The following is a 72,089-nucleotide window of genomic DNA, read 5'->3' on the forward strand; positions in this document are numbered from 1 at the left end:
AATCCCACGAGAATAACAAATATAACATCAAAACCAAATACATGAATTTGAGATAGACAAGTACCGTGACACGTCTTATCGCAATGTCAATTTACACTCAAAAATAAGAGAAATATAGATTCCTACACTGCAACAAGTGTATTACGATATTTCTCCACTCGAGACAGTTAAATTTTATTATTTAAAGCGCGAGGCTTGCCGAGCTCTTTAAATAACTAAAATTTAACTGTCGAGAGTGGAGAAATATCGTAATACACGAGTTATAGTGTAGGAATCTGTTTCTCTAATGAATTTCATCCTTCTTTTTCAAAGATTTTCAGAAATTTGTGTTCTTTATATGCGACGTCATCAGGCATGGTCGCCTTTTTTCATGACGTCACAATAAGAAAATTCAGAAGAAAACAAAACATTTAGACGTCATAATCAAATTTCGACTAATCATTTGCCGAGAACAGATTTTTCACTAGTGAGGAGAAATATTTTTCTCACACCAGTCAGGAAATGTGAAAATAGCACAAAAATTAGAGAAAACAAACGACGCAACGTTAAATTGTAACACACACAGGAACGAAATATAATATAACAATGGCCATATTCCTGACTTGGTACAGGACATTTTTACAGTTTAGCTAGGTCCCCATTTTGGCCTTAAACAGAGTGTACAAACTACTAGTATATAGAACATTAAGACAAATACAACAACACGATAGGAACAAAAATATACAGCATCATCATTATTGTCATGTAATAATTTAAAAGCCAATAACACAGTCTACGAGTTAAACGGATAAAAACATGAAAAACTATATAACATTTATTTAATATGCTATGATAGTATAACAATGAAGTAGATGTATTTAGCGGGTTCAAACATGATTGTGACAACTCAACTTGGGAAATAGGCAATACATATGAATTTGTAGTGAAAATTCATTGAACTAAATGGATATTTATAAACAAGACTATGCAAATAGCACTTCGAAGCGATAGTAACCTTCATCTAGAATGTTTAAACGAAAAACATTAAAAGAAAATTACGTAAATCTGCTACCCTAGAACTCAGTAATGGCAAGTGTTAAAATTGTTTTCTCGTTTGAATTGTTTTATTTTTGTCATTTCGGTGCCTTTTACACATGGAGACCGTATGGTAGTCCATAGCTGTACTTAATAAAGGAATAAGGTAGTAACAATTTACATGGAGACCATATGGTAATCCATAGCTGCTTAAATCAGCTTCATTTGAACCCTGTTGGATAGTTGTCTCATTAGCCATCCTATCTCATCTCCTCGAGATTTTTAGAAACTTGAAATTTGAAGTCCGACCTTTTTACCTGCATTTTGTTGTGTGGTTGGTAGGACTACTGATTCACGAGAAGTTGTTGTACGTGAGCATTTATGGTTGGTATGACCACAAATTCAGGTTAAGTTGTTGAACATTAAGGTTTATGGTGTGGAGGACATGGGAACAGTATATGTTCCTGGTAGGACTACTGATCCAGGTAAAGTTAGTGTACGTTAAGTTTTATGATCGGTAGGACTACAGATTCAAATGAAGTTGGTGTCCGTTAAAGTTTTATGGTTGATACACATGTAGGACTACTGATTCCGGTGAAGTTGGTGTACGTTAAGTGTTGTGGTTGGTAGGACTACTAATATACAGGAGCAGTTGTACGTTAAATTTTATGGTTGTACGACAACTGATGATTCAGGTGAAGTTGGTGTACGTGAAGTTGTATGGTTTGTAGCTATATAGGACTACTTATATACACGAGCAGTTGTTGTACCTTAAGTTTTAAGGTTGTACGAACACTGATGATTCAGAAGAAGTTGGTGTAGTGAACTTGTATGGTTGGTAGAACTACTAATATACAGGAACAGTTGTTGTACGTTAAGTTTTATGGTTGTACGACAACTGATGATTCAGGTAAAGTTGGTGTACGTTACGTTTTGTGGTTGTACAACTTCAGTCACTGATGATTCAGGTGAAGTTGATGTACATTAAGTTTTATGATTGATAGGACTACAGATTCAGGTGAAGTTGGTGTGTATTAAGTTTTATATTTGTTCGACTACCGATGATGTATGTGAATTTGGTGCAAGTTAAATTTTATGTTTGTACGACTACTAATGATTCAGGTGAAGTTGGTGTACGTTTAAGTTTGATAGGTTAAAGTTTTAAGGTTGTATGATTATTGATGATTCAGGTGAAGTTGGTGTACGTAAGGTTTATGGGTTAAAGTTGTATGGTTGTACGACTACTGATGATTCATGTGAATTTGGTGTACGTTAAATTTTATGTTTGTTCGACTACTGATGATTCAGGTGAAGTTGGTGTACGTTAGGTTTTATGGGTTAAAGTTTTATGGTTGTACGACTACTAATGATTCGTGTGAATTTGGTGTACGTTAAGTTTTGATGATTGTACGACAACTGTTGATTCTTGTGAAGTTGGTGTTCGATTGTAATTGAATAACATAGAACAGAAATATCAAGATTGACAGATTCGTTGCATTTTTAATTTTTCACTCTTTGTAAAAATAAATATAACACAAATTAGTCCAACTATAAAATAACTTATTACAACTTGAATAGATTTGAACACCATGTCCCGCCATGAAGCTGTTCTTTTCGTTGCCATAAAAACGTATTACACATCTATTATATGCCAAACTACTGACTTTTAAATATAATAATACCAAATTAATATCAAGGTCACACTATTCCGTTAATATTCATCGAAAACGAAAACCACACAAAAATTTATAATCGGATTAATCCATGATCAGGGTTTTCCTCAAAAGATATTGTAAAATGTATTTGTTGAAAAAAATATTAAAGCTGTTATAACCACGTCTGCTGTGTTCAACACCTCAATTGTAACTCGATCGCAGCATACATATTTATTTATAAAATAAATATACTAGTATGCGGAAAACCTGATAATCGACACATATTGTCTACCAACTTTAAAAATCATTTGTTATTCAATAAATCTTAAAATATTCTGTGATGAATTTGCATAGTGATATCAAATCTCTACAACAATCAACTTAAACCTGAGAACTTATTTATGGAATCAATGTTTTAAATATATTATCATTCTATGTACCTAAATTTGATCGCAAGAATTTTGTGAAAAGAGTCGTTGGTTGATAACAAAAAGTTAAGCCGATGAACTATGAAATCGAATTAACCCTCCATTGGAGTTATATTTTACAATTGAGTCTAGTTTCATTGTGATACAATTGTAACTGTGCTTTAATACGTCTGTCGTAAAGCATTGAACTATGAATCAAGATTAAACACAATACTCTATAGACTGCTATGTTGGCAAACGATTCTCTTGGGTAGTTACATTGTGCTCTCTATACCAAACCACTTAGTATCTGTATATCAGAAACATAAATCAAATATTTTAACATGGAACGGACTTGTAAATGGACGGATACGCAAATAGAGACAGAACACGCATATTGCTTGACATGGCGGGACATTTAATACTGTGGATTTTTTTTCAAGAGTACCAATGTTCGTGGATTGAGGAAAGCTCACAATTTCGTGGATAATCGATTTCGTAATTTTTCAAAAGTTTGCATACAAGCCTATTGAAAAAATAGATTTGTTGAAAATTAAACTATATGGTTCACCTCACCCGTTTCTTTGAAATCCACGAAATTTAATATCCCACGAATAATGAAACCACAGTAATACATCTACTTTAGTTTTCCCAACCAATGAAAATTGACGGTACTTGTACGATGTTGCTTGAGTTTCTTTTCTGTATAGTTAAAAAGGAAAGGAACACGTTGTTTGTGGTCGGATGATTCCATGATATTATGATCGTTGGTCGCAGTGCACTTAGACTGACTTGATGATAATGTACATGCTGACACATCAGCTTTAGGCTGACTTGATATTAATGTACATGATGACACAGCGGTTTTAGTCTGACTTGGTGAAAATGTACATGATGACACAGCGGTTTTAGTCTGACTTGGTAAAATTGTACATGATGATGCAGCGGATTTAGTCTGACTTGGTAAAAATGTACATGATGACACAGCGGTTTTAGTCTGACTTGGTGAAAATGTACATGATGACACAGCGGTTTTAGTCTGACTTGATAAAAATGTACATGATGATGCAGCGGATTTAGTCTCATTTGATGATAGTGTATATCCTGACACAGGTGTTTTAGTATGAATTGCTGACACACCGATTTTACTGTCTAAAATGTCTGTATCTGATTCTAAATTAAAATCATTAACATCACTAACTAAAGTAGTAGAACCTAAATCGTATTCTTCTCTCTCGGTTTTGATATTACAAATGGTGGTATCCATGGTATTTACAGAACCGCCCTTTTCTGTATATGTTCTGTTTACATCTATACCTAGAGGAGAATACACACTCTCAACGTCACTTAAAGCTATATTCATTTTCTCTGAATATCCACTGTCTGTATCACTTAAAAATTTACCACGAGGTGAAAATGCATAACTATGACTTCCTCGTGGTGAATTAAAAGTACTACTAGATTCAATTGAGGAACCGACACTTTTTATTTGAGTTGAAAAGGGATCACTCTCTATATAAGGATGTGGAGATAGAATCAACATATCTTTTTCATTTGAAGAACAATTGCTAACAAAATCTCGTTGTTCAGTTTGTTGATCAACAAAAGAATGCACAGAAGGACCATTTCCAATAAAATGACCACTGTTTTGGGGAATTTTAGTGGCAAGGCCATATCCTCCGTCATCCGGGTCTCGTTTGATTCTTTTTAATGGCACCATTTCATTGTCATGTTCTTGTAACAAGGAAGTATCTTCGATATATCGAGGTGATTTACCTATTGAAGCGGACACTTTACCCATTCGGTTATCAATCTCTTTTGATACATCACGGGCATGAATTTTATTTTTCTTAAAATGTATTAAAATGTGGTCTTCTAATTCTTTCTCTTTTACAAACTTTTTATCGCATATATCACACTGATGTTCTGTAGAAAAATCAGTATTAATAAAAGTTCGTCTATCGACATCGCTGGTCAACGAGACTGTTTCATTAAAGTGATAGTCGGGTATGAAAGAATCACGTGCAGGACTATATGTCGTGCCCTCCTTTTCTGATTCCGATGTATCACATGTAGAACTGGTCATGTGATCAATTCTCACGTGTTCTTCTAATTGTTTTAGTTGAGAAAAAGATTTACCACATGCTTGACAGCAACAAGTTGTAATATTTGAATGAATCAAAAGATGGCACTTTAAACGTTTAAATTTTGCAAACTTCTCCCCACAAAATGAGCAATCATATATAGTTTTCTTCCTTCTAAACTTGTTAATCATTTCTCTCTCTGAATGTCTGAGAAAATGTGATTGGAGATCTTTTGAGGTTCTAAACGTGTCACAACAAAGATCGCATTCAAACACTTGACGATTTTCACTTTCTGACAATTCCTCAACATTGCTGATTTTTTTCCTGAAATTACTGGCATTTTCGTTCAAGTGAATTTGTTCGTGATCTAATAGAATATTTTTACACAGAAAAATTTCGCCACATATGCCACAGGCATAAGGACCTCCCGTGTGGTAATTATACTGTTTTGAAAACGATTTACCACCCCCATATTCAAGTTTGCAAATCGTACACGTGCAAGGTGCATCACCTTGATGTCGAATCAAAGTTTTCGCCATATTGTTTCCTGCAGAACACAGTTTTCTGAATTTATGAGATTCATGCAATTTCGGAATGGCAGATACGTGACCTGGCAAATTTGAATTTAGCTGCATATTTGTATGAGTTGATTCATGTTCCTTTAAATGGCGTTCGTGGTTAAATCCAGCCCCACATGCTTTACACTTGTAAGGATATATCCCTATATGAGTCAGAATATGTTGCTCCAGAAGGTTGTCAAACAAAAATTCTTCTCCGCAAACAACACACGTGTAAGGATTCTTCGATTCATGAGTTTTTATATGAGTATGTAATGATTTTTCCGTCAGAAACCTTGCATCACAAACATGGCACTGATGATAAAAAATTTCTGCATGTGTCTTCATATGTTCTAATAGAAACATATTATTAACAAACTTTTTCCCGCAATTATTACATTTATGTTCCGATTCTGCTATAACATGTGTTTTCAAATGTTCCTGAAGTTCGTGTTTCCATCGAAATTGTAATTTGCATATTTGACAAGTGTTTATGACGAGGACGCTGTTGTGTAGCGTTTCATAGTGAACATTGAGGTAATGTTCTGACCAAAATTTTTGTCCACATCTTGCACACTCATAATTCTTTTCTGAAGGATGTGTTCTAGAATGTCGTATCAGAATGTCATATGATCGAAACCTTTTATTGCATACATCACATTTAAAAGATTTGTTGGCTGATGGGTTAAATTTGATCGTCCGTTTGAAGTTAAGCGGCAACATGGCCGTTTCTTGGTAACTGTCATCGGAATCAGTAGTTTCTTCGTGATCTTGTTCTTCACGATGGATTGTTTTAATTCTGTTTGCTTTTGATTGACAAACTTTACAGCTACATCGTTTCTTTATTTTATCCTTACATGTACCAAGATTATACATTGTTCCTGAATGTTTCGGTTGTATTCTCTCTAAACTCGTATCAGATCCGTCAGAAAGTGTAAACGGTTCTTCTTTCACAAGAACAGGTATATCCTCATTACTGTCGTTGAGATGTTTGTCTGTTTGGTTTCTTGATTTGAGTTCTGTGTCAGATAAATCACTTGTTTTAGAATCTTCGTCTGTATTACCATTACAAAGTTTATTTGCTATTAACTCGTTGAATGTGTTTTCGTCCAGATCTTGTAGTTTTGTTTTCATAGCTGTCTGAAGACCTGAAAATAAAAAAAGATAGGTCATAAAATGCATGACATGACTAAAATGTTAATCCAATTTTTTTCAGACATGCATAATAAGAAAAGTTGGTATAATTCAATGACTTCATTATCAAATATATAAACATATAATTAATTTTTATTATAGATAAATCTCAAATTCTTACTATGAAATATAGTTTTAAAGGTTGCATTTCTGTAAATATTGACAATGCAATTTCCCATAGGAACTCCTTTTACGGCTAAAACTGTACCACTTTTACTATGAAGTTTTGAAAAAAATCTTATCCTAGAATTGAAAGTTCATATGCACCACAATTATTTTTCAAAGGTCAAAATATAGGGCTGTGCGGCATATTTTCAACGTTTATATGCCCTGAACTTCTCAGAGTTTAAACTTACACTAATTTTCTTAACTACCCCTACCTCGAATGAAAGGTTACCACAGATTTCAATGTAAACAATATGCACGTGTTTATTTACTGGTAACATTCCCAAGTTCTGTCTCTGCGATATGGAACACAGAGAGCATAACTGGGAACCAGTATGTAAACAAAATGAATTGTCTATGAATATTCAATTACTCCCCAAAAGAGGCGTGTTTTGAGAAACAGCTGTATTTACAAAAGGCAACCTATAAGGATTATTTTCAATTTGAATAGATTAAAATGAAAGAATAATCAAATCAGTTGTGGTATTAATCTTAAAACGATGGCAGGAGATATATATGTTAGTTGGAAATAAACTCATCAATTGAATTAGAATCAATTACAGGCAGAGTATTCAATAAGTAGACATATTTTCTATTTAGTTATTGTTTTACGAAATTTAGCTATTATCCAACATATGATATTGGTCAAAAATCATAATTTGAACCTTCTCCAAAAAATTTGACAACACTTAGCTGAATATTTCAACAAACGGTTCTACATTAAAAAAATGAATAAACATCCGAAGTATTTTTTGTCTTTCAAATTCGGTTCTTGACAAACATGCATTCATTTCAGGTTCAAAAATATCCATTTGATTTGTTGTTAATTTTTTTTTATTTAAAGCTTACGAAAAGAGATTCTTAATAAAAAAAAAAACCGTAAAAAAGTTTAATTTCAAACGAATAAAACATTTTCCAAATAAATCTACCCGGGTGCCTAGCATTGGTTTAAGTCAAAGTATCGGTTCACATAGCTATACTTACGCTTATTAATCCGAAGTTAAATTATTGACCAACAATTCATTAAAATAAGTAAAATAATATTTACAAATGGAATTTGTGATGATAAATCATTAATAAGAATCTGCTTAGCGTTATATAAATACATATATCATAAGTTAACATTATTTACAAAAGATATAAGAAGATTTGGTATGAGTGTTTATGAGACAACTCTCCATCCAAGTCACAATGTTTAAAAGTAAATTATAAAAGGTCAAAGTACGATCTTCAACACGAAGCCTTGGATCACACCGAACAGCAAGCTACAAAAGCCCCCCAAAAAGACCAACTTGTAAAACCATTCAAACAGAAAAACCCGTGAACGGTCTAATCTACATGTATATATAAAAAAAAACGAGAAACACTTATGATCCACATCAATACTGAATATCAAGTTCCTGACTATCACTTAACTTACACTGCAAATGTTTGCACCTGTCCTAAGTCAGGAATCTGATGTACAGTAGTTGTCGTTTGTTTATGTAATATATACGTGTTTCTCGTTTCTCGTTTTGTTTATATAGATTAGACCGTTGGTTTTCCCGTTTGAATGGCTTTACACTATTAATTTTGGGGCCCTTTATAGCTTGTTGTTCGGTGTGAGCCAAGGCTCCGTGTTGAAGGCCGTACTTTGACCTGTAATGGTTTACTTTTTAAATTGTTATTTGTATGGAGAGTTGTCTCATTGGCACTCACACCACATCTTCCTATATCTACTAACAGTATTACATAACCAGTTCTGAACATGTTTTTGGAAATTATTTAATCATGAAACTTCAAAGTGTTAGGTGACTCTATTCCTATAATGAAATGTTACACGAAGTCATTGTTTTCAACAGACATCGGAAGTTTAACCATTAAAAAAGTAATAATATTCATCATCAAAGCATCTACACTGTGTAAGAACTTATTATCCTCGAAGTTATGTATATCCCTGCATCAAACACAGATGGTAAATAGAAAGAAAAGTAAACTGTCATCTCAACATGAACAGTAAAGGTAAAAATAATATTATTGTTCACTTTTTTTGCAACCGACACTTGAAAAATGATTGAATATTGCAGACAAAAACAAACAAACTTTACACACTACATGCATATATTGTCCGGATTAACCATTAATGTAGCTCTATACAGGGGGTGGATTCTTGGCTCACTCTAAACCACATGCACATCTTAATATCATTCTATTATACATTACATTTTGATATTTTATTACTTATAGCATCAGAGCTACCAACAAAAACTTAAAGTTGAGCAAGGAATCATGAAAATAAGGTCACGGTCAGATGAACCTGCCTGAGAGTAATTATACCTAGAAATCATTCCATACCGCAAATATAGTTAATCTATTGCTTATTGTCAGAATAACTAGTATGCACGCAAAAAAGTAACTTCCGATTACCAATGAAAAGAAGTTCTAGGTCACATGAACCCTGCAAAACATATATGAAACCTTAAAATTACAAACATTTATAAGCTAAATATAGATGAAGTATTGCTTAAAGTATCTGTTATGTGGACATCATCTCGAAAACTCGACGTTGACCAATGCTGAAATAGTCCGATGAATGCTGCTAAACGGACATTTTTATATTACAAATAATCCATACACAACGAAAGCTTAACATTGATCCATGCGAAAGATTAATTTTTTTGTAGTAATCGAAACAGATATGACATCTTCGTGTGTTATTTTATTACTACCCTTCCATTACAAAATGTACTTTTCGATATCTTGTTATCTTTATCGTTTTCATGTTCAGATTTGTTATAACTTGATGCATTCATTGAAGTCTGTCAAAATATTATTTACAAAATTAATGTAATAAAATAAGAAAACTAGCGAAATGTTGTTTTAATAGATTTTAATTTATACAGACAGACGTATGGAGTTCGATGAAATGTGTAAAAGAAGACACAATAATTAATACATGTAATACGAAACTAAAAAAACCTCATATCACAGTAATAACGTGTCCTTTCAAACGTAACGAAACTTTTACTACACCTTTTTTTAAATACTTTTTACCTCGTTTTATTGACTTTTTACTTAGTTTTTATTGACTTGACCACGTGAATGTTTAAAACATTTAACATTTAACTTATATTGCAGCAATTAAATCTTCAATTGAAAAGACGAAGCTTTGTTAAATGTGGTTAAAACTATGTTTGCTCTCTTGCTTTTTAAGTTTAATGGTTGGTTGGTTGGTTATTTTGTTCTTACTTCTACAGTCTTACAGTATTTAGGTTCATTCAGTTCTTTGATCATGTTGATTAATACACATGTTTTTCATAATCATGCATAACATTGAGAATGGAAATTGGGAATGTATTCAAAGACAACAACCTGACCAAAGAGGAGTAGAAAACAATCCAAGGACACAAATGTGTCTTCAACTCAGCCCCGGAGCGGGCTTCAGCTGGCCCCTCATGAAAAAGTGTACTAGTTCAATAGTTCAAGGAAAATGGACGACCTCCTAAACTCCGAAAAATACAACTGAATTAAAAAAACAAACAAAATAAAACAACAACATACAAGACTTACAAAGTCCAAAGGATCATAACTTGGGACAGGCGCAACAATGCGGCGGGGTTAAACATGTATTGTGAGACAAAACCCTCCCATATACCTATGAATAATAAACATTACACAGCAACACGCACAGCAAAAGTTCAGTTAAAAAGAAGTCCGATGTTAGAAGAAGCTTAATTATATGACAATGATACATACATTAACAAAGGACCTCAAGCACTTATTGGCATGCCAGCTCCATACATCAACTAAACTTATTAAAAGAATATGCCTTCATCATATGAAAATTAAGCACAATATTCCCTGTCGATATGGGTTTAGTTTCATACAATCATAAAATATATGAGAGGAACATTACCCGTATCATGTCAATGACTGATTTTAGAATAAATGTGTTTAATTTCCGATACATATATCCAACGCATAACAGAATTATAGACAATTTGTAAAACTCTAAGCACCGTATTCAGCAGGTTTTGTTTGTTACCCTCCTTTTTCAAAGCTGTATTATACATTAATCAATTAGCCTTCCTTATAAAAAAAACCTTTTAGACACGCCTTTTATTATGAAATACAAGTCGAGAGTCGATTTATCTTGGTGGAACAACAGAAAAATCTATAATTCCTGGTCGCCATTGAATTGAGAAGTCATAGACAAGTTTAAAAATAAAGAATTAATATCGCTTCATGTTATTGTCGATGACATTTTTCAATAAAATATTACATGTACTTACATGGCAGCATTTTTAGTTAGAAGTTTTTCAAAGTCCTTACAACACATACAGTGTATAATCATAATTATGGTGAAATATTTATTTAAAAATGGCATTTCATAAAGTTTGATTCCAGTGAACCATATCGAACACGGTTTAGATTTTACTACATGTTTGAAGATAAACATACTGATTGTATTATTAAATCCTTCTATTGATTATCATATTACGATGTCACGTCAAAGGTTTCTTTTGAACACTCGGGTAGTACGGCATTTTACGCATCGTTGAACAATATCACCTTTGTTTTATTTGAAGTAAACATTGGTGTACTAGAACCAATGAATTCGAGCAAGGTTGCTTTGATTAGAAGGTCATAGAATATAAGTTGGTTTGAAGTAGTAATTATAAATGGTAGCCATAATCTGTAACAATATTTCCATTGGAAGAGCAGTATTCGTACAGGGACAGATATTATAGCATTGTTTATAACAAAAGGAATAGGGGCAATTAATAAGGCCTGGTTTTGGCACAAGAAAATAAAATGTTTGATATCTATTTCAAATTGGCACATTATGTTTAGAAATGCAAAGGATCAAGAAATATAATTGAAAAACATCACAATTACGTCATAATATGTACTAATTTCACAAAAACGATGAAATTACAGAATATATGCAGTTTTCTATCTTTATTTCCATTGAGGAAACATCGTGCGCAGGCAAGAAACAACAAAATAATTCAACAGAAGCTTTATTATAAGTATTGAAATAATCTCACCAAATATAAAGTTGTTTCTTGTGTGCGCATATACTTTTTCAATCTAATATATAATACTTAAAATTTGATGAAAATGAAGGAAATCACGAAATTTAACAAAATATGCAAATTAAGTCATGATTTGTTTTCATGGTCACTTGTTCAATGTCAAGTTTGTTTTGATTTTCTAAATACCTTGTACCTTAGTCAAGTTTTCAGTAATTTAAAAAAATTGAATGTATGATAACTTTTAAATTTGCAGTAATTTTTAAGCCAAATACGGGACTTATTGCACCTACTCTTTTCTTTATGATCCTCTGTTGTTAGGAGCGCATATAGTTTACAACTAAAGCTTTGGATTAGTATTGGTACCAGCACCCATTTTTTTATAATGATTGCTGTTAATAAGTAGTCCGTACTATAATAAGGGATATAGTTTACTGTGGTTGCTGATTTGCCATGCGTTCTAAAGGAAAACAATAAGGCTTGAAGACGATAGATAGCAAAGAGACAAAGATACTTCATTTTTTTCTCTCTATTTCATCAATGTCTGGATTCAACAACAAAACAAAGGACGAGGAATATCCCTTTGATTTTTTTTTATCGAATTATCCCACTGTATGTGAAATTCTTCAATATTCAGTATAATTGGTTAAACATTTCCTGTTTTATTGAATCTTAACTAGGCGAATATTTGTTTTTCTAACAATGAATGGAAGGTATTTTAGTCAAACTTACAAAAGGACAAAAGCACTCATACAACGTTTTAAACAGATTTTAACAACTGTTAAAAATAAATAGAAAATGATCGAAATATGTTTCAAGCTAGTTATTGTGAAACCAAATCACTTCTTTTAAATTTTTGCCATATCTAATTGCTTTTTAACTGCACAGTAAACTTTAAAAATGAAGGATAAGGTGAAGGCAGTTTATTAAAAAAAACATTCAAATGTAATCAGTTGTGCGTGAGATTGATTTTGTTTGTAAGGTTTTATGACCACAAAACCTCGGAAATTTTGTTGAACAAGAAAGAAATAATGTGCGAGAGAGGAATTATGTTGGTAAAATGGGTGGTATAACGAAAACGCCTAAATGACAAAGAAGAGGGGGGGCAAGGGGGGTCCCAATAACAGCAAAACAGCAAATTGATTTGGCTCATAACAGATAACAAGGAATTAAAATGGACAAAAACAGATAACAGTAAATGAAATATTAAAATAATATGGTCTTTGACAAATCAGTATTTCTTATTACGGATATAATCCTTTGTAATGCATTCCATTTTCTATGACTATGTTTTTAGTACTAATTCATGTATCTAGAATGTGTTTAAATTACTACCCAATATATTATAATATTTTTTATACGCTCGATAACGGAACGTATTATAGTATACTGTTGTCCGTCTGTTGTCAACACGTCGGATATTAACTCAAAAACTCTTCAACCAATTTGCATTACACTTTGGGAAATTGTTTATATCTATTGACGTCACCTCCCTTTTTTTTTTTTTTTTTTATAAATTTTAGATTTTAAGTTTCTGGTTTTTATTCAATTAAATTGGTGGTTTTTTCAGTTTTCTGATAATATCTCAAAAATGCTTTCACAAAGCAAGGAAATTTGGTGAATTGTTTATATCTATTAACATGAGGTCACTTTCAATTTATATAAATTTTAGATTTTACGTTTCCGAGTTAACGGGTTTTATTATTTAAACTGAAGGGGGGATTTTCCAGTTTTCAGACATTAACACAAAAATGTTTTCAGCAGTTCTCATGAAACTTTGCTGAAATGTTTATATCTATTGTTGTAAACTCCCTTTCGATTTTTATTAATTTTAGATTTTATGTTATTGAGATAAGGGGTTTTATTCATTAGAAAAAGGTGGTATTATCTCGTTTTCAAAAATAACTTAAAAATGCTTTCAGCAGTTCTCATGAAACGTTGGTCACGTTATTGTTTATATATATTGACTGAAGCTCCCTTTGTTGCTAATAAAAAAAAATGACCTAAAAGAGTTTGAATATTCTGACTTTTTCTAAATGACCATCTAATGAGGTGTGTGAATTTTTCTTAATAAGACTATGATGCAAAGTGGTATATAGGGTAGAAAAATCAAAAGCACCAATTATAAGCATGCAATTTATCAAGTACTTCGAACGGATTTTGACACTCCAAAAGCAATTTATTCCACTATTTTCAAAGGCCTTAATTTGAACAATTTTTTATCAGGTTTTTGATTGTACCAAGTGTACTAGTAAATATAATACATAGTTTAGTAGGGAAACAATGACTTGAAACGAAATAAATCTTTGTTTGTAATGAGTTATGTGCAGCTTCGGACCCAAGTACATGGTTGGAACTTTCATTGTACAATGCATTAGGTTCTGCTTTGAAAAGAATCAGAGCTGAGTCTATGTACCATATTGTATAAAAGGTTAAGTGGTTGGTAGGACCTAGTCCTTAATTGAGATCCTTGTCAGATATTCCTGGCCATATGTTTTCCTTTTTGTTTTTTGTTTTAATTTAATATGTTCGTCGAGGAAACAAGGAACATTATTCTCATACAAAAAAATAAGATAATTCTAAATACATATTCATAAAAAAAAAATGGAATTTATTACAATGGATAATCACAAGATATACTTGAATTGTCCTGGACCTCACTTCTGTGATGGGTATGTTAATGGAATCCTTCTCTGAATACGGGACAAACATATTAGTAGTGGTAGACCGGAATGTCCAATGATCTTCAATTTATACCGAATATTGACTGTCAAACAAAAATGCTAACATTCCAATTTTCAATAACAGTTAACAGCAAATACATTATCACAATAACAGATAACAAAAAATCTAAAAGCCCAATAACAGCTAACAAAGAATAAGACAATAACAGCTAACAGCAAATATATTTTCAAAATAACAGATAACAAAGAATTAAATTGCCCAATAACAGCATAACAGTTAAACCCCTTGCCCCCCCTCAAAGAAGTTATCCGAAGTTTCATTGAACGGGAAAATTAAGTTGTTAACTCTAAACACATACAATAACATGTGATCCTTTAAAAAAACAGGAAACAGCGTGTTTTCGTCAACAAATGTGGTAGATAAAATGAAAAGATGAAAAAGTATATGCCAACCAAATATTAATGTGGATATGATACTTGTAATGTGTCAACCCAAATATTAATTCAATTTTGACAAACTTTTTAGGACGTCAGTAAAGTATTTAATTTTAATGATTATTTCAAGTATCACTGTACTATAGATCCAACCATTGGTAGTCATATAAGCTCATCTTTATAATAGACATGGTTTCAATTGTTCATGGAAGATATTTAGTTTACTATAAGAACTAACTGCAAATATTAAGCTCTCATGCATGTCATTTTAAATACTTGGGGTATTATAAATAGTAACGTCATTCAAATTTTATTTCAGTAATGCTATTCCTGTCTTCACATAAAAAGAAGATGTTTTATGGCGCCAGAAAACATAAAAGTATAAATAAATTTGGTGTATTTACTGTTTTCTGATTGGTTAAAAGTATTAGTTTTATTTTCAATGTTGTCAATTTTTATGGCGACACGCCCACTCTGACGTTGTGTATTCATACGCCAACATGTGTGTACGTTGTTATTGTTAATATAAATAATATAAAAAGTTCTTTGAGCCTTATTTTTGATAGAAATTTATTTATAATGAATGGCAATAATTTATTTTGAATTTATTGACCCATAAAATTAATTTTTGACTCTTCGCATTTTACATAATCCGCTTCGCGGATTATTGAATGTGAAGCGTCAAAAATTAATTTTATGGGTCAATAAATTCAAAATAAAAAATAGCCATTCATTAAATAGAAGTAAAAAGATATGCTGAGTGCCAATGAGACACAATCGGGGAAAAGTTTATGGGAATGCCTCAATTCCTACAAACGAAAACAAATTCGTGGTTATCTGTGTCATTGTAGGAAACACAAGCTCAAATCAGTTACGAGATATCTGCGCAACAGAATTAGTCGATTTCGCACTTAAAACAATTTTTAGTTTTTTAATTAAATTTTGTAAAGACCAAATATGATAGAGGTTAACAAATGTATGTACAAAATTGTGAATGATAACTAACAGACCAGTGTCCTATGAATGTCTTTACAATAATTAATTTATGTGTAATACTATAGTATGTGTTGTGCGTAAAAGTCATCATACTTTCATCAATTTATTTTTGTTCATAGATAAAAAAAAAAAAAAAAAAAAAAAGAAGATGTGGCATGATTGCCAATGAGAGAACTCTCAACATGAGACGAAATGACTTAGAAACTAACAACAGTATAGGGCATCATATGGCCTTTAACAATGAGCAAAACCCATGCTGCAAAGTCAGGTATAAAAGACACATACATGACAAATAAAAAACGATGCAAACGAGAAAACTTACATAGTTATTCGTTAACTACAAAATAATGAATTGAAATATTACAGTAAAACAATTCTTACAGCTGTCATGTTATAGTATATCTTATATTCTCTTGAACGTCGACACCTGTATATGTAACACATGACAATTATATTGGTTTTGTCTCATACCTTATCTTCTTATTTTTCTATCTTTGTATAGCATACACTTGTTTACTCGATTTAACATACAGAGCAATGGGAATTTGTTTTCTCACGAGTTTCACAAATAGTCTGAAGAAGGAGGCGTATGGACCAGAGTATAGGAGCTGGAAATCCGCCACACATGACTAACTTTGAAAGCTCTGCAAATTTGATTTAAAGTTATACACATTAGTTTTCTCGATGACATTTTTACATTTCGCTTCAATGTCGGTTTCTATTAACGCTTACCATACAATAGGGGTTTTGTATATAATGTTGTAGGCAGTTAGTCAGTCTTTATTGTTGCCTACATAGTTTTTTTTGTTCGTTCAATGTTGAAGGCAGATAGGCAGTCTTTATAGTTGCCTACATACTAGTAGTTGTTTTGTTCCATGTTGAAGACAGTTAGGCAGTCTTTATTGTTGTCTACATACTAGTAGTTTTTTTGTTCAATGTTGTAGGCGGTTATGCAGTCTTTATACCTGCCATTATAGTTGCTTACATTTGCGTTATATGGGATCTTGTGGACAGTTGTCTAAGTTGCAATCGCACTTGATGTCATTATTTTTAAGTTATTTGTTATAACACAAAACACACACACGTAATTGAATCTTACAGTAAGAAAACGATAAGATAAGAAACTTTTGGTGTTGGTACCTGCCTTCTGTGAATTTAAAGCAACGCGTTACAATAATTCGTAGTTGGTAGATGCACAGATAAACAAAGCATGAAAACACTTATTCCACATTTTGTATCAGTATAATAAAAAACACAATTGTCAAGGACAAGATTGATACAGCCATTTTCAAAACCAACGGAACCCGCATCGATATTCATTAAGATTATATTAAGATCGTAGTCCACAAGCAGTCCATTACATTCAGCTAAAGTGTTTATTTCTTGCAATACAATGCAGGCAAAGGGTTGTACATAAAATACATAAAATGAATACTTACCATGTTGAGTTTCCATTTGTAAAACAACAGACTTATATACTTATGACAATGGTGTAAGTAATACAGGTGTCACAATAACATATTGCTACAGTATATATAATATATATATTATTGAATATCTTCACTTCTATTGATTAAAGTACATTGTATAGGAGATGACCTATCAGAATGATATAAACCATCATGAAATCTTCCGTATAATTATAAATGTAAAATGTGTAAACAACATAAGCATTTAAAAGAACGGTATAAAGTAAAGTATTTGATTTAGTTAAACACAAATATAAATTGGTATATTTTCGGATAAAAATATCTAAATATATATTGCTATTTGTATTTTATTTACTTTTGACCAAAAATAGTAATAATATTCTTCAAGCCTTTATCAACTGATTATCACAGCTTGTTCTTATGCTAAGCAGTTTCAACAGTGCAACAATAGGTTCTTTTGTACACACATATATAAAAAAGAAGATGTGGTATGATTGCCAATGAGACAACTGTCCACAAAAGACAAAAATGACACAGACATTAACAACTATAGATCACCGTACGGCCTTCAACAATGAGCAAAGCCCATATCGCATAGTCAGCTATAAAAGGCCCCGATAAGACAATGTAAAACAATTCAAACAAGAAAACTAACGGCTTTATTTATGTAAAAAAATTAACGAAAATCAAATATGTAACACATAAACAAACGACAACCACTAAATTACAGGCTCCTGACTTGGGACAGGCACATACATAAATAATGTGGCGGGGTTAAACATGTTAGCGGGATCCCAACCCTCCCCCTAACCTGGGACAGTGGTATAACAGTACAACATAAGAACGAACTATAAAAATCAGTTGAAAAAGGACAAACATAAACGTGGACGTGGCCCGGTACTTATACATCCCGACACAAAAAGACACAATGAACAGATCTGAGAGTACTCGCAGTTATCTCGCAGTAGACGGTAGTTGTTTTGTGGTTTGAATTCTTAAACATTTTGTTATTTAGGGGTCTTTTGTAGCTTACTAACGGTATGGGCTATGCTCGTTGCTGTGATGCCGTGTAGCCGTGACCTATAGTTCCCTCACTGGCATTAACTTGGAAGCTAGCAATCCCAACAGCCACTTGGAAACAAACTAATCCCTCTTCGCACTTAGAATCTTACTATTCCCACAGGCACTTGTGAACTGACAATCCCTTTACGCACTTCAAAAACTAACTTTCTACTGTCACTTGTGAACTGATCATCCATTAAGGCACTTGTGCACTTACTACCCCTTAAGGCACTTGTGCACTAACTACCCATTAAGGCACTTGTGAAATAACAATCCCTGCATGCACTTATAATCGTATTTATCATATAGGCACGTTGGAACAACAAACCTACTCTTGGAAACTAATAATTCCTACTGGCACGTGTGAGCTAACAATCTCTAGAAGCACGCTGGAACTTACAATCCCTAAGGATAATGCACTTATCCTACAGACACTTTGGAACTAACAATCCGTACACACTCGCAAACTAGCAATCTCTACAGTCCCTTTAGTTTAACCATATTTATTCATCATCATTACAGTCCCTTTGGAACTAACAATCCCTAAAGACACGCAGGAAATTAAAAAAAAAAAACATAGGCTCTTAGGAATTTACAATACCTACTGGCACTTAAAACCAACTATCGCTTTACTCATTAGAGAACTACTCTCCTTTCACGTAGCTAGGAATTTATAATCTCTATATACGCTCTTGGGAACTAAAATATCTCTATACGCATTTGGAAACGAACAATCCCTACACGCACTTTGGAACTGGCAATCCCTACACGCATTTGGAAACTAACTTTTACTACAAGTGCTTTGAAACTAGCAATTCCTTCACGTATTTCGGAACTAATAATTCCTGCAAACACTTGGAATCTTAACAAACCCTAATATTACTCTAGTCCAAGATAAGAAAAATGGCTCACTGACTTTTCATCAATGTTGATGGACATCTGGTTACCAATAGAATAAGACAACATGTATACTATTATCATTATTAGCATGTGCGCGGTCTAGGTATATATCTACCTCTATTTCATAGTTCTATAAATAATATTGATTCAAAAAAAAAAAGTATCATGTCTGTCATAAGGTTATCGATTAATTATGCTTGAGAAGCGTTACATTGTTAATTCCTTAGGATAACGGATGCCACATGCTCATTATGAGAGTTTTGTATAGTTACAAATAAATTATTCATATTTAATTTAATGGCGGACATTTTTTTTTGTTTTAGAAAATCTAAATACTTTGTCTCCGAATTTTTATTGGTTTCAATTAACTACTTTTGGTTAATATTCTTACATGGTTATTCCATGCTATTGTGGTCACAGATAGTGCTCCTTATCACATCCTCTTCAATACATGAAATTTCAAAATAAGAATGTGGTCTATGTTTGTTGGATCACATTTGTTGTGTTTATCATTGAGCACTGACTAAATAGTAAGTACATGGTTTTGTACCTATTAATTACAGGGTTTAGTACCATAAAGCCATTAAAAGTTTCACCCTTTGTTGGACCTTGTCAGTTGTCGTTGTCTCCATGTGATCTTTGTGCAATAAATAAAAAATACGGTCTATTCACAGCCCAAGGTTTGACTTTAAAAAACCTAATTGCTGTATAGTGTTATACAATCATGTTTCCTTTATCCTATAATACACCGATCACATTTATCGCATAGTATTTAATAGAAATAATAAATGTGATTTACTCGATTTCTCTCTCAAATAAATTCAGTTAGTGTTTTGATAACAATTATTACATCAACGGTTGCCCAACCTATAATTTCACCTCAATTTGTAAAAAAAACCCAAGAGTTTTGTATTATTTGAATATGCTCTCAATAACTGTATTGAATATTTAAAAATCATAGTACATTTATATTGTATTTGCATTACCTAAAAAAGAACACGTAAAAATGTTTTACTATGGCAAAGATTATTTTAAGACATGACATGTCATATCGATATCCTTCAATGATTTATGAAGTGGTTAATGAAACAAGTGGCCTTTAGTTGATAACATGACATTATAGGCTATCTTGGTGTGAATTTTCGCGAAGAAAAACTTCATGTTTAAAATGAGGGGGGGGGGGGGGGGATACCTTTTGATGTTAACCTGTTTTGGCTCTTTTCAATGGGTTCTTCAATGTGTTGTTATCTGTTATCTGAGATAAATTTAAACTGTTAAATATTTTCAACCCAATGTGTTTACTCTTATCAGCATTTTTGCATTTGTTGTTAACTGTTTTTTCCAAAATTAAGGTGTTGTTAACATGTTAAAAGACCCCTTATTGCCCCCCCCCCTGAAATCCACATATCAACCAGCGCTTAGTCCTATTCGCCTCCTGTTGAATAGTTATATATAATGACGAAATATTGCATTTAAACAAAAAAATATTTCAGGGATCCTGTTTCCAAAATAGCGTCCATGTTATTTGAAAATAATAATTCAACTCTGCACTGTATAATAGGATATGATTTTTTTTGGGTAGGGTGTAGGGGTGTGGCGGTTTGTTGGGAGAGGGAGCTGTTCCTGGAAATCATTACTTTTATTTGAAAAAAAAGATGTATGATTTACTGATCAGAATCTGAAAATATACGCTTACGTGTATTGTAATGTGATACAATCTAAAGGTATTCAAATGTTTCCTGAATCTCATAATCTCCTTTTAGAATGTGAGTATAGACTATAACAAAGCCGTCACTTTATACTTCATCTTGTTAAGGAAGTCATATTTACTAGTCACCCGTAAAGTTAAATGAAATATTGATAGCCGACATTAAATGGCCTTTCATAAACAAGTGCATGAAACCATGAAAAGCAATATAGTATTTCAACCCTGCTATGCATGCGTGTCTTTTTCTCATGGTTACAGGTAAATATTTTTGTAATGCTTACTTTGTATGCAATTAACTTGAATTTGATTTAATGCGCAATCCAATGCGGGCTGTCATTAAAAGGAAAACTATTGCATATTATACAGATGTGTTATAAGATTCCATAACTTTGATAAGCTGACGGCAATCGAGAGGTATATCAAAATAATATTGTATGTCGCAATACAATATACATTTATTCTTACAATAACATAGTAAAACAAAAGAAAAGTTGAATTTTACTTATTATTTCATGGTTAAAGCATTAAAATGAAGTTTTTTATTTTTTAATTTATGGGATACAATGATTACTAAACGAACCATGCAGTTCTTGAAAAGAATTTCACCTGCACTATAACAGATCGATTTTTATTCCTGTTTTCAAGGGGAATCATTAAATTCTCACTACTCTAAACAGAATTTGTCAATATTTACAGTTAAACACGCAAATACATTGTACATGATAACCGATCAATCAGCAAGCTACCAGTAACGGGTAGACATAGAAATGGTATTTAAATGCCCAACTTGAAATATTAATTGTGTTCTGAGAATCATATTTCTTAAAGCCAGGTCTCTGGTTTTATCGGTGAATTGAATATAAGTAAAGAACTTACGTGTATATTGACGGGTTCTCATGGTGGAACCTTATATTGATTGCACTTTCATCCGACATCCATCCAATCACAAACAGTTTATGATTACCTGTTCTGACACACATTACAGATTCCCATTCACTCATGCAGTCAACAGTGACGATCAATTGAATTGTATAGACTATATCGCACCAAGGATATCTTTTTTAAAACAACCTTGTTTTCTATTTTTTAAATTCGCATTCCCAAAATATCTTTTGGAGGTAACACGTACAACATTTTTTTTTATCTATGACCAGGACACTCTGACAATACAATTACTTCCGCTCCAAAATGAACAATAAGTATAATGTCGCTGAATTAACCTAACGAACAAACATCTTTCATTAACCAAGAGTAATACCGAAAGGAAACTCTGAAGAGAATTCAAAACTCAAACATTAGCTATCTTTTTAGTATAGTAACTGGATAGTAAGTCAACAAGATTATAGAATAATTTAAGATTGTAGCTATATTTTAAAAATTTAAAATACCGCGCTTTTTCTATGGTGCACCATATTTGCATAGTAAATGTATAATGCGATTGTATAAATTTATAATGAAACTTTATTTTCTTTTATTACAAAAATTGTAGAATGTTTTACTAGGATTTCTCTGTATCATTACTGTATGGCTCTTTGTGTCTGCTTTAATATAAACTACCATGTGAAAAAAAGCGGCAGAATTCTTTTTCGAAAAGCCTTACCACATTATTTGTTTCCGAATAGTCAAGAGGCTTTGAATTTGTGTAAAAATAGCTTTGAAATTTTAATTTTGAAATGCTTGTTACATACTTACACGTGGTCTTTGAGCAATAATTGACACGGCTGCAAAACCATGGAATTGGTTATGCAGGTTCTCTTGGTAAATGTATCCCCATAGTATTCAACAGACACAAACACATATTCCTGCGACTATATAGCGAATTACGGATGTTTTAATTCCATGAACAGTTACTGCAATTCCTTGTCCGTACTTGCTTCTTCAATCGATCACGTGTTCATTATTCCTTTGAACATTATTGCAATTAGTCAACCGGGTAGCTATTTAAAATCAAAACATCTAATATTACCTAAAACCGTTATGTTTGGCGGGTGTTTTAAACATTTAACTACTACGTTGTATGTTTACATCAATGGAACTAAATTATAATTTAAAAGTTGTAAAAAAGTTGTAAAAACTCACCTTTCTTATGTCTAATAATAGTATAACAATGACAAAATTGACAACTATCAAGTACTGGGTCATAAGTAGCTACATCTTGTAATTCACCATCAACCTTTAATAACTGGATGGGTTTTCTATGATATTTAAATTGAAATAAATGTAATCGGATGTTAATATAATAATCATATTTTTGAATACAATTGTGTATACCATTCAGACGGGAACTAAATGGGTATAGTCTAACGCTATGACTAGAAGTATGAGAACATATTTGTTCCTATATATACGTCAACTGGGTGTGAAATATTAACTCTGTCGATAGATTTTGTTTAGATACATTCAAAAGAGACATTCCACTATTGATATAAGATTTTTTTTCTATTAAAATCATCAGGCAAATCCGATTTCCTTTTAGGACCAAATACCATGACCGTTTTTGTGTTAGATGGATAAATGACCAACCAAACTGGCGACTCATACAGCATGCATTTGCAAATACGTAGATTTCGATAAAGCTTCGGATAGGAGTAATGTACAGTTGCTTGCAAAATTTCAAGCTTTTAGCTATTAGATAAAATTGTTTCAGTGACATTTTAAAAAACTCGCATTTTTTTTAATTTCTAAACCGGCGGTGTACTGATAGGATGATCCTGTCTGTTCGGTCTTCCTTCTGTCCTTCTTTTTTATCCGCAATTTCTCACATAATGTCATGAACTTTGTATCTAAATGATATTTATGCAGGGTTTTCTGTGGGATTAAATTGACGTCGTTATTTCTGCTTATTAATATACTATCTGGTTATAGAATACATCTTTATTCGCTTCTTTACCTAAACCCGGAATCAGAAATAAATGATTTTTTCTCAGAATATATACAATATAATGCCATTGTAGACCTCTTTTTACGTCCGAATTATTTTGGGGTTTCCTTTACCAAACCATGGACTTAAAAGTCTTTGTCATTAATTATGTTAGGGAATCGTTTCGTAACATTAACCCCTTCTAAACCCATTACTACTATTCATAGGAATGTATTCTCCGTCTTAACCATAAAATAAAAATGTGTATCTTCTATTCATGGATTTGGCTTGTTGGCTATAACTTTGTGACCATTAGTCACAATACCACAGTTTTAGAAATTCCAGAACTTCATGTATATCATATATAAATAAATAGATAATAAGAATAACACAAGTGTGGGGTAATAGTCAAGGAAACGGCAACCCGGAAAACAAGCGTAAAATTAATAGTAAGAAAACGTCTGGTAGGGTAATATCCATGATATTATATCATCACGAAAGAAGTAATAATAAACAGTCTTTTACTATCTGAGTATCTTTCAATGTATCAGTTTTGTCAAAATCTTTCTCAAATGGCTAAAAAATTGCCAAAAGTAGAATAAGTAGGATTGTACCTAAATCCTGGAACGAAAGCAACATGAAACTCGTTCCCAACACTTAAATACAATTCATACCTTCAAGACTCATGTAAAATATTTGTTCACTTTTTATGCATGAATTAAAACAAAAAAAACTAAGGTATGGAAAAATGGATATAAAGTTCCCGGACTCACAAATATCAAAAGCACACCTTCAATAGGATTTTTAATGTTCTACCAGATTTAAGTACCTTGAATTTTGAGATTTTGTTTACCACAATTTTGGATAACTTCCTAGAATTTTTTTTTATATAATCTACATCGTTAGATTTGTTAAAAAAATTTCTTTCGTTTATCAACCACTTTCCAAGTGACAGATTGTGTGTCCTAGAGATGCAAGATATACGCAGCCAGTACCATAGTTATTATACATGTCAAGACGGAGAGTAACAGTATAGCAGCTTCGTAAAGTAGTAGTAATTACACTTCAGGTATGAGAAACGATTCTTTTTTTCCTTCAAAATATATAAATAAGTTTGGAATGATAATTATGCTTCAATGTCAAATATTTTTATGGTTTACCTTCTATCTTGTATTTTTAAGAACAATTCAATAGTTGACTTTTCTGTGTTGAAAAATCATGCGTCGAATCTTTGCTTCAGTGACATCGTTACAATATCTCCGGCAACGTGTCCAGTAACTTTTCCTCTTGCTTAAATTTGATCCAGATATGTACAATAAAAGTTCACAAGCTAGACTAAGTTCCTGGTGTCACAAACAAGTCACAGTGTTATGTAGTTATTTAAAACAATATAACAATTCAACAAAAGTTTAAATATACCAATTCTACGACATATATCAACTGGATTAGTTTCGAATTAATAGTATATTTCTGTATGGCCATCTGCTACTTTAAAACAGTATTGTCTCATATATAATATTTTTCTAATAACAAATGGTCTTCTCAGATTTAAAAGATAAAAAAGTAGAGATGTATTTTTCTAACAACGTTTTAAAAAAATCTACATATTAATTGAATTTAGCTTGAGGATCCAACAATACGAAATTTCTACTTTTTATTGATACTTAATCTTGCTACACTCATAATAAAATTTGCGAAATATAATTAAAATTGTTACTTTTCTTTAAAACAAAAACCCCAACATACATGTAGGACCACTCGACCACCTGCGCTATAAAAATAATATAGCTTTCGCTGGTCGAGTAATGCTTGTCCTCGTCGTCTTAATCTATGATTTTACACAGCATATAATGTATAGTGGCAAGTATAGATGGTGTACCTTTCAAGTCAGCTATTTTTGTCTTAAACGAAAATTAATGCATCAACAGCATACAGTTTGTAAAGAAAAGTATATGTACTCAGAAATTACAGATTTGATGATTTTAAATCCGATTAATCATTGTACGTGCTTTCTATAAGACTGTTCACCTATTTGGACAGAATTCAATTAGTAATATTTCAGATGATAAAAGAGATAAATGCATTATTATTTTTTATTTTCATTTATCATGTTTATAGTTATTGTATTTAAAATTACATAGAAATGAAAGAAGGGGGTCCATGCCAAAGATGACTACGGAAGAAACGAAACGAAATACTTATTTGAAATCTATCTCTGTTGATGTCGCAAATGACCATACAAAGTTGTGGTCAATAATGTTTATTTTTAGAAACGAAGTTGTCAGTAATGGGTTACCGTACTTGACGTGTGTACTTTGCCTTTGGATAAACATAAATAGATAATAGCAAATATGTCTACTGAAGTAAATATTTCGAGCGAAAATTTTGGGACGACAAGTGATGGACAAGACATCAAACTGTAAGTAAACAAACTATCAATATGATGTCTATTAATATCAATAGCAAATAAAACGCCCACGTTACAGATTTCATATTATGACTATAAATACCAAGTTAATGTACACATATTTACAAGATAACTATAAGCATATGATATTCATCGAAGATAGATTTATAAATAAATTATGTTTAACTTATCAATCTAACAACTTTGAATTGCAGCCTTCATAAATGGGGAAAACCAGAACTGTGTAGCCAGGAAGCTATTAAATGTTCCACGTGCACCATTACACAATAAGAACAATTCAAACGAGAAAACCATTGTCATTGTTATAACTTCAAATGAGAGACATAATGCAGTTGAAAAGCTTTTGTCCTTTCTTAAGCTAAAATACATATAATGTTTAATGAGGTTAACTAAATGCTGTTATTCAAATTTAAAATACTGCATTTGTTGTGTCTACTCATCGGTTTGGCAAAATGTAATCCAATGTTATAAAAAAATAAGTGATATAAGTCATTATTTTATAGATTTACAATGACCAACCAGAATAAAATGACAATAAGGGTAATCAGTTATGGTGCAATAGTGAAAGACATTTTGGTTCCCGATAGAGACGGTAATATAGCAGACGTAAATCTAGGCTTTGACAATATTGAAGGTTATTACATTACATACCACAAGTTTGAAAAATTGGAGATATATTTTTTACTCTGGATACGAAATACGAATGCACGTTGTTTTCTTGAAATCTATGTTTTTATATTTTGTAAATATGAATAAATTTTACTTAAAATTCCCTCAAAAATGTTTTGTTTGATTGTTGTAAAAATGGTCAGCTCGAGAAAAGTTGTTAATTAGGATGAGTTTTTCTCTACATCTTATGATTTGTTGATAACCAAGACTCAAAGTCTTATCATACTCTTTGTAACATAATAATGAAGATGAGGTATGATTCCCTATGAGACTATCAAACGAAGTTCAAATGATGTGTATTTAAGCAACTCAATTTATACACTCTATAAGTGATTACAAAAATATACCTTGCAATACAAATTGCAGAACTTGATTGATAAAAAAAAAATGTGGGTTGAATACGAATGAGAAAACTCTCTACCAGACACCAAATGACATAGATGTTAAAACTATTACAGGTCATTGTACAGCTTTTAACAATATAGCAATGCCCAAATATCATCGTCAACAACGAAAGGCTCTGACGACACATGTTAAACAATTAAAACACAAGGCAACTAGTCTAACGGCATAATTTATGTACAATACCACAAAAGAAAACCACTGAATTGCAAGCTTCTAACATCGCCGGACAGCCACACACAGAATGTGACGGTGTTTTAACATGTTTGCGGACGACGTCAACTTGCACCTGGTATAGTAGTGTTACGATATGAACAAACTATGAAAATCATTTGAAAACGGCGTAACTCATTGGATTGATATAAAGCAGAAAAAAGCAAGTAATACGAAATCACACCGGATGTGGCAGGGTATCTTCATATTTCAACAAAAAAGACATTTAGTACAGATCTGAGAGTACTCGCAGTATACTGACAGCAACATCAAATCCAATAGCAACTATTACAAAAATCATGTAGATAAGACTAGAATATTCAATGGATTTAATCTAGAGACGTCAAAACTCATTAACAATTAGAGAAAACCATAACCTTTTGCAAAGCCAAAATACAGGTATTACAGATTGTAGAGCCGTGAATTTTCATAAGTAAAATGTTTATTTGTAATTTACTGATAACACAAGCAATATTTATACCTATACAACAATATACAAAGATCTAATTACAGTGTTGAATTGATAACCTTTTAGAATAACTTAACTTTGATTAACTTACAATATCAGATTACGAACAGAGAAATGATCCGTATTGTGGTGCTGTTTGTGGGAGAGTAACAAATAGAATTGCTGGTGCAAAGTTTACGCTTGATGGAAAAGAATATAATCTTGCTCAAAATGATGGGACGAATCATTTACACGGTGGAGTAAAAGGCTTTAATAAGGTAGGTCACAGGTATACAATGCAGCATTTCCAAATTGATTAGAGATGTATACTTATGCATCTACGATATAACAAAGAAAAAAAAACCAATCAAAGATGAACTAAAAAGGATGCGTAAAGTCATGTTTTAGCATGGATCAATTTTCGTAACAACTTCAAGTATCTAGAAACGAAGTCTTTATACATATTATAATTATAATCTTGCTAAAAAAAATCTCATTCAAATTTACAATACGTGCTTACAGTTGTTTTAATCATATTTTTTCAATGGTTTTAAAAGTACCTAGACCTATGTCACATTGTTGAAGACAATTTCGACTAGTCATAATGTTAATTGTCGGATAAGTTACAAAATGACACGTATACCACTACGCAATACAGCTATGTCAAGTATTTAGTTTCTAGATGCTAATGTCATCATAGGTTTTTATTCACAAAAGTAAATTATCTGAAATGATCTTTTCATACAGGTTGTGTGGAATGGTTCTATAAACGGTTCAAAAGTCGAATTGACCTACACAAGTCCCGACGGAGAAGAAAATTATCCGGGGGAAGTATCTGTAAAGCTGACATATGAACTCACTAATGACAATTCATTGATATTAGACTATACTGCAACAACCAATAAAGCTACGCCAATTAACTTGACTAATCACTGTTATTTTAACCTAAATGGCCAGGTAAGATTCATGTTCATTTCTGTTGCTTTGATATCATATTTGTTACCCCCGAATTATAGAGGGGTATAAATAAAGGCAACAGTAATATGCCGCTGTTCAAAAGTCACAAATCGATTGACAGAAAACAAATCCGGGTTACAAACTAAAACTGTAAGAAACACACCAACTATAAGAGGGAAACAACGAAACAACAGAATCATTAAAATGTAACAAAAACAAACGACAATGCAACATACATAGAAACGAACTATTAGATATCAACTGCCATACAAAATAGGGTTATATTGCAATCAAATTCTGTCCGTTCGTCTAAAAATGATTCGTCAGCGTATACGTATTTGAAACACTACTTAACAGAATGACTCCATATTGGTCACCAGTCAGCAACTGGACAGGAATGATTCAAACGTTCGAGACCCTGTCCGTCAGACACAATACTTTGATTTTTTCGATATAATAAATGAACTTAATTTTCTCTCTGTCATACTACTGAACACAATGACTACACTTTACATAATGAAAGATATTTACTCGAAACCTAATAATGGAAATGAAAAAAAATTAATATGTTAACGATATGAAAAGGCAGTAGAAAAATTTAGTATGGTTGCCAAGGAGACAACTTTTAAACAGAGACAAAATGATGTAGATGTATGCAACTATGTTAGGTAGGGATAAATCCTACTTTGTAAAGAATCACTCTGATTCAAACAAAAAATTCTCTGAAACTGATATTATCAAGATGCTTGATTTCTTGATTGACAACATATTTGTTACGTTCGGAGGACGTGTTTTTCAACAGACTGTCGGCATTCCAATGGAAACAAACTGTGCCCCTCTACTCGCCGACTTGTTTCTTTATTATTATGAGGCTGACTTCATGCAGGAACTTCTTAGGAAGAAAGATAAGAAGTTAGCAATATCCTTTAACTCTACTTTCCGCTATATAGATGATGTTCTTTCACTAAACAATTCAAAATTTGGTGACTATGTGGAACGCATCTATCCAATCGAACTAGAGATAAAGGATACTACAGATACAGTTAAGTCGGCTTCATATCTTGACTTACATCTAGAAATTGACAATGAGGGTCGGTTGAAAACAAAACTTTACGACAAAAGAGATGATTTCAGCTTTCCAATTGTGAACTTTCCATTTCTAAGTAGCAACATTCCAGCAGCACCTGCATACGGGGTATATATCTCCCAATTGATACGATATTCCCGTGCTTGCATTTCCTATCATGATTTTCTTGATAGAGGTTTGTTGCTCACAAGGAAGCTATTAAACCAAGAGTTCCAAATGGTGAAGTTGAAATCATCCCTTCGTAAATTTTACGGACGCCATCACGAGTTGGTTGACCGTTATGGAATAACCGTTTCACAAATGATATCGGATATGTTCCTTACGTCGTAACTACAATCCCCTTCCCTTTCATGAATATGACCTACCGAATTAGACTATTTACCGGATTTGTAATCACATAAGCAACACGACGGGTGCCACATGTGGAGCAGGATCTGCTTACCCTTCCAGAGCACCTGAGATCACCCCTAGTTTTTGGTGGGGTTCGTGTTGTTTATTCTTTAGTTTTCTATGTTGTGTCGTGTGTTCTATTGTTTATCTGTTTGTCTTTTTCATTTTTAGCCATGGCGTTGTCAGTTTGTTTTGGATTTATGAGTTTGACTGTCCCTTTGGTATCTTTCGTCCCTCTTTTAGGTCTTAGGTGACCATGGTACTTAGGACTATAATAACTTTATATTACATGACAATTATATTAGGTCTTAGGTGACCATGATACTTAGGACTAGAATAAATTTATATTACATGACAATTATGTTAGGTCTTAGGTGACCATGATACTTAGGACTAAAACAACTATGTTAGGTCTTAGGTGACCATGATACTTAGGACTAGAACAACTATGTTAGGTCTTAGTTGACCATGATACTTAGGACTAGAACAACTATGTTAGGTCTTAGTTGACCATGATACTTAGGACTAGAACAACTATGTTAGGTCTTAGGTGACCATGATACTTAGGACTAGAACAACTATGTTAGGTCTCAGGTGACCAGGATACTTAGGACTAGAACAACTATGTCAAGTCTTAGGTGACCATGATACTTAGGACTAGAACAACTATGTTAGGTCTTAGGTGACCATGATACTTAGGACTAGAACAACAATGTTAGGTCTTAGGTGACCATGATACTTAGGACTAGAAAACTATGTTAGGTCTTAGGTGACCATGATACTTAGGACTAGAACAATTATGTTAGGTCTTAGGTGACCAGGATACTTAGGACTAGAACAACTATGTTAGGTCTTAGGTGACCATGATACTTAGGACTAGAACAACTATGTTAGGTCTTAGGTGACCATGATACTTAGGACTAGAACAACTATGTTAGGTCTTAGGTGACCATGATACTTAGGACTAGAACAACTATGTTAGGTCTTAGGTGACCAGGATACTTAGGACTAGAACAACTATGTTAAGTCTTAGGTGACCAGGATACTTAGGACTTGAACAACTATGTTAGGTCTTAGGTGACCAGGATACTTAGGACTAGAACAACTATGTTAAGTCTTAGTTGACCATGATACTTAGGACTAGAACAACTGTGTTAGGTCTTAGGTGACCATGATACTTAGGACTAGAACAACTATGTTAGGTCTTAGGTGACCATGATACTTAGGACTAGAACAACTATGTTAGGTCTTAGGTGACCATGATACTTAGGACTAGAACAACTATGTTAGGTCTTAGTTGACCATGATACTTAGGACTAGAACAACTATGTTAGGTCTTAGGTGACCATGATACTTAGGACTAGAACAACTATGTTGGGTCTTAGGTGACCATGATACTAAGGACTAAAACAACTATGTTGGGTCTTAGGTGACCATGATACTTAGGACTATAACAACTATGTTAGGTCTTAGGTGACCATGATACTTAGGACTAGAACAACTATGTTAGGTCTTAGGTGACCAGGATACTTAGGACTAGAACAACTATGTTAGGTCTTAGGTGACCATGATACTTAGGACTAGAACAACTATGTTAAGTCTTAGGTGACCAGGATACTTAGGACTAGAACAACTATGTTAGGTCTTAGGTGACCAGGATACTTAGGACTAGAACAACTATGTTAAGTCTTAGGTGGCCATGATACTTAGGACTAGAACAACTATGTTAGGTCTTAGGTGACCAGGATACTTAGGACTAAAACAACTATGTTAGGTCTTAGGTGACCATGATACTTAGGACTATAACAACTATGTTAGGTCTTAGGTGACCATGATACTTAGGACTAGAACAACTATGTTAGGTCTTAGGTGACCATGATACTTAGGACTAGAACAACTATGTTAGGTCTTAGGTGACCATGATACTTAGGACTAGAACAACTATGTTAGGTCTTAGGTGACCAGGATACTTAGGACTAGAACAACTATGTTAAGTCTTAGGTGACCATGATACTTAGGACTAGAACAACTATGTTAGGTCTTAGGTGACCAGGATACTTAGGACTAGAACAACTATGTTAAGTCTTAGGTGACCATGATACTTAGGACTAGAACAACTATGTTAGGTCTTAGGTGACCAGGATACTTAGGACTAGAACAACTATGTTAGGTCTTAGGTGACCATGATACTAAGGACTAAAACAACTATGTTAGGTCTTAGGTGACCATGATACTTAGGACTATAACAACTATGTTAGGTCTTAGGTGACCATGATACTTAGGACTAGAACAACTATGTTAGGTCTTAGGTGACCATGATACTTAGGACTAGAACAACTATGTTAGGTCTTAGGTGACCATGATACTTAGGACTAGAACAACTATGTTAGGTCTTAGGTGACCATGATACTTAGGACTAGAACAACTATGTTAGGTCTTAGGTGACCATGATACTTAGGACTAGAACAACTATGTTAGGTCTTAGGTGACCATGATACTTAGGACTAGAATAACTTTATATTACATTTCTAGCTAACTGACACTTTTGTTTGATGCAGAGTTTATCGGGTACGTACATTTACCCGAGACCTTTATCAAGTATTTTCCACTGAGTAGAGGAAATCAAACACAAAATATACATAAAATTGTAAGGCAAGAAATCTAAAGATGGGTTAAATCATTAAATTTCAAGTTTGAATTGTATAGTTCTATGTATTACTTTTGATGTGTAAATCTGGATTAAGATAGTAGATAAATGAACTGCTTATAACAGTCGTAAGAAATAAAATATATATTGCACCTTTGGTATTTAATTCTTTCCGCGTTTTACGTTATATTGAAAAAAAATTAAAAAAAATATTCTAATAGTGTACTATAGATTTCAATACTTCGTTGTTTTATCGTTAACTCTAATGGTTTGTATCATATTTAAATTTAAATTACAATTGATATAGGGTTCGCCGAATATAGACGACCACGTACTGACAATACATGCGGATTCCTTTACAGTGCAAGACAAAGCTTTTATTCCGTCTGGTAAGTTTTGATTTAAATGATACCAAATCTTTAAATAGTCCACTCAAGTTTTATGCATTTGAATGCATTCAAGATAAAGTATAAATAACTATGTAATTAACATTGTAAAAGAGGGACGAAAGATACCAAAGGGACAATCAAACTCATAAATCTAAAACAAACTGACAACGCCATGGCTAAAAATGAAAAAGACAAACAGAAAAACAATAGTTCACATGACACAACATAGAAAACTAAAGAATAAACAACACGAACCCCACCAAAAACTAGGGGTGATCTCAGGTGCTCCGGAAGGGTAAGCAGATCCTGCTCCACATGTGGCACCCGTCGTGTTGCTTATGTGATTACAAATCCGGTAAGTAGTCTAATTCGGTAGGTCACATTCATGAAAGGGAAGGGGATTGTAGTTACGACGTAAGGAACATATCCGATATCATTTGTAAAACGGTTATTCCATAACGGTCAACCAACTCGTGATGGCGTCCGTAAAATTTACGAAGGGATGATTTCAACTTCACCATTTGGAACTCTTGGTTTAATAGCTTCCTTGTGAGCAGTAACCCTCTCTCAAGAAAATCATGATAGTAAATGCAAGCACGGCAATATCGTATCAATTGGGAGATATGTACCCCGTATGCAGGTGCTGCTGGAATGTTGCTACTTAGAAATGGAAATTTCACAAATGGAAAGCTGAAATCATCTTTTTTGTCGTAAAGTTTTGTTTTCAACCGACCCTCATTGTCAATTTCTAGATGTAAGTCAAGATATGAAGCCGACTTAACTGTATCTGTAGTATCCTTCATCTCCAATTCGATGGGATATATGCGTTCCACATAGTCACCAAATTTTGAATTGTTTAGTGAAAGAACGTCATTTATATAGCGGAAAGTAGAGTTAAAGGATATTGCTAACTTCTTATCTTTCTTCCTAAGAAGTTCCTGCATGAAGTCAGCCTCATAATAATAAAGAAACAAGTCGGCAAGTAGAGGGGCACAGTTTGTTCCCATTGGGATGCCGACAGTCTGGTGTAAATAAGCAGATCCAACATTTTGTTTCACATATAATGAAAGCAGTAAGAAAACAAGCGAAAGTCACCACCTAATGTCTTCATGCATTTCAATTTTCCCACTATTCACTGCATTTTAAGCCTTACTGTTAAAATCAAAGGCAAATAAATAAAAAAAAATGTAAAACAAAAGTAAAATTACAAAAACGGAAAGATGCCTTTATAATCGCATTCTGGATAAAAAAAAAGAAAAATCCATCTATTATTTTACTACAACACAACTACAGAAGCTGTCAATACCTCTCCCAACTTATTTCTGAATCGAATATTGATAAAAGTCACAGAAAGCTGGAAGTGATTCACTCTATTCTTGTAATGATATAAATTTGGTATTTCTATTTCAAACTGGTACCAATGGGAATCCTTGCGTCTGCGGTTGTTTTGATTTAATAATAATATTTCAGATGTTATTTTCTGAAAATCCCTTAACTGTTTCAGTGTATATCTAATATATGACTTTGACCTTGAAATCTGTAATGTCGAAATTCTACTGTCATAAAGTTTGTACCAGTAATCTCCTTCGAAATGTTAGAAAAATCTGTCATATAACTGTTCTATGATTTATAACAAGGGAAGTAAGCCAGATTTCCCCGTAAATCACATTTATATAAAAGATTAAATAGAAAAAAAATTGCAGTCTGAATCTGTTCTTGATTTCAGATGTCCAAAACCGTTCTAGAGCAGAACATGGTTTTGACAGAAACTGTTCCAGAACAGTTTTGATGACAGTTCATGGCAGATGTTATGAGTTGTTATAACTGATTGCAACTGTATATTTTTGTTTCGGTGCAATGTCATGTTTTTTTTTGGTAAATAAATATCTATTATCCGGCAACCCATTTTTTTTGTACTTTCTCACTCCATTGGTCTATTTTAAAATAATAACAATATATCTTTGATCTTAGCAATGCATAAGGATCTACCACATGACAAGTTATTTGTGACCAAATCTTTCTGTATGTCTGTTTTAGTTATTTATGTTTTGCCTTTACATATAGATATAAGGATCTTAAAATCAATAAGGAAGTTGTTCTTATTATAGATGATCATATGTTTAAGAACTAAAGGTTGCAATCTAGTATAAGGTTCTTGAGATATTTCTCCTTTTATACGATGTATGTAATATAAAATATTGTCCTCAATGAAATTTTGTTTATCGGACAAATTTTCATATAAAATATTTTCCACTGACAGTATTTCATAATGGAACATTGTCTTGGACAATATTTCATTATGAAATAGTGTCCTTGTCCATGAAAGTTTGTCACCTCCTTCTGGACAATATTCCACTATGAAATTCTGTTCATGACAATGCTTCACTATGAAATACTGGCTTTGAAAATATTTTTTAATCCAATTATTTCACTATTAGAAATAGTACACAAGCATGCAGCATGCACATTTTTAGATTTATAACTGAAATTGTTTTGTATAGTAGAGAACTTATATCATTACTAACAGTGAGTTTCAAATTTGCATAGAAACATTACAAATGGTTTATTATAGATTAAAGAATTGTCTAACGTAGGTTTCATTTTATTACATTATACTGTACAAATATAAGTAATGTACTGACACTCGCTTATTTTGTAAATATATACACAGGCACAGAAAAAATTCCTATATACATGAATATTATTAGTTACATAGTGTGCTAGTGACCTAATACGGTATATATGGGGTCAGTAAATTCCATATGGGGTGAGAGCGAAGCTCGAATCCCCATATGGAATTTACTGACCCCATATATACCGTATTACGTCACTAGCACACTATGTAACGAATTTATCTTACCGACTATCTTAACGTGTGAAATTAAGACTAGTGATTCTCAAAATGAGAAAGTCTACTAAGAAAATACTTCCATTGATCCTACAAAAACAGATGCCAACAATAACGACTTGTAAGGTTTAAATGTGTTTTATGATTTTTTTTCAATCTTAATCATCAATTTCTTCGTCTGTTGGAACTTTTAAGATTTTTTCTCAGTACCGTTTTGTTTTTTATAAAGGGACATAACACCTTTACTAACCGTGTATGAAATAAGCCCCGCCCCCTTCTTACCTAATAAGGAATATAAAGGGACGTAACTCCACTACTAACCGTGTATGAGATAAGCCCCGCCTCCCTACTAACCTAATATCAAATATACACGGTTTGCACGCGGACGCTTTTAACCAATCATATTCCTGATAATGTATAGGAGGTAAGATAAATGTTGATAACCTCCACTTCATGAGACAAAATTCCATGACAATCTATCTATGAAATATTGTCTCAATACTCACGAAATATAACCAAAATATAACCTCCCTTTAACAGGACACAATTCGTAGTATTTATCTATGAAATATTGTCTTAATTCACACAAAATATAACCTCCTTTTAACAAGACAAAATTCCATAGTATTCATCTGTGAAATATTGTCTATATACAGACACAATTTCACTATGCAAATTTGTCCTTCTCTGGACATTTTCCCATAGACGAGGACAATATTTCATGATACATAGTTATGAAATATTGTCTTGTGGTACAATATTTCATAGGACAATATTTTGCTTTACATGTACACACATTTTGACCTGGCAAGAAACATTACAGGTGTTTTATGTCCCAAAAACAACTATAGATAATCTGTAGATAAAGACTAATTTTGATTATTGAATATATATTTGAAGGTGAAATAGCCAAAGTGGAGGGTACGCTTTACGACTTCCGCAAACCAGAACGTCTAGGTGACAGACTAAGTAGTATAGATGATGGCATAGGTTTGACAATAAATTACTGTGTTGGTGAAAGCGGGAAAATGAAAAAAAGTGCAAGGTAACTTTTACAGTGTATTAATAACATTTGGTATTTTATTGAATACTGTGGCAATATTTTTTCCGGAAAGATTGTTTTAAAATTTTCCATATGAAAACATAAATGTATTCCTTCTTGTTCAAAAATAAAACAATCCGTATGTTATCACTTTGATTGTTATCATCGAAAGTGGTGACGTGTAACGACGATTATCATGGCTGTGTTTACGCCAAGGGATTGAGTTGAACTTATGCATCACATTCAATAAGGCGCCGCGGTTCCTAGTTCCCGAATCTAGTAGTCTCTAGTTATCTCCAGAGAGGTATTTCAAGGTGTCAGAAGATGCTACTCATGTGGAACATATCTTTATACTTTTGAAGGAGGGGAACTCTCTTTGAAATCTCTTTGAAAGGAATAAATGATCAGACTGATAAAATGTAAATGTTCATTGCTTTATAATGATAAGAGAAACTGGTGATGTTATTTAAACAAGATTATTACTTGCATTTGAATATTTAATCATATAGTATCATAATCACTACAGAAAAAGATTTATAATTGTAGGGTCGAGCATCCTCCATCTGGTCGTGTGTTGGAAGTCTCTTCAACAGAGCCTGGTCTCCAGAGTTACACTTCATACTTCTTAGATAATGTCAAGGGTAAAGGTGGCGCCATCTACAAACAGTTTAGTGCAATATGTTTGGAATCACAGCATTATGCCGATAGTGTTAATCATGTAAGTCTAAAACGTAACTAGGCAATAAAGGAATAGCAATTTAAAATATAAATACGTTTGAAAAATTGGATAGCTCAGATATTGTATTACGCCTATTTTGTATAGTGCGGTAATTGATTTTATATTATGCATCAATAAAATTTGTATCCAATAGATATAGGATGATACATAGAAGTGGTATTTGTGACTAAGATATATGACACAGGAAACTTTTATTAGTATAAAATTACTTATATGCAGATATGAGGGGTTTTTGTAGCTTAATGGCCCGGTCACAACAGATCGTTCGATTTTTTCGTGGACGATCTATAAATTATAGTTTTCGTGGCACTGTCGTGTAAAATGTAAAAAACAAATTTCGAGTGGTCACATCAGCTACGACATGTTCACGATGGTTCCACGATGGGTACAGTACAGAAAAAGAGAATTGTAATTGTACTGTTGTGGGTTTGTCGCAAGTGAGTCGTGTGAAAGTCGTACGACAGTCGTAGGACAATTGTGAGTTGTTTGGGTCTGTTTTTCATGTTTTCATGTCATTGGATGCATGTGTTACTGTCGCGTCACTGTCGTGCCACTGTCGAACGACTGTCGCACAACATTCTCTACTAGTATATGAAAGCCCATTTTTTGTGTGCGATTTGCCATTTGCTTTCAATATTGTTCAATGTCATTATACATTCGGTCCAAATAAACGACGTTTTTCGTATTAGTTTATATTGTTCATCGAGTTTAAAGCAGGATGCCCCCGAAAAGAAAAATTAACAAAAGAAAGGTTGTAGCAGTAAACGTGGGTTATGTTGACCAGACGGAGGACCCCCTACCACAAGCTGAAACAAATAACGATTCGGAACGTGATGGAGACGACCCTGCTGATAATGTCGTCACTGTTACACGCCGAATTGTATTTTTCTAAATAAAACAAAAATATGTCGCACGACGAACGTACCACTGTCATACGACAGACAATCAATGTTGTGCGAGGATCGTACGAAATTTGGTAATATTATAACAATCGTGCGACTGTATTAAGAGTGTCTTGCGACAGTCGTGAAATTGTCGTACGATTGTTTTTATTTAAACTGTTTATTTTGGTACCCACGACGATGTGTTTATCGCACGACTGTGGAAAGACGCTCTCACGACAGCCACAAGACAGTGACACGACAAAAAATTGTAGTCGTGTGGCTGCATAGATGTGTCGTGGGTTCGTTGTGACCAGGGCTTAAGCAGTTCCAATTAATAATGTTTAAACCGTACCTATCAAATGTTAAGGTTTGTTGTAACTTAAACATTGCCAGTTAATCGTCCAAGTTTAAACCTAAACGATCAAATAGATCTACAATATGAATTCGGGAAGATATTGTTTTACGTCAATGAGAAGAGATATGCGACAACCCAAGGACAAAAACAACATAAGACATCTAAACTTGAACAATAGACATGAAGGCCTTAAAATGAAGCATTTTAAACTGTTTTGAAGAGAAATTTTATCGAAAATCGAACTGTGTTGTACAAAATGTACATTGTATATTATTTAACTATTCATAAGAAACATTTTAATTATCCCTTCTAAGACCATTGTTTCATATCTATTTCTTTAAATGATTTTTATTTATTTTCAGGACAATTTTCCAAATGTTATAATAAGGCCAGGAGAGACATACAGACAAACATCGATTTACAAATTTTGTACAGTGGCGTGATTAACATTGTAAGCTGCAAAAACACAAAATAACCCACAAAAAAAACAAAAATTTTAGAACGGTCTTCACATCATATTACCTACTAAGAACATAAAACAATATGCCTGATATTACAGACTACGCAAGCAATGACGTATAATATCGAAGGAACTATTTGTTTTTGTCTTGAGCGAAATAGTTAAAACCTATTTCAGAAACACATATCGTATTTATTGAAATTGTAAACATATATGGTTTATTGAAACTATTTTGTTCTGCTGCTGGGTGGAATGTTATTCCCCTAAGGCACCAGTGATCAGTAGCCAGTGCTTCAATATATTTCTAAATTCTACGCATTCTAAGGTAGTAATAATTTAAATCCCAAAAATACTGAACTCCGAGGAAAACTTCAAAACGAAATGTCCCTAATGAAAAGGCAAAATTAAAGTCAAACGCTCAAACACATCAAACAAATGGACAACAACTGTCATAATCCTGACTTGTTAAAAAATGTGTTAAAAATTAGCAAAATGATGATTATTAAATTCATTACAGAAAACTGGAATTATAAATATTTTGACACAGCTCGTTTTCACATTGATGAGTGTAATTTTTGAATAATGTTTTATTTACTATTGAGCTTTCGAAAGTGGTGAAGGGTCGAATATTGTCTAAAATCTTCAACAACATGCCAAAATACTTTTCTGCTCCGTGGTCTTGTATGAGAATCCGAGAAATGTAAATACCATACGCTTTTCCTGTGCAGACATGCCGTTCTCTAAAATATACAACTATATGTAAATAATTCTTTAACCCTCTTTAAACCATGAAAGGGAAAAGATTTAAGGCAATATAGAAGTTTACTGATGTTCATACCAATTTAGATACCAATACGGTTAAAAGGTAAAGCTGAGGAAATCATATAAAATCCAGAAGACGTGAAAACGTATAAAAACTAATAAAGATAGTACTATGCTTAAAAAAGTGAACACCATACGCGCTTTTCGTGTACCAAAACTGATCAGTGACGATAGAATAAAAATGTGAAAAGACCAAATAAGGCCGAAGTAGAAGTGCATTGACACAAGAAATTCCCAAAGTTTTTAAAGTGGGTGGTAAGTACCGCACGAACGTGACTTTGAGACTAACAAATAAAGGAACAGTAGTATACCGCTGTTCAAAACTCATAAATCCATGGACAAAAAACAAAATCGGGGTAACAAACTAAAACTGAGGGAAACGCATTAAATATAAGAGGAGAACAACGACACAACATTAAAATTTAACACACACAGAAACGGACTAAGCATTAGACAAAATCCTATGATAATAACAAATATAACAGATATAACATCAAAACCAAAGACATGAATTTGGGATAGATAAGTACCGTGACACGTCTTATAGTAATGTGAATTCACACTCAAAAATAAGAGAAAAAAAACGACACAACGGAAACACAACGTTAAAATGTAACACACACAGAAACGAACTATAATATAACAATGGCCATATTCCTGACTTGGTACAGGACATTTTTAAGGGGGAAAATGGTGGGTTGAACCTGGTTTTGTGGCATGCCAAACCTCCCTCTTTTATGGCCATGTGAAATATAACACCAAAATGACAAGTCTTATCTGGTAGATGCGCTTTGAAACCAATATAACTTTCGAAAGCTTATCACCTCGTATTATAAAAAAATGTCTTTCATTTACACATCATAAAATTCTGCCATTTATATAAGTTCGCTAATTCGGCTGATTGATGGTCATAATAAGTGCTTAATATAACTTATAAGTCATTGATATTATTCTCATTACAGACTAACATATAAGGGAAATCACTAAAAAGTATGGTTTTATGGGAACAATGTTGGTACCTATTTACACCACTGGGCCGATGGCACTGCTGGTGGGCGTTTCGTCCCCAAGGGTGTAACCAGGCCAGTAGTCAGCACTTCGGTTTTGACATGAATATCAATTAAATGGTAATTTTAATAAATTTTCTGTTTACAAAATTATTTTTTTCGAAAAACTAAGGATTTTTTTTATATCCCAGGCATAGATTACCTTCGCCGTATTTGGCATAAATTTTTGGAATTTTGGGTCCTCAATGCTTTTCAACTTTGTATTTCTTTTGCTTTACTACTATTTTGATCTGAGCTTCACTGATGAGTCTTATGTAGACGAAAAGCGCGTCTGGCGTATTAAATTATAAGTCTGGTACTATTTGTCATATATACCAAACAATTTTCACTAAATTGAAACAACCCCATTGAGTTAAAACTGCAAAATATTAAGATACGGAAAGGCTGGAAATATAAGACATCTGTATCTCAGTCAGTAACAATTGCTTTTCTCAAACTGCACGGTGTACGTAAGAGTGCATTATTACATGAATTAATTTATTTATCCATCGTTATATGTCACTTATGTTTGATAAGATCAAAGGTTATAATAGTTAAGAAATCCTTTGATCAGATAGAAAAATGTTTTAATTTCTTCGAATTACATTTATTTATAAAACAAATGCATATTGAAATGTATATTATAAATAAAGGCAACAGTAGTATACCGCTGTTCAAAACTCATAAATCCATGGACAAAAAACAAAATCGGGATAACAAACTAAAACCGAGGGAAACGCATTAAATATAAGAGGAGAACAACGACATAACACTAAAATGTAACACATATAGACAAAATCCCACGAGAATAACAAATATAACATATATGTATAACATCAAAACCAAATACATGAATTTGGGATAGACAAGTACCGTGACACGTCTTATCGCAATGTGAATTTACACTCAAAAATAAGAGAAAACAAACGACACAACGTTATAATGTAATACACACAGAAACGAACTATAATATAACAATGACCATATTCCTGACTTGGTACAGGGCATTTTTAAAGGAAAAAATGGTGGGTTGAACCTGGTTTTGTGGCATGCCAAACCTCGCACTTTTATGGCCATGTGAAATATAACATCAAAATGACAACACAGGACTACAATATAAATAAATTGGAGAACACAATTGACAAAGAATCACACGAACAACAGCCAACAAAAGGCAACAAGTTCAAAATTTTAATACGCCAGAAGTGTATTTTGTCCACACAAGACCTATGTGTGACGCACAGATACAAAAGTTTGAAAGCCGAAACGAGTATTGATACACAATACATTTTAAAATAAATATTATAAAATATGAAATACATTTTATTTTCTGTACAAAATAAATAAAAAAACAATTGCACAAACTGAATTATTTACAAATAATTATAAAACTTTTCAAAGATTTTGACAAATAATTTATGTAACTAATATCACATTTCCGAAAATCTTGCATCATTATTATGCATTTTGAAAATTCATAAGCCAAAACGTAGCTTTAAGGATACATACAATAATTATATTTGACTGCTTGTATCATCACAAATATCCTTTCTGTAAGTATGACTATGCATTTTCAAAAAAAACCCAAAGAGTCTGTATAAATAAATTGGAAAGGCTAAAATGTATTGTGTATCAAAGTAATTTACAACATTTGCATGTGCTCTTCTGCTTTTTGTCTACTGGAGACTTGTTTACAGTCACAACTATTTCTTTCACAAGTTCGTCAACACCATCTTCTGACAAAGCAGACACTTCTATATAACTTTCAGCATTTGTTCTAATAGCCATTTCAGTAGCTAGCGTAGGAGAGACTTTTATATTTGATTTCACCTGAAGTATAAATACATAACTGTCATTAAATCATTGCTAATATGATCTTATGGTAAACTGCATATGTTTGGGCAATTCAAATTTTGTGCGAGTTTTCAGTGACTTAAATCAATTATTCTTGCCTAGAATAATTTATCAAAGAGGGGGCATATACTAATTAGACAATACATGTCAAGAACTAGAAAAAAAAAAAAAAAAACCCAGACAATGCCATGTCCGAGAGAAGAAAAAATAAACTTAAAAGCAGTCAATTAAACAACACACAGATTAACAAAGATTTTTAAAACACGCAAACTCCTCTCAGTAAGTGCGAAAGATCACCAGCTCCTGCTCCACTATTGACACCCGCCGTCTTAATCCTGATAAATCTTTCATGTTGTATAACCGATCATTTGGTATCACAACATTGCTTTTGTTAATGTCTTTTATCTAGTTCAAAGAAATTACTACAGTTTCGACGTCACAAATTCGCTAAATTATTGAATTCCAGAATTTAAAAAAAGTAGGAAATCTAAACAAGGATTGTTATGACAAAAATTAAGACTGTTTCGTTATCAGTATCAACAAAGTACATTTAAAAATAAAAAAAAAATTATACAGCAACAAACACTGAAGCAAAAACACCCTTTTAAATACAAAGGGGTTAAATCTGGTACTCTTGTCGAACCAGCAGTTCCTGTTACACTAGAAGCATCTGTTAGGTTGTCCATTTCAAGTTCAAGTCTGGATTTCATAAACGAGATTATCCAACACTACAGTAGCATAGTCCACATTGTTCAAGCAATTTCATATATCATGTAATACATCAATAAAATCGGATAGATTAATCCAGCTTAAGAAACTCTTTGTGCAATAGCTTCCACATAAACAGCAACCATTTATATTAAGGCTATAATGAAGGTAAACGCGAGCTCTGGAATATCGTTTCTCCTTATGGACATATACCCGATATGCAGGTAGGACTTAAATGTCGCTAAATAACTGAAAATGATTTTGCAAAGTTATATATAAATTTTACCAACGTGACTTGATTTCCACGCCCAACACAAAAACTAATGCATAAGGAAGATAATAATAAGAAGGGCTTCTGTTTATCTGTGATGAATATATACATTTTTAGATAAGGGTGAAGGTTTGGTATCATTAAAACGATTAACCCGTTGTGTCTTGTTTTTCTAATATAGATTATAGTTTAGTATTTCATTTTGAGTACAAGCTAATTAGACATTTATTTACCTGTATATCTGGCGTTTCAAATCTTTTATCAATCTGTGTTCCGACTAAGATAAATGGTGTGGTTGGTTGATGCATGCGTATTTCCGGGATCCATCTTTCTTCAATATGTTTTAAACTTTGTTCATTTTGTACAGAAAAACATACCAGAAACAAATCACATTTAGAATATGACAAAACTCTGAGTTTACTGGAACTTATGTCATCCTAGAAAAAAAATTGGGTTTGGGTTATACTATGTAGGCTTAAAGACGTCACATATTTTTTTCAATTGTTGGTACAAATCAATGGAAATTTTATTTTTAACGAGACAAAATCCAAGCAAGGTTAATTTAGACAAGACATCTAGTACTTACACTATTACATAAATTCCAAACAGATGAGAGTTACAAATAAACTGTCATTTACAGAGACTTTAAACACTTTGTCTATATGTTTAAATGTCAACCACCTCCCCAAACAAAAAAAACCCTAAACAAGCACAAACAAAAACAGATACATAATGAGAAGTATTGAACAATTAGACAATAGCTATTGTTGAAGCGCTTTGACGTCCAACACATATATTGTAACTTTTAAAGTTATAAAAAAATGTTTTTAAACATAACACACACGCACTAGTAAAGAATATTCAATATTAATCAAAACGCAAGGATTTATTCATGTTTTCAAAATTATTTGATTAAGTCGTTGAGAACCTTTTGTCGACAAAGATGTTTAAAGGGGCACTAGCTACGAAATATATAAAACATCTAAAGTTTAATTTTTTTTGTTCAATCAATAATGAAGGTGAAATAGTGAAATAACTATTCGCTTTTTGCAGCCAAAAAGGTTCAATTTTGTCAAATTACGCTAAGAAACATTGATAATATAGGTTTTCACTTGCAAGTGAATGAGTCGACCTCTTTAAATCCGTATTCATGTGAACTTCAATTTAACCCCTAGCTAGAGATTGACAACGCATGCATTGTACGTGTACTGGTTATTTAAAGAAAAATAATGTCAACAATGAAAGTGAAACTACGGTAAAGCATTTGATTACTAATTCGGTGCACATAAAATCATTCTTATACGGTTAAAATCAATGAGAAACATCTATTTTTAATCTATAAAATAAAATCAAACAGACCTATAAAAGTCCAATTGCACGTGTTGGTTCAATCTATTCATATCTTTATTTATATTTACATCGCTTATATGGTCATCTGAGGTCAAATCGATAGTTAATTAGATGGCGTCTGGACTAAAATACACACGAAACTAACCTATATTTTATCTACCCCATGCTCTGTAAACTGTTTATTTTAGACTTTTGATAGTGTAGATAAATGTTTTTCATTGTTATAAATCAAATATGAGAATTTGAGTCATATCGGTGACCATGAATTTGACAGCTAGAGCCCCTTTAAATGCCAATAAAAAGTACAACGGGATAAGTGGATGTATTTGGCAAAACCTTTAGGAATTTATGGTTCTCAATGCTCTTCAACTTCGTATTTATTTGGCCTTTTAACATTTTTTGATTTGAGCGCTTTGTAGACGAAACGAGCGTCTGGCGCAAGTAATAAATTTCAATCCTGGTATCTAGGATGAGTTTTTTTACAGCCTAACAAGCACATAATCTGACCAAATCAACTGATGACATGAGCGCGCCAAGTAATGGTCTCGACCACACTGTTGTGAAAACGATTCTATATCACTAGTTATGTACAGAAACTGTTAGGGGTAAAAATCGGAGGGATTTTTTTACTTCTAAAGTCCCTCATTCGTAGCCATCAGAGAGAATGGCGCCCAATTTCTCGTCACTAGGTTTGATCACATTTTTGTGTCAATTTACTAATATTCTAAAGTTCTGAAGCAGAAATTCGAATACATTTTCAATTGTCCAATACAAGCAACATTTTTTTGAAGGAAGAGAAAAACTGCAATTGAGTTTAAAGTATACGAAAATAAAAACAAAAGCTAACAAACTCATATTTTAAGCACTTATGAAATTAAAAAAAATATGTTCCCATGAGAATCAACCTTACACAAAGCTGACGTTAGTCATAATACTGCGAAGCACACAAACCTTTTATGGAAAGTTGAACTTGTAAAATACATTATAATTCATCATAATCCGGAAAGAGGAAAACTTACCCGACCGGAAGTATCAAATAAGCTGAGGTGATATGGTACATTATCAACAAATATTGTTGCTGAAAAAGTGGAGAAAAATTAAATTATCTAACAAATAAAAAAATATTTTTATGTGTATGGATACTCATTTTACATCTTGAATAATCAACTTATAGACCTGTGTGTGCATAAGATGTATTTAGTTACAGCAATCCGGCATACAAGTTAGACAATATACATATAAATGTACATTAATAAAAAAAAAATACCTGTTTTGCAAATATCGAAATAAAGGTATAACAAAATAGGCATTTTGATATATGATTTAACAAAAGCCATTATGATCTTGAACGTATACCATTGTTTGACACCTAAATCTTACGTCAATATGTTTTTTTCAGTCTATTGTTTTGCTTCGATAGATCTATTTCTCTTTATTTCCTTTACCTCGTATAACTTCCTCATGTTTATTGGGATGATCTTTTATGAAATCAGCTTAATGAATGAATGGATGGATCTAGTAGTGAAAGAAACAGGTTGGAAAATAAAGGCAACAGTAGTATACCGGAAAACTAAGGAAATATATAGTTGAAAAGGCTCTTTTGGTACTTATTTTGAATAAAGGATAGGTGTTGAATTTATATTAATATATATATAAACCTACAATGTAGACATTTGAGCAGTATATAAAGATACAGATATATTTCATAGGCTCTTTACTTAACTTAACCCGACCATGTGGGATAGACGTCTATGGAACCAAAAATGAATCCTTGATGGGAGAAGGGTTGAAACTTTGAAAAAAAACCTTTATCTTAATATCTTTTCTCCTGGGTCTATTCTGCGATTTTCACGCTTACATTTACATATATATATATATATATACTATTACTTTACCAGCAAAATTGTCGAACATAGTAGGTACATATTCCGCTCTGAACTCCTTAGATGTTATTCTGGAAGCAAGAACAGTTTTACCACATTCACTATCTCCAACTAATACACATTTTAAACTAAGTTTACCCAGCAATTCATACTTCATGGCGCAGATGTCTCACTTTTTATCGTAACATTTGTCGATATGTATGTACAGTATTGTGATTAAGAATATTACAATGTAGATAATGTATAAATTGTGTATCGGAAAAACAGGAAAGAAATGAAAAATTCACATTTCAGTGAAAAATCAATAATATTAATGTATACATGTAATGATGTTAATAGGGGCGTAGATACGGATTTCCTAGTATTTCGTACTAATCAATAATTACTTGTGTAAGTGTATTGTTTTAACTCAATTTTCCCGAAAATTATTTCGTGAATGTTTTATTAAGTTCAAAACTTTTTGTTAAAACATTGTTGTGACGTCATTCTCTTGTTGTACCCGTTCTTTATTGCAGTGATTGGACTGGACTGAAAAAAAAATTATCGACGTCATCTTTTATTACAATAATTTCGTCAATCACCAAGATTGTTTTTAAAACAATTTATATACCTGATGAGAATAAGTCTTAACAAACGGTGTATTTGTTTTTTTTTTCACCTTCTTTGATCTTGTTAAACAGTGATTTAGGCAAGAAATAAACTAGTATGTTTGTGATTGTTACATTTACCTGTATAGATCTGTATAATACGAGAATTATATCCTCTACTTAACCTGTTTTGATCTTCTTTTGATTGAAAGAACTTTTACCAATTGTGATAGTTTTGCTTGCCACGAAGTAATGGTTTCAATCTAGATTGCGCGCGCTTTGCAATAGACGTTATTTTACAAAAATATTTAGCCCTAGGTATTATAAATGTCACAAGCAAGGATCTGTGAAATAATAAGAACGAATTATGCAGTGTTTATCTTAACGTGGGCTAATAGCAAAGATCAGAAAAACGTTGGCTAATAGCAAAGATCAGAAAAAAGGTAAGGAGAAAATGATTCCCATAAAGGCTAACAGGGAAGATCTATCCGCAATACCTGTAGCATGCAGACATTACTTTTCACATAGTTGACCAGCAAAGACCTGTCACAAAGTAAGGAGAATGAAGAATTCCATATGCTTAGGTTAAAAAAGGTAAAAACGTACGAAGAAATTATTGTTAACTAAGTTATGAACATTGGCATGTCAAAATGTAAGATGAAATTACTATTCATTAAGTCTACCAGCAAAAATCTGTAAAAACGTAGAGAAGTTAGTTATCTTATAAGCTACCATCAAAGATCTGTAACAGATCATCAAATATACAAGACGTATATTAATGAGTGCACCAGACGTGTACATAAGACTTACGATTGTCACTCGAACTAAAGTAGTTTGAAAGCCGCACCAAATACAAAATTATAACGCATAAATAATAGAAAATTCCGCAAAGTAATGTAGTTTTCATATATGTACTGAGGTTACCAGCAAAGAATGTAAAAATGGCATACGAAATTAGTTTTCATTTAGGTTATTCGGATAGACCCATAACAAATAAATCAGTTGATATAGAGTTAAACTAGTTCTTTTTTAGTCGTTTGTATTTGCAGATTAGTGTTTTGTATTCGTTCATATACTCTAGGGATACGCATGCAATTTTCAAGTACTGATGATTAATGAATTTAGTATTGTGTGAAAATTAAACAAATGACACGTATTCCACCATAACAAAAGTAAAAACGACAATTGAAATAAAAAGCAACACGACCCAAAGATAAGTCGATGTGTTTAAAATGTATATGTGTAGTGATATCTGCTTCAATAGTGACACCATTCATGCAAGCTATTATGGAAAATTAACCATGACGTTTTTTTTTACAGTTTTGCCAATTATAAATTCTTTTAAATTTATTGGTTATTGAATGCTCAATTTTTGTTACCGTCAAATTAACCTATTAAACCTTATTTCCTATAGAAAAAATGTGAATAAAGGGAATTTCTATGGTGAACACTGGAAGCAGCACCCAAAATACAAAATCAACAGACAGATACAAGAACAAAACCAATCAGCAAATAATTATCCCAAAAAAGGAAGGACGTCATATACGATCTTCAACAAAAGACCGGTACCTCAACCATACTTTTAACCATACTACGTCCAGAGTAAAAAAAAAAGGTGGTGAATAACTTAATAGAGGCTACCAAAGATATGTCACCAAAACACATTGCCCAATATGACAAAAATATATTAAATTATGAGAAAAAAGCACCACTTATGGGGTTAATGACCAAGCCTTAATTATCTCAGATACATGAGCCATGCGTAAGTATTGAACAAGTTACTTGATATCACAATCAGGCAATTATATATTAGCCATGCTATAATCAATAATAATAATCTATAATGCAGCATTCCGATGTATTGTGCACATGGAATTGAAAGCTGAATATCAAACAGATTATTGATTTTTGATAAAACGTACAAGGTTAAACCTTTTTTCGGACGCCAACACCTTCCCTACTTACAGCATGACATCAGTACAAATTATAAAAATCAGCTGAAAAGGACTAGACCCATCAGGTCCATAATAAACACAAACAGACTAAAGACACAAAACACCAGTTTCTAGTACTCGCAGACCAGAGCTTATTACAACTAATATTTATATACAAAAAAGTAAGATATTAACCAAAAATACTGAACTCCAAGGAAAATTCAAGACGGACAAATCCTCATCAAATTGGAAAATCCTCAGTTCAAACACATCAAACGAATGAACACTAACACTATCCGCACAGATCCAATGCATTTAGTGAAGAGATGCCAAAAATAGTGAACATGAACATGTGCAATGTCAAAATGTAAGGAAGGACAAGATGAAGGATGGTAAGTGTTCATAACTGCGTTCTTTTTTGTGTGCATAAAACAGAATATGTTATATGTTGAAAGGTCATTTGTAATATATCATGCTATGAATTGATTTAGGTGTAATAATGTACTTTTAGACATGCGAATGAGATAACGCCATATACTTCTTATCACAGATAAGACATTCAACGACTTATTAGTAATTTCAAAATAGTTAGTGCGTAGATTTAAAGAAGATGTTAAAGTTATTGCTGTTGACTCTCTTTAGTTGCATCACTATGGGTAAGCGTAATGAAAAATATAATACTGTAACACGTCAAATAATATTTCTGCCTTTCTTGTTTTTCTTCTCTAAATTTAGTTTGTTAGTGTTTTTCATACTTACTTTAAGTGAAACTTATATTTTTAGGTTCATCCTTTCCTGCTTCCCAGACAACTACAGCCTGCCCTGTTGCTCTGACTAACTGTTTAAGAAATCCATGCGAAGGTGCACCATGTCCTTTAAGAAGAACAGCAACATGCGTGTGAGTCTTGTGAAATAACCAAATCTTTTCCAAAGGTATTGAACATAACCATCCAATACCCATAAATGAGGACATAGAAAATTAAGTCATAGCCAGAGGAGCAATCGGATTCATATATTTATTACATCATTCGTACAGTCGTAGTTCGTGAATTACATTTTGTTATACAGCTTATTAAGATAGATAAAGACTGATGAAATAAACAGTATCGCTTCAATTCAAACGAAGTAATAACTTCTTTGATATAAATTTCACGTTAAGCTAATTCCAGGTTGTAAAGTTTGACCTGAAATATTGACTTTCGTTTCGAGACAAAATTAATGTTTGTTTTTTTATGGTTTTTTTTTAAATTCAGAAAATATTGCGGTGTTGTTATTATGCAAAAACACGACAAGGTTATAATCGCAATAATTCAAAGTCGCATTTTGAAATTTTTCTTATGAATTAAACAGGTTTTTTTCCAAATCGCAAAAATTCAAATCGCATTTTAGTATAAAATGACAAAATCGCATTAATAAATGCACGCAATGAATTCTGAATTTACAGTATTTAGATAGATATAAGAAGATGTGCACGTGGTTTGTTTGTTTAATGTTATTTGATGTAAGGGCGAAAACCATACATCTTAATGGGAGTCAATTCATAAACATTCGCCTGTGTTTAATTTACTTTTATTGCAAGGGGAAACAATCCAAGTTGCTCTTGACATGATTATATAATTAACAATGTGTCAACATTTAATTTTACACAAAGAAACTAGCTGATGTAGTATATTATAAGAATTAAAATTGCATATTTCTCGTAGGGATAATCTGATTCGAACGCGATGCATTCTCTAGTCTGTCATTTCGGACCTGTCATTCTCTCTCCGGCTGATTTTAGTATTTTGAAAGAGTATGCACGATTAACGTGTTAAAAAAACGTTCCAAAAAAGATCTTAATTTAAAAATAATCGAAATTGTCTTCCTAATATTTTTAGTGGAATTTCTGTATGAATTAGTGTAAGCAATTATACTAATAAGTCATAAACAACGACGTGTTTTTTTTTCTTGAAATCTAATTAGAAAAACTACAATTAAACATGAATGTTAACATGATTTGGTGTTTTACTACGTTTAATTTTTTCGCCAGTTATCCATACCAAGAAAACATTAACTTTTTTTTGACTGTCTAACTATTTTGACATACAATATGGTGGTCTCGATTCAACTTAAAACGTTTTAATCTGTTTGTTTACAGCAGTTTGAAAAATAATGTTCATAGTTTTACAGAAGAGGGGAAAAGGTGATAAGTAAGGTGACTTTAACAACTTTGATAAAATAAAAAGTTGGTTGTGGGCCAATAAAACAGCAACAAAACAACACCAGAAAGCAAAAATTATTTAATGAGTTAAACATAATGTCTTCAGCAGAGACAAGTGCCCAAACAATATGTTATCTCTAAATCGTCTATAATAGTCGTGAATAAAATCATCGGAAAAAAATCAAACACATATCATTTGACAAGGATGAGATTTTGGCGAATCATAAGTCCTTCATGGCTTCAAAGGACATTGCATTGGACAACAAATCGGAGTAACCTTGTTTTATTTGATACCTTAGCTTCACAAAATCCCGTACAAACAACGGTACATTACCGGATCATCTGCATGTTCGATTGAAGAATTGTGCATGACATTGACAACAATTGTGTTCACAGTGAAAAAGGGTTTTCAGAAATACAGTGAAACTGTTTACTCGCGTAGTATTAACCATATGTGGATTCTTAAAAACTGTAAAGAACTTCTTGATAACTTTTAATTTCGATCTTTTTCTGACATTAGTTTTATCAAAACTTTAGATTTTTCAACCCCACTATTCCACATGTGAAATTGAAAAATCGTCAAAAAGAAATAATCTACAATGCTTTTCAACATAAAAATGGTAGCATTCGCTTTTGGGATACCATACGGCATAATTTGTTAAAAGTGAACAAAAAGGTTGATTTTTACACAAAAGAACAAAAATCAGTATACTGGAGTCCATATTAACAACATATCTGTAGAATTTGGAGGTAGACTTTTTCAACAAATTGACACGGCTTCCTCCGCTTCATTATTAGAGTTACATCTCGAATTTGACAAACACGGTCATCTCAGTACCAGGATCTTTGACAAACGAGACGATTTTCATCTTGAATTTATAAATTTCCGCCACCTTTATAGTAGCAATATACCGATTTCACCTGCATATGGGATATAAATTTCCCTACTTATTCGTTATTCGAGAGCTTTTAGCTCCAACTAAGACGTTGTTAACGTTACCAAAGTCTGAGCAGAAGGTTGATGAAACATGGGTATGCCAAAATACGTCTCGTCCTTTCTGTAAAAAAAAGTTCATCAGAAGGTACTAAGACCTTGTTGATAATTTTCCGTATCAACTTCCACAAATAATACAGGATGGTCTTGAAGTATAGATTATGGGTACTGAGGTTATCATCTTAATACCGTGTTGTGTATTCTTTTTGTCTTTATGAATATAACTTTTACAGTTTAGTCTGTTTTTGGTGATATCCATTTGACGTGGCTCTATACTTATACATCCTGTCGTGTTAATGCTCTGTGGTACATTTTTTGGTACTTTTTGTCTTTCATTTTTTCTTATGTGTTTTGGCTAAATGCCTTTTGTGTTTCTTTGTTACATCTGACATGGCTCTGTACCTATACATCCCGCCATTGTGTTATTGTACTAGCATGGTATCATTTTTGTATGCTTGTCTTTCATTTTTGCGTATGTGCTGTTATCTATTATATGCCTTTTTGTGTTTCTTTGTTACACTGACGTGCGTATGTACTTATACACCCCGTTATTGTATTATTGTGCCATGTTAAAGTTTTGTATCCTTTTCTTTCCTTTTTGCTAATGTCGTTTGTCTACATCATGTTTATGCCTTATTGTGCTTCCTTGTTACATATGTTTGCTTGTGTTTTGTTTATAGTGATTAAGATTATAACACAATATTGATTGCTGTTACCCCTATTTTTGACTCTTTTACCTATTATGTCTTTTTGTTTTGTTAACTTCACACATCGTTGTCAATATAACGGAATGTTGTATACGACTGTCATACAAGTGAGATGTTTAGCTAGCTATAAAACCAGGTTTAATCCATCATTTTCTGCATAAGAAAAAGTCTGTACCAATTCAGGGATATGACAGTTGTTATTTATTCGTCTGATGTATTTGAGCTTTTGATTTTGTCATTAGATTAGGGAATTTTCGTTTTTAATTTTCCTCGGAGTTCATTTTTTTGGGGATTTTACTTTTTGAAATCGTTGAATACTGTTTTATATATGGTTTATCGTACATTTGTTTTGTTCAAGTATTCATCTTCTTTTCAGCCCTAACTACTGTGGTGGATGTTATGACACTTGGTATGAAAATGGAAAACGAGTTTACTGTTGGGGACCATGATGAATCTTATAAGTGAATAAAGTCGTTGCTGTATTTTTCTGTTTGTATTAGTGAATTATAATTTGATGTACATCAAAACACTAGAATATCTGTGTCATATTTTTTTGTGACTTGTTTATAATTAATTATTTCGTATTATGTTTTTCCTATTCCCAAGATTTCAACACGACTCCACAAATCACGCCCTGCAATGTTATTAAAAAAGTATACTTTTTCATCTCTGAAACTTACGTTATTAACATTTTTCCAAAAAACAATCGGCATTCAATTGGTAACCAATTGTTCTCATCTTCTTGTCAACGTGTTCCTTTATTCATATGGGGGACTCTCCATACAACAGTTTCTTGCAAAGAATGAAAAAAAGCTAGCATTATCACGTTCCGCTTTATTGATGGAGTATTCTACGTCTAGAAATTGACAACGGATCTTGGTTTATAGAACAAAACTTCAAGACATAAGGTCCGAGACCACAATTATTTCGTAGTGCTTTTCTTTTAGAACATAAATGAAAATTAAGAAAATCCCACCTACGCTTCCTGAATGAAATTTCTACAGTGTGTTGTACTACTTTTGGGACAAATTATATCAAAATTATAGAAAACTTCATCGGCTCTAACTCAAAATATGGACAATTTTTTGTTTAGGGCATCTTGAAATCTTTTGACAGCTTCCGAAGTGCTAGTTTTTAACCTTTTTCAACTGGACCAACTCACTACTTTCCTTTAAAATTCTGGACCCAATTTTTTTAGTGTAATTTCACCCCCCCCCTACTTGCCATTTGAGGCATAAATCATGGAGAAATAAATTTGGAAGGGGTATAAAAAATATTAGCAAGTAACCCACTGTCAACCCTAGGGACTGTATGAAAATCAAGGGACGACAATTGTGGTCTCGGACCATAAGAGATGATTTCGCTTCCCAATTTTGAAATTTCAATTTCTATATAGCAACACACAGCAAGCGTCTGGCGTAGGAGTATATATCTTCCAGTTGATATGACATTCAAGAGCTTGTGTTTCATTTCAAGATTTTCATTATAGATGATTCCTTCTTTCAAGGAAGCTACTGTGTCACGAATTTAAATTGGTGCAGTTGAAGTCATCCCTTCGAAAACTTTACGGACAGTTTGGTGAGTTGGTTGACCGTTATATATATGGGATACTAGACTATATATTAAAGTATCTGTTTGAAATATGACGACGGATATATTCCAATTGTTGTAACCACAACCTCAGGATGTGATCTATTGGAAAAGACTTATTACCGGAAATGTAATAATACAGGCAGCACGACTCAGTCTTTCTATGTTGTGTTTTGTAGTCTTTGGTTTGTATTTTGGTCGTTTTTCGTTTTTGTTCTCTATATCACGTCAGGTCTTTGTTGACTTATGAGTTTGGATATCTCTTTGCCCCTTTTCGCCTTTTGTTTGTCGTAGGAAGGATAAATCGTACCTTGCAAAAACAATCTTATGGTTGTTTTTTTTTTATCTAATCTCTGAAAATGTTAGGAATTTTACAAATTGCATTATCATATCTTTAATCCATGTACTAGTATTTTAGAAATGTAAGACTCAAGTTCATTTTATTATTGATTTCAAAAACATTTACTGTTTCCTTGGTTGTATTTTGTATCGTTAAATAACCCAGAGTACTCTGAATATACTGCCAAAATTTAACCAAGTGAATTTACTTAAATTCGATTTAAAAAGCAATTGTAATTGTCATTTATGATATTAAGAAGTTTCAGTTTCACATGGGAAAATCTATGCATCAGAACAAAAGAAACGATTGCTCGTTCTACATGTATGTAACGTTGTTATTATTTTTAAAAAGGAGATATTGTATGATTGCCAATAAGACAACTATCCACCAAAGTTCAAACGAATTATTATAATTTTAGACAACCGTACGGCTTTCAACAATGAGAAAAACCCATAACGCATAGTCGGCTTTAAAAGGCCCTAAAAATAATTAAAGACCCTCTCTCTTACTGTTGTGACGTTATAAGTTATATTTATTGACCAAGCAAGTCGGTATATAGAATTTAATCTGCACAGCTCATGTGACCCTTATTAACCCGAACGACGTAGGAGTTCGGGTTAAAGGGTCATCCTGAGCGCGTGCAGATTAAATTCTATATACCGATTTGATTGGCCAATAACTGTTTTAACACATGACGTCATTAATTTACGTGAACGTTTTGGATGTGGACGATATTCCGCAATCCACGGATCATAGGAAAGTTTATTGTAGGGTAAAGAAATGGTGAAATACGACTTTCATTGGTAAGTTTTAAATTGATAACTTTTTTTTAGGTTTAGACTTATTGTAAAATTGCAATTTAATGGTAATTTTTTTTTTAATGTTTCTATTAAATCTATTCCCATTTTTTTAATAAATGACGATTAAGACTTTGACAAATTGAGTACTTTCAAATCGTTGTATGAAAAAAAAATCATAACTGAAAGGGTTGTTGAGTTTAGATTAATTGCTTTTGAATTTCTTTCCACCAATGATATGCTTAATAGAGAAAGATAAACCGAGGAAGAATTAGATGTTATATTTTAAATTTTAAATGTTGAATAAACAGAAAATGCGTTTCTCTTTCCAATCTTTTACTCCCCCTCCCCCAAATTTCTTTGTATCTACAGACACGTCCATCTAAATGAAGTCTGATTGATCTCTAGCTAATCTTCCTGTTTTAAAACAAACTTAAATATGACCCCCCTTTAAATTCGGTCCAACAATATGGGGAATAGATATTCAAGAAGTCGTTATAAATTCCATTGAATTGAAAACTAGTCCAAATCAGATTTCTTTTATTCGGATATTCTTAGATACATTTCTTTTTTGGCGGAAGTTACCAAAAATTGTTTTAACTTTCTTTCTGACTTTAAAACACTGATTTAAGATTTATGTTGTACGCAAAATATAATACTGAAACATTTTATGTTCAAGCTAAGATGAAAAAAAGGAATGAGAAACCTTTCTTTTTTTCCTATTCTGAAACTACGATGCTTGTACAAAGTTCAGTTTTGTCGTAATTTCAAAGCAGATGGCGGATTCGGGTGTGAGGACGAACATGTCGTTCACCCTAGGATTGGACAAATTATCGTGTTTTGCCTTAAAATCGTCAATATTGTTTTTAGTCTCGCTACGCTCGGTGATAATTTTTTTAATTTGATAGAATAACGCCCCTTTTAAAATCTAGGAACCGCCCCTAAAGGTAAAAATAGATTTGAACTGTGCAGTATATCTGAGGTAGTTAATGCACACCTATGATGTGCATTATCCAGATTATAGCACAGTAAGAACAAAGAGATTTTACCCATACCATGTGTTAAATTCAATAAATGTATTCTATGCATAAAATTTATCCCGGATTAATTGATATGTCAGGAATATTGATACCAAAAATTGCTTAAAACCGTTACAAAAATTTTGACTTGAGCTTGGTTGTTACATTGGGAAACTTATTTCAAACGGGATATAACCTGCTAATGTAAAGTGACGTTAGTCAATAGAGCACGTACATTTCCGGGTACGCTTATTGAATGAATTAAAACGTAACTTCATGGTATTGCTATACAGCTGTGAACAATAACGGTTCTACATTCCGTTGATCATATTACCACGATGTTTTAGATAAATACTTGCTAAATCTGAGTCAAATTATAGACCTTTCAAGAAATATAAAGAATCTATAGGTTTGTCTGGTTCTTATTTGTCTTCCCTTTATTGAAACGATTCCATGAATATTTCAATTTTTAATCCGGTATTTCTTATAGTTTTCTTTTAAATGTCAACGGCACTGGGGTAAAGCTGATGACCGTAACTGCATTCACGGTCATCCCAAGATGTCGGATGAAAAATTAGGTCAGTTTCTGTATTGTCTGTTAAAGTGTTTCTATATCATTTTCTTTACAAATCATACATTGAAACGATGTAAATTTATAAAAGAATCACTCGAAAATCACTAATTACTTCCGAGAAATGTGCATGAAACGGGAAATTCGATTTGAAAAAATCGTTAAGATGACCGTAAATCATAATCAAAATATTTTCAGGATGACCGTAACATAAAACAAGGATGACCGTGATTGGTAAAAAGATGACCGTTACTTGTAAAGGATGACCGTAATTTGTAAAGACTGACTGTAATTTATATAGGACGACCGTAACTTTTATAGGATGACCATCAATTCTAAGAAATATCCGTATTGTATTCAAAGTTTTTTTGTTGAGTTTGTCGATCTCAATAGGGGCTCGGTTAGCGGATATAAATATGTTTCATAAATTATTTTTTTTAAACTATCATATAATTGGCCATATTTAGGATTTATAACAATGATAGTAAATTGCATATTTCTCGTAAACAATGAAATATTTATTGATATCGACGTTAAAATTTTAACACAAATTTACAGCGATGCGACGAAAATTTGAAGAAACATGAATGTGTCCTTAGTACACGGATGCCTCATCTACACTATCATTTTCTATGTTTAGTGGACTATGAAAATGGGATAAAACCGTAATTTGGCATTAGAATTAAAAAGATCATTCCATAGGGAAAATGTGTACTAAGTTTCAATTTTATTTAACTTGAAGCTGGACAAACGGACAAACAAACAGACGAACGGACGAACGTACGCACAGACCAGAAAAACATAATGACAATAAATGGAGCATTAAAAACATTAATATTACATACGAATATTTGGTAATCGAGCCCATGTGTATGGGTCCAGAGGAAGCAGATTACAATCTTAATTTGTCTTGATATATGCAGGCGGAAACACGTTTGAAATAGAACAAAAGAATCGAAGCTCTGTGTTTATCGAGAAAGCGATAAAAGTTAACTGTAATGTTTGATATAGTAACAAAATTTTAAAAAGTTAATAGAAACAAATAAAACGACAATTTTCTTATTTCAAAAACACCATTTGCATAAATTTTCAATGTATCTATTACATAGTAATGCAAAACAATAAGATATCAAGTCGACGACATGGTTCGTATCGGGGCCTTTTATAGCTGATTCACGGCCGACACTCGGCTAACCGAGAGTTTGGTCGGTTAATCTATATTGGGTATGCGGCTATATCGGCGGTTGGTCTGTTAATCGGGTTGGCTAAAGTCTGTTAATCAGGTGTTATCGAGAAAATCATTGCAAGGTCATTATGTTTCATTGTATAACTTTTTAATTATATTTATATCATAAAAACTATTCATGTCTGACAAAACGATTTGGAGTACTGAATCCAGTGGTGTAATTATTTTTTGTCTAGCTTTAATAAACGATCTATAAAATGAAAAGGCGAGTTACTCATCAGTAAATTTATACACATTTTACACACACAAAATGTACACAAAAATGACACGTTGGTTGAGTTTACTTGCATGCAATATTTTGAACATCGAAAAAAGACAGGCATTATGTTTGTTTACCATATTAACATCAATATGTGAAAAATCTACACGAAAAACTGTATTTTTGGTGACATAAATCAATTTTTGATAAACGTGTGGTCTGTTAATGGGTCGGATGTATAAAACTCGGTCTGTTAATTGGTCTGTTAAGAGTTATGAATGACATTACAAGCATAATTTAATTGCTATATGGGGTGTTATCTGAATAAAGGGATAGACTCAAGATTAGTGGCTAGAATATATGGAAACAACACATGAACAATGAAACATAAGTTTAGACAATGGAATCTGAAATTGATAGAAATGGTTTCAAAAAGTGTAATATCAAAGTAATATTAATTTCAAAAGACAATACTACCGGAAATAAACTCCTGGTAGATACCAGGATTGAAATTTTATATTTACGCCTTATATTTACGCCAGACACGCGTTTTGTCTACGAAAAACTCATCAGTGACGAAAAAAATGTTTAAAAGGCCAAATAAAAAACCGAAGTTGAAAAGCATTGAGGAAACACAACTAATACCGGCGTCACACATCAGCGTATAGCACTGGCGTGTTCAAAATCATTTACGCTGCCGATACGCTAGTAATTTTGGATGCATTTAGGTAGCACTCCACAGTTAGAAAATAAAATTAAAAATGAGCCACAAAATGTTTTATCATCTCCTATTCCTGGATTTCTAATACATTAACCTAACTGTTTGTGTTGTACATGTGCATATGTATGTAATCAGTATATTCCATAGATTTGATTTTCAAAAGTTAAAAGAGTGAAAATTAATTCCTTTTATGTGTATCCATGGCAACATTCTGCATTTATTTACCATAAAATATTGCAAAAAGGGGGGTTGACATGTCACATATCCCCCCAAAATTTTGATCAAACTAGAATTTCAATGCCTTTGAGTGATACCTTTTTAGAAACTGTTTTCATAAATCTTCCTAATGATCAAATAAAAAATGGGTGTCTTTCGCCTCATTTTTTCGTAAAATCCAATCACAAAGTTCGTGCGATAAAAAGTTGGAAAAAAACATTGCAATAATTGCCGGACCAATGTATGGTAGGGACATGCAAATACGGACTGTCATACAGAAAACAGCCTATATTACATACATTACATAATCTTGATGTTCATTTAAACCCAATACAAAGGCTATTTTAATACTCAGCTATCCAAAAATGAATTTTATTGCACACTAGCTCTTATATTTGAAAAATCCACAGGGGCCAAAATGCGAAACTACACACCTAACTGTGGAGTGCTACCTTAACCTGTCAATCATATTTGTAACGTGTGCAAAACGAGCTTTAAGCGTGTATTTGGCGTACTAGAAACGTATGTTGGCGTATGTTGTATGTTTTTTTATGCTGCATACAAATTTCCTGGGATTGTAGCGTTCATCAAACGTATTTACTTTCCTTCATTGGCTAGAGGAATAGGGGAGGGTTGATATCTCATAAACATGTTTATCCCCGCCGCAATTTTGCGCCTGTCCCAAGTCGGGAGCCTCTGGCCTTTGTTAGTCTTGTGTGATCTAGTATACATATTTTTTTAAGGGGCCAGCTGAAGGACGCCTACGGGTGCGGGAGTTTCTCTCTACATTGAAGACCCATTGGTGGCCTTGGCCTGCTCTATGGTCGGGTTGTTGTCGCTTTGACACATTCCCCATTTCCTTTCTCAATTTTACCGTGGGGCTTTGTATTTCGACGTACTACAAACTTATGCCACGCGCAGGGGCGGATGCAGGAATTTTCGAAAGGGGGGGGCGCTAACCCAGGGCACCCAGGGCAAAGGGGGGTGCAAAACATATGTCCCGATACAAATGCATTGATCGGCAAAAATAAAGGGGGGGTGCGCACCCCCGGAACCCCCCCCTGGATCCGCCACTGACGCGCTTTGAACGATTGCTAAGCGTTCCTATGGCATGCAACTAACGTATACCGACTTTGTCAATTTTCTCTTTACGTTTGGTGCACGCCGGTCTTTACGCCAATGTGTGACGCCGGCATAAGGTAATCTATTCCTGATGTAGAAAAGCCTTAGTATTTCAAAGAAAACGCATGGAATTTAACCAGCTGCATTGCAACACATGACAGATTCATAGATGTTACAGACTTTGAACAGACAAAAAAAATAAGGCTGATTGATAACTTGGCGTAAATAATAAATTCATGCGAATTCGAGCGGCCAATCAGTCCATATAACGCTATATTGAAGTGACACACCCTTCAAGGAAATGCAAAGAAATAAAATTAAAATAAAAGTTCTCTTTCTATAAGGATACTGTTGCACCGTATTGTAATTTTTTCGTCACAAGTACATCTCATTTTTTTCAATGTGAAAATATAAACTAAAGGTAGTAAGACTATTGTCGTGGCTAAATAACTCTTAACTGACACGATTTAAATTGTCCAACCCATTAACAGACTGTATTCCCCTAATATTCATTAAAATGAGGTATTACTCAACTTATATAACAATTATGAAATATTTATCAATGACAATTATTTTTTTAGAACCAAAGTACTATTTTGTGTCCTTTAAATCATATATAAAAATGTTTTTTAGCCTTTTATCCACTTGCGAGACGCCTTTTCGTTTTACTTAAAACTGCGCAGGCTATGCATTTTTTTTACTGTTGGAAAATGTTCTATGATAGATATCATTTTGTCAGACACTTTTCTTTTTTTGATGTGGTTCTCATAATATGGCAAAAATCTGTATATTTAACAGAGTTTAACATTAAATTGTGAGTTTTACTCTTAACAGACGTATAACCAACCCGATTAACAGACCAACCGCCGATATAGCCGCATACTCAATATAGATTAACCGACCAAACTCTCGGTTAGCCGAGTGTCGGCCGTGTGATTATGCGGTATGGGCTTTGCTCATTGTTGAAGGCCTTACGATTACCTATAGTTGTTAATTTTTGTGTCATTTTGGTCTTTTCTGGATAGCTGTCTCATTGGCAATAATACCACATCTTTTTTATATATAGTATTTATAAGTTAGATGTAGAAAATGCATAACCTCCGATTTTTTTTTTATCACGGACGGAGAACATATCAATCTTTTAGTTCAGAAATTTTCGTGTCTGCCCTTCCATTATGTGAATCAAGAAAAAATTCCCCAAAACAGGTAACGATTGTATCGAAGAGAAAAATCGAGTGCACCTTTTTATGTTAGGGCATGTTTGGGGTGTATATTTTGTCTTTAAAACGTACAAAGCAAGAGTATTTTACATAGCATCTCGCTTCAGATTCTATCATTATTATATATCAAAGCTACAGGTTGATTTTATAACGTAAAAAATGACAGTACGAAAAGATGAAATATATGGGTCAATTGAGATACCTATCTAATGAATCACAAAAACAGTGTAGGTGTGTTCGAAAAGCTATTTTTTCTAAAAGTACTTGACGACAGTCTTTTAATTTGGATGATGAAAATGTGAGTGTGATAACTAGGGTTTATAATCTTCAACCACTGAAAATGTTTAGTCTGCCCTTCCACGAAATATTTAATTAGAATTTTTTTAAATGCTTAAGAATTTTCAAAAATTCCATCTGACATCAAAACAGACAATATTTTTAAGTTGAATCAATGCAGACAAGATCATTAACTAATGCTCATTAGCTAGTAGATACATTTGTATTTTAAAATATAACTGACATACAACGATCGATCGTAATGGTGCTATGTGGATAAATTTATCAGTTTTCAAGAGCAAAATTGGCAGAGCGTCATCCCTACAATGGCTTCCATTTCTACGACTGTGAGCATGAACTGGCGTAATGGGGAGATAATTTTGAAGAAGTAGAATCCTGACTGTATGAATAACATTTCTGTATATATACAAATTGACAACGTTCCGCCTTGTGATACGCTTTTCGTACAATACTATTTTAAGGATCTACTTTGCTAGAGCTCACCTTCACTAGTTTATTCGAATGATATTTTCAAAATATTTCTGTTATTTTATTTGCACGAAAAAATGAAAGACGATATAATATCAATGGGTGTACATGCAATTTTTTGGCATTTTTAAAAATGTGTATTTATTATAAATTTTTGTTTCTGGGATTCCTTTTAATGACATATGAATGCATATGAATGCATATGAATGTCATTAAAAGGAATCCCAGAAACAAAACAAAAATCTTTTGTCGAGCAGTTGAAGGCTGTGCACCGCATGTCTTTTGGCAAATTCATTTTAAAAATTGAACCCTCTACTGTAAAAAAGATACATATGGTAATCTTTGCATTTGAAGCACGTCTTATTTTCTTCTACCTATAGGATAAAACTTTCATATTAATATGTGTATACCAACACGATTAATCATTTGATACAAAAAGATAGTTATATAAATACGGATATTTCTTAGAATTGAGGGTCATCCTTTAAAAGTTACGGTCATCATTTACAAATTACGGTCATCTTAAAAGCAGTTACGGTCAGCCTTGTTATGAATCGCAGATTTTGTTACGGTCATCTCGATTGTGATTTACGGTCATCTTGGCGATTTTTTCAAATCGAATTTCCCGTTTCATGCACATTTCTCAGAAGTAATTAGTGATTTCCGAGTGATTCTTTTATAAATTTACATCGTTTCGATGTATGATTTGTAAAGAAAATGATATAGAAACACTTTAACAGACAATACAGAAACTGACCTAATTTTTCATCCGACATCTTGGGATGACCGTGAATGCAGTTACGGTCATCAGCTTTACCCCAGTGAACGGGGAATACGGACGTATATTGTTTTTTTATATCTATAATCCTTGAGTGATTTAGTATTTGCATAATTGCATACATGTTATATTTGCAGGACTATACTGTTCTGTGTGTGATGGATTTTTGTTGTTGCAAGTTTAATTTCTTAAAAGTTTGATAAAAAGATGGAAACGATGGAAAATATTTTACACATATTGAAGAGTTGACCAATTACAAATATGTACTGAAAGCGTTATTGCTGCATCCATCAGTCGAATAAATAAAGATATTAAAGAATAAAAAAAAGAGTTAATGAGCTATTGTCTTTTTCCAATGAATCAACATTTTCACTGTGTTATTTTCAGTAGCCACCCTGAAAATAGATTGAATAAATAAATTGTATATAATTCGAGTATGAATAGAAGTTTAGTATATGTGGATTATGAAAAATTATTATAGTTCATAGATACATGTACAAGGACCATAGAGAAACAATGGATTTTAATTAAAATGGAAAGATAAAACAACCGTACTTGCATCACCCCGTATTTGTCTTTAGTTATTGTACTATTTAGAATGAAATTCGAAACAGTGTGGCTGTGGCCATTGATTGACGCATTAAATTCATCCATTGACTGGGACAATTTACGTGAACGTTTGTCTGTAACGACCACTGTTCACGACGTACCTACGATAGACATTTAAACTGTGGGGTCACCAAAGGTTTCTTAACGCCTTTAATTATAAAATAATTCGAAAAATTAATCAGGAATAACCTTTATGTTTTGATTTATATAATTGATATAAATCAAAACATCGTGTTATTTCTGATTAATTTTTCGAATTACTTTATTAAGGTGTTGAGAACCTTTGGTGACCCCATAGTTTAAGTGTCTTTAAAAAGTACATAGTGAGCAGTGGTCGTTACATACAAACGTTCACTTAAATTGTCCCAGTCAATGGATGAATTTAATGTGTCAATCAATGGCCACAGCCACACTGTTTCGAATTTCATTCTATATCTTAAATTTGAAAATAAGTAATCATAAGACCATTACAAGAATGCCTATATATATGACAAAAGTTACATGTACTGCTAATATCACGAACAACAAACACATAAACAGCGTAACATTCCCTGTGTAAATGTTATTCTTTACATCCACTTCATTTGAACTCTGGTGGATAGTTATCTCATTGGCAATCATACTACATCTTCTTATTTCGATATAAATGTAGGACATTCAATGTAAAAGTCTCTGGGAAAATGACATTTAATCATTTCAAAGACATGTTAGACCGAAAACAATGGTCATTTTTATTCTTTGAATTTTTAAACGGTGTTAACAATTTTAGTAGCGTGAAGTCAAACAAGACGTTAATTTCAAAACCAAAACTGAAACTTTAAAGTAAAACAGTTGGATAGATGGATATCTGTTTAACGTCTAGTAACAAATTAATAGCATATTCAGTTTTAGAACATGTTAGTGTGATATGAGCTCTGCTTTGTACTAGAAGACAGACTCGCTGAGGCGGTTTTATTTTTGCAGGAAGACATGACAGTCATACTAACCGGACACATTCTGACTCTGGGCCGAACAAATCTTTGCTCTTACTGCATAATACCATATGCTTCCCGGATAAGCACCAAATACCAATTCACAGTTTTTGGTGTAACCTGGCTGGTAATAATTGATAATATTCTGTTCTATTTCTCAGCTTTTTTTTTTGCATTTTTCTCGGATACGGCACTTTTTCTCTCACTATTGTATAAATTTATCAAATTCTTAATTTAACTCACCTTAGGTAGCTTTTGTCCGTACTTCGTTCTTTTGCTGTATGGCTTTCTATTTTTCTCGCGACGTGACCTGCCATTATATCTATCATAAATCACATTTCTTGACCTATTATTTCTGCCTTGGCGACGATTATTAGATCTGCGCATGGGTGCAACTCTCCCATTGGTTCCTCTATTAGCCATGTTGCCCATTCTTCCAACTCGGGGTGTATTAGGTGCGACCATATTAGCTGATCCTGATAATCTAATCCCGCCTCCACCACCAGCCATATTGCCCGATAATCTAACACTACCTCCACCACCAGCCATATTGCCCGATAATCCAACACTACCTCCACCACCAGCCATATTGCCCGATAATCCAACACTACCTCCACCACCAGCCATATTGCCCATATTACCAACCGGCCGGGAGGCACCAGATCTAATTATACCAGCCGCTCCCCTAGCCATGTTGTTCATTGGGTTACCCCTCTCTTCTGCTTTTACATAATCCTCTACGGGCTGATCTGGATCTACTGGAGCCATCGGATCAGGACTATTTGCCCTTGGTGTATAGGCTTGATCTCCAAACATCGGATCTGAAACACTGACTGTGTTAGGAGCTGGTCCTTCAGCAGCCATGCTATTCACAGAAGCATCAAAACCACCAGCAAAACCACCAGCAGAACGAGCCCTTTCAACAGCTCTATTTACAAAAGGATCAACAGCGCGATACTGATTATCAAAAGAGACACTCTCCCTTCCAACATTGTTGCCTCCTTGAGATCTAGCTGTTGTGATACAGAAGGAAACGACTACTATAAGAAGCTTCATCTGTAATACATAAATACATAATTGATTTCTAGTAAAATTACGACCAAAAAGATCATATGCATTACCAGGAGGTCATAATTCTTCAATTATGCATGGTCCAACGAGATTTTGAGATGTTGCAATCTTGAATTCGGTGTTAAGCGTCTTTTTACAAATCTTAATATATAGTATTTTTAAGAAATATTAAAAAATATTATAACAAATATATATGTAAGTATGGAATAAACAATGATTGTCCATTTTTTAGATAACTCAATAAAAAAAAGATATTGACTAGTTGGTTGTAACTATTAAGACTTTGAAAAAAATGCATGACGTATTTGCGATTTCACTTTTTCATATGTCGTTTTATATACTTGAAGGTATAGAACCACTAATTCAGGCCTAGTCAGAAAGAACTTACAAGAAAGTAGTACATGTTTTAAAATAGTTCCTACGTATAGCTGTATCTCTGTCAATAGGGGGGATATTTGAGTAGTTTTTGTATCAAAAGAAATCTTGGAGACTTGGATAGCTGTAGAACCGTATTGAAATTTTTATTTGAATAATAAAGAAGTATATGAAATTTGAATAGAAGGACACATTTGGCATGTTGTTCAGATCAGAAATTCCTGTTTTTGTTTTTGATAAGGTACAGTTTTGACATGAAATAACTGCCACTTTATTTAAACTTAAGACAAAGAAGCCATTATTGCTTGAGATCGAGATTTTAACATAGAAAGCTATGGGCTATGAGTTAGTGGTTTTATACCTTATTGAAACACATTTTTTATCTTCAAATAATTTCTTAATATTTGGAGCCAAAAATGACGTTTACCGAACTTACTTGGTTAATTATTCAAATATAAAAGTGATTGTGCAATAAAATTATCTAATACATAGCCGATTGATAAATAATCAAATATATAGACAATGAATAAAGCCTCCAAAGTAAGTTTATATGAACCTCAATATTGTTTGTTGCATTTTTTATATTTTACAATCCGTATTTCAAGTTAAGTTTCCGACAGTATTTAATTTGGAATGTTGCGTGCACGAACTTTTCGATGTGATTTTATGGAAAATATAGTTAAATGCTTATTGATTAATCTCTTTATTTATGATTGTCAGTTGCTTCAGAATAGGTATCACTCTTTTGGACAAAATGTTGGGTACTGTTAACAGTTTCACACCCATAATGGGATTACTGCAATATTTTGTAAATGCAAATTTTTACTACGGTTATTCCAAAAACAGTGACAATATTTCCCAATTTGAACTATAATAGGAAACGAAATCTTCGGACGATGATATACATATCTGAGTTTTCTCATTGGAACTCATACAATTTTTGTACCACATCTTCTTATCTATATATTTACCCATACTTGACACAAACAGTAAGCTTTATTAAGTAATATTAAGTATATAACATTTATGACTGTTAGTTTAAAGTATTATTTCTATCTGTGTATTGCTACCTAAAAATGTTTACAAAATGTTAAAGTAATCGAAATACTGTGGTGTTTGTCTGCCCTAGGCTTAATGCTCTTTAACTTCATATTTGAATCGGCCTTCAAAATATTTTCATTCGAGTCGCACTAATGAATGATAAGGTGTATACGAAACACAAGTCTGACATATCAAATTATAAGCTAAGTATCTTTTATGAGTTTTTGTTTTTTATTTAACCTGGTTTCAATAAATTTGATTAATTATCTCCGACTTCCTTATGTTCTTTCCTCTAGTGTGCAAAGTATTGGTTATATGTGTTATGTGTTATTTTTCGTGCATAGATACTGTGAAATAACAGGTGATCAAACACACTTGATTCGCACCTGTCATTTCATGTCATTTCACATTGATATTTAGTAACATGATTACTGATACCTAAAAAATCTTTTAAATTAAAATACCGCTTTATAAATTTAAATGAGAAATATCTAGCCTCTAAAATGAATGTGGCAAAATTAGTGTGAAATTAAGCGTTACCTTTGTAGTTACAAAAAAATTTATATTATTATCGAAAACCATATAAAGACCAACAATTTTTTTTTGTAGACGATTTGATCGAAATTTAGACAGTGACAATGTTTCACCCGCCACATTAATTATAGTAGGTGTTTGTCCGAAGTCAGTAGGTTTTTCGTTTATCGTTATATCTAGTACATAAATCAGGCCGTTGATTTTCTTGTTTTATTTGCACGATTTTTTTCATGACTGGTCTTTTATAGCTTACTAGGCGGTTTTGGTTTTGCTCATTGTGGAAGACTGTACGATGACCTACAGTGGCTAACATTTGCGTCATTCGTTCTCTGGATAGCTGTCTCATTTGCAATCATACCATATCTTCTTATTTTACATTCATTATTGTGCTCATATTTTTTTCTCTCTTCACTGCATCTATAAATTCAGTATCAAAACCCATCAAGCATTATTGATTGTAATGAACTCATTTGAAAAATACAAATTTAATAGAAGAAAGAAAGGACACTGTTGTAAGCAAATAAGAGCGGTACGAATTAAACATCATGTTAATACATAGTTTCTGATAAAAAATATTAAAATAAAATATGTGGTGAATCGAAACAATAATTGTGGATTCGAATATTTTGTAAACTTTTGCAAAATTTGTTTATTATTATTTAACGAATTAAATCAAAAGCAGAAATAAAAACTTACAGTTTGTGCAGTGCTGTATTTTAAAAATTTGTACCATGAAATCACACTTTTGCAGAAAGGTACGTTGATGAATCATTTATACAATAATAAGTTTTTAAATCGTGATAAAAATATAAATGATACGAAAACAATGTTATTAATTCTTGTCAATCATATATTTATTACAAAACAAACACATAAATTGAAAGTTTATTTGAGGAATATTAAAACTCAAAAATTATAGCGAAGACAAATGTCGCATATCTAAAACTTGTTAATGACTGTACTATGTGCATAAAACTAAAAGTATTTAGTTATTCCTTTTAATAGTTTCAAGATAATTGTATTGGTAAAAAGGAAAGAATGAAGATAAAAAACTGTTTTCTTGTTACATAATCACATGTAAATATAATGAAAGCACAAAGATGAATTAATGGTATACTAAAAGTTTGATGATAACTGACAGGAACCTCAAACAGAATAATTACATTGAACATACTAAATGACGTTTGTATACTTGTCTGATAAATAGATTATATCAGATGGCTCTTCACAATATCAAATCCGAATCAACCGAAAACACCGATTGAATCTCAAAAGCTAACCAAGGCCGTATATGAAACACTTTTTAAGGTCTGATAACGTGTGTAATATTTGCAGACACTGATCAATCATTGTGTCGGAATTAATTCTATTTTTTTTTTAAATAGTGTAGTACGTAGACATTGTGGTGACATCATCACCGTGGAAACTTTTTATGTTTAAGCTTTGTAAAATTTGACACGTAAAAAACTTATGTCGGTAATAAATTTTAATTGTTGGAATACTCAGTAGTTGTTCGAAGTCGCAGAGAGTCTATCGGCATATAGTATATCAATGGAAATGTTGGAATGATATACATCTATGAAATAGAAATCTAAAGGAAAGGAATTTAAAGATACAGAGATCATTAAATATGCAAACGCTAAATATAGACTGGTGTCTATACAACAAAGCGAACGCATTGGAAACTAATCTCAAAGGTTAAGAGATTCCAAAAGGAACAATGCCGCACAAAAAAAACGTCTTTTGTGTCTTAAAAACATATACTTTTGAAATTTTTCCATGTGAAGCTTAAATATGCAAAGTTGTAAAAGGACAATTATTACTGTTAATATAAGAATTATTTAAAGTATAATTTCCTTTGGTTATATTTACGTGGTATAATTAAAGAATTCTTGTTTGTCTTATTAATAAGCAAACATGGCTTCAAGACTACGGTGTGCTATTAAATCATCAATTTAGACTGATATTTTAGTTATTGAATTTTGCCATACACTTTACTGACTTTGGACATGCACATTCAGAGTGTGGAGAGGTTATACATGTTTGAAGGAGGACAACCCCCTTAACCTAGGACTCTCACTTAACAGCACAGTATAAGAACAAAAAAAAAAAAAAAATCAAATGAAGATGGTTTTACTCATTGTTCGAAAAAGCATAAGAATTAACTAACTAAAAAATAAAGACAAGAAGTACAGACCTGTGAGTTTTCGCAGTTACACGTACTTAAAGCAAATTCAGAGATAATAAAATCGCATATCTAAGTCTTAGATATCAACCAGTACACACATCCAACTTACATTATGGTATTTCAAATGCAGTTTTTTTTTCTTCTCCTTAAAATGGGCTTACCACTAACCCGCTTATTAATTTCTAAATAATTTTCCACAATATAGGATGCAGAATAAAACAGAAAATGTGTCAAAG

General features: G+C 32.6%; 3 protein-coding genes and 1 long non-coding RNA gene across 9 annotated transcripts; 2 read left to right on the forward strand and 2 right to left on the reverse strand.

Moving 5' to 3' along the window:
- Positions 1-2,500: 2,500 nt before the first annotated feature.
- On the reverse strand, positions 2,501-25,628 carry LOC139517363 (zinc finger protein 595-like). Of its 6 annotated transcripts, none has more exons than XM_071308327.1 (2): positions 25,327-25,628; positions 2,501-6,865 (listed from the first exon to the last, which is right to left on the reverse strand). In XM_071308327.1, exon 2 carries the CDS (start codon positions 6,849-6,851, stop codon positions 3,714-3,716), a length of 3,138 nt encoding a protein of 1,045 aa, XP_071164428.1. In that variant the 5' UTR covers positions 6,852-6,865; positions 25,327-25,628; the 3' UTR covers positions 2,501-3,713. The 6 variants fall into 6 exon arrangements, with proteins under 6 accessions (XP_071164428.1, XP_071164425.1, XP_071164427.1 ...); XM_071308324.1 differs by lacking the exon at positions 25,327-25,628 and adding an exon at positions 22,999-23,270; XM_071308326.1 differs by lacking the exon at positions 25,327-25,628 and adding an exon at positions 22,995-23,207.
- On the forward strand, positions 25,624-40,645 carry LOC139517381 (galactose mutarotase-like). Its single transcript, XM_071308364.1, has 8 exons — positions 25,624-26,585; positions 27,098-27,228; positions 28,447-28,604; positions 29,074-29,283; positions 33,715-33,796; positions 37,545-37,689; positions 38,233-38,404; positions 40,027-40,645. Exons 1-8 carry the CDS (start codon positions 26,518-26,520, stop codon positions 40,105-40,107), a joined length of 1,047 nt encoding a protein of 348 aa, XP_071164465.1. The 5' UTR covers positions 25,624-26,517; the 3' UTR covers positions 40,108-40,645.
- A 2,654-nt stretch (positions 40,646-43,299) lies between these two features.
- Positions 43,300-48,335, reverse strand: LOC139517386 (cell division control protein 42 homolog). The gene is made up of 4 exons (XM_071308371.1): positions 48,071-48,335; positions 47,195-47,253; positions 45,059-45,262; positions 43,300-43,822 (listed from the first exon to the last, which is right to left on the reverse strand). The coding sequence occupies exons 1-4, from the start codon at positions 48,213-48,215 to the stop codon at positions 43,625-43,627; spliced, it is 606 nt and encodes a 201-aa protein (XP_071164472.1). The 5' UTR covers positions 48,216-48,335; the 3' UTR covers positions 43,300-43,624.
- Positions 48,336-51,116: 2,781 nt separating this feature from the next.
- Positions 51,117-54,964, forward strand: LOC139517391 (uncharacterized). Its single transcript, XR_011663136.1, has 3 exons — positions 51,117-51,235; positions 51,363-51,477; positions 54,857-54,964. It is a non-coding gene; the product is annotated as an uncharacterized lncRNA (long non-coding RNA).
- Positions 54,965-72,089: the final 17,125 nt, after the last annotated feature.

The sequence above is a fragment of the Mytilus edulis genome, chromosome 3 (assembly GCF_963676685.1).
Source record: "Mytilus edulis chromosome 3, xbMytEdul2.2, whole genome shotgun sequence".
NCBI classification, from domain to species: Eukaryota; Metazoa; Mollusca; class Bivalvia; order Mytilida; family Mytilidae; genus Mytilus; species Mytilus edulis.

Bases quoted from the DNA above. Each gene is read 5' to 3' on its own strand.
- LOC139517363 (XM_071308322.1), bottom strand. From the start codon at position 22,204: ATGAGAACCCGTCAATATACAC. The intron at 6,866-22,182 runs GTAAGTTCTTTA...TTTTATTTTCAG, and splicing joins GAGAACCCGTCAATATACAC to GTCTTCAGACAGCTATGAAA.
- LOC139517381 (XM_071308364.1), top strand. From the start codon at position 26,518: ATGTCTACTGAAGTAAATATTTCGAGCGAAAATTTTGGGACGACAAGT. The intron at 33,797-37,544 runs GTAAGTTTTGAT...ATATATTTGAAG, and splicing joins CAAAGCTTTTATTCCGTCTG to GTGAAATAGCCAAAGTGGAG. The intron at 37,690-38,232 runs GTAACTTTTACA...TTATAATTGTAG, and splicing joins AAAATGAAAAAAAGTGCAAG to GGTCGAGCATCCTCCATCTG.
- LOC139517386 (XM_071308371.1), bottom strand. From the start codon at position 48,215: ATGAAGTATGAATTGCTGGGTAAACTTAGTTTAAAATGTGTATTAGTT. The intron at 45,263-47,194 runs GTAAGTTTTCCT...TTTTTTTTCTAG, and splicing joins TATTTGATACTTCCGGTCGG to GATGACATAAGTTCCAGTAA. The intron at 43,823-45,058 runs GTAAATAAATGT...TTTATACTTCAG, and splicing joins TTGAAACGCCAGATATACAG to GTGAAATCAAATATAAAAGT.